Source organism: Solanum lycopersicum, chromosome 2, assembly GCF_036512215.1.
Source record: "Solanum lycopersicum chromosome 2, SLM_r2.1".
Classification (NCBI taxonomy): domain Eukaryota; kingdom Viridiplantae; phylum Streptophyta; class Magnoliopsida; order Solanales; family Solanaceae; genus Solanum; species Solanum lycopersicum.
The window spans coordinates 15,268,857-15,340,945 of NC_090801.1; the positions used below are offsets into that span (position 1 = coordinate 15,268,857).

The 72,089-nt window shown below is 35.4% G+C and overlaps 2 protein-coding genes, 1 long non-coding RNA gene and 1 pseudogene across 3 annotated transcripts; all 4 read left to right on the forward strand.

Annotated features, from left to right (window-relative positions):
- The first annotated feature begins 24,524 nt into the window (after nt 1–24,524).
- LOC104644327 (uncharacterized) lies at nt 24,525–29,152 on the forward strand (annotated as a pseudogene).
- A 1,680-nt stretch (nt 29,153–30,832) lies between these two features.
- Nucleotides 30,833–31,585, forward strand: LOC109119440 (FT-interacting protein 3-like). The gene has a single exon (XM_019211982.3). It carries the CDS (start codon nt 30,833–30,835, stop codon nt 31,583–31,585), a length of 753 nt encoding a protein of 250 aa, XP_019067527.2.
- Nucleotides 31,586–32,009: 424 nt separating this feature from the next.
- LOC109119503 (uncharacterized) lies at nt 32,010–32,815 on the forward strand. The gene is made up of 3 exons (XR_002026704.3): nt 32,010–32,172; nt 32,297–32,561; nt 32,659–32,815. It is a non-coding gene; the product is annotated as an uncharacterized lncRNA (long non-coding RNA).
- A 3,295-nt stretch (nt 32,816–36,110) lies between these two features.
- Nucleotides 36,111–37,533, forward strand: LOC101267462 (uncharacterized). The gene is made up of 3 exons (XM_069294658.1): nt 36,111–36,513; nt 36,642–36,955; nt 37,108–37,533. The coding sequence occupies exons 1-3, from the start codon at nt 36,111–36,113 to the stop codon at nt 37,531–37,533; spliced, it is 1,143 nt and encodes a 380-aa protein (XP_069150759.1).
- The last annotated feature ends 34,556 nt before the right edge of the window (nt 37,534–72,089 follow it).

A 72,089-nucleotide genomic window follows, 5' to 3' on the forward strand; every position in this document is an offset into this window, starting at 1 on the left:
CATCCTTACCATTTAGCAAATAGACATAGTCTTTTTAATGCAATTCTCAATAAAAGTAACAAATACTTTTTCCCACCATGAGATAGTGTTAAATTCATATCATAAATGTCAGTGTGAATCAATTCTAAGGGATTAGAATTCCTTTCAACATATTTATAAGAATGCTCAACATACTTAGATTCCACAAAAACTTGACATTTTTATTTATTGCACTCGAAGTTAGGCAAAAATTCTAAGTTGATCAGTTTTTCTTACAAGGTTTTGTAATTGACATGCCCCAAGTAATCATTTCACAAACATTGACTCAAGCAAGTAAGAACAAATAAAAACATTGAGTTTGAAAAACTCTTCGCGAGGTAGCTTTTTCCTCACTAATATTTTGTTCCTATTTCTTACAATTTTGTGTGATACAAACATTGTGTAGATTGTCAAATATCCTTTTCAGAAGGACATTTCCATAACTTTCAATGTGATTTTTATAGAACTACCTATGAACAAAGTTTCATCGGGTTCAATAAAGACAATATAGTCCAACTGTTATTTTTACAAAAACATAACAAATGACTATTCACCAATATTCATGTCTATGCAAATACTTTTATTATAATAGACATATCTTTTCATTAAAATATCACAACATTTAAAGTGATTTTTTTTCACAAAAGAACACAATTATTTTGAACAAGTATATATATAATTTGGATGTTTCATACTAGTCACACAATATACTAGTAATAGAGAAACTCAACAACCACAATACCAAATATTCTCCAAGAATTTTGTGGGTATAACATAATACAAAAGTATCATTGAATTTCATATCTTTTGTTCCGAAGTTAAATTAGACACCAAGGCTAATCATAAGAAAATAACCCTCACATTTCAAATGTGATTTCAAAACTATTTTTCAAGTATTTGAAAATAGTTTTTCCACATATTTTAATGTTGGAAACATTATTCTACGAAAGAATTATAGTGCTGCAATTTTCTTTGACAATGTTTACACAATGTCAAAGTTCATTCCATAGAGACACAAAATCACAAATTCTAAGTCACTCATATTTTTCCTCTATCATAAATAGACATGCCACTTAGTATTTTAAATATTAACAATAAGGACAAAAAAAATTGTACAATTTATTTCTATGTTACATTGAAGTTTATAGAAAATCAAAAGTACAACACTGACTTATTATGTGAAGTTTTTATATTCTTCAAACTAATTGCAGAGTCCAATTTATCCAGAGTATAAAACCACAAAAGTTTTTAGTCTACAAAAATCAGACACACTAACATTTCTCATGGAGTACAAAACTACAAAAGTCTTTTTTTTTCTACAAAGAGAATAACACATATTCTTTATCACATAAAAATGTTTTTCTTATCAAATAGTCTTCCAACTATAACAATTTGACATACTATTTTATCAAACAAAAATATGCATCTCTCATTTTTCAAAACTAAAGAATTTTAAAAGCAACAATATCTGCGAAGTAAAATTCATTCAACAACATATGGTTTACAAATCTTTTTCCAACGATACACATAATAAAAAAAATAAAAAATCAAAGATGATTACTCTTAGAAACTATTTTCCTCCTTAGATAATTTAATAAGAAGGTTACTTGGTAATCTTTAAACGGAATACCATAAAATTTTTTTTGTTACATTCTCACTTCGACTTTGCTAAAACAAAGCAACAAATTATGGAGAAGTAATGCATTTATCTTCTACTTCCATGATCAGATTCTCTCAATCAGTAGAATACAAAAAAATACTAACAGTATAATAATTTCCTTAAGATTGTTGTTCATCTTGTATTCCAAACGTACTTAGAATAAAACTTTGAACATCTTTGTAAGAAAACAAACTTCAAGAACATTTTCACAACTAGAAAATTAAAACTAGTAGCGAAACTAGAATCAGAAACATATTTTAAAAAACAATATACAAAATATTTTTCTTAAGAAGAATTGTTGTAAATATGTGTCTAAAGAATCTTACTGATTCCAACAAAAGTTTGCAGAAACACGAAGTTACCAAGTTTAATGATCCAGTGAAGAACAAAAGAATAGAAGAACTGAAATTAATTTACAAATCTAAAGTTTGTAAAACACGTACCAAAATCTGAAAAAATTATAATAGGAAAAAGATCAAGTCCACTAAATTCACAATGTCCCCTTAAGAAAATTATTCCCCTCTAGCATCCGAGGTTTGATTTGGAATATGACCTCTTAGGGTAAAATGATCTCAATCACGACAGTATTGATACCAAAAACTCCGATGTCAGCGAACCACTCAATGGCAGTAAAGTACACTTAGAATACTAGATTTAGTAGTTGAAGAAGAAGTCCATAAATTCTATATTAAAATGAGAGGAAATCCCTCAATTTATAGAAAACAAAGGGTAGTGCGAAAAGGTTCTTATTGTACCTTACCGCAAAGGTAACAAACCTTTGGAAAAGTCACAATCTTTCAGAAAGGTCGTCACCTATCATAAAAGTCACAACTTTTGATAAAAAAGATTATTGCCAATCTGTGTTATGAAAATCAGAAATTATTGGTTGTAATAAATCAGTCAGAAACACGAAGTAACTTAGATTTTTGAACCAGTAAATAAGATGAACAGAAATTTATTTGTAAAAAATAATTGAATCTGTAAAACTTACCAGAATCTGGAATACTCTTTTTGATAATTTAGGAAGAAAATCAAGTCCACTGAATTCACTGTGTCCCCTTAAGGAAATTATTCCCATCTAGTATCTGAGGTTTGATTTGGAATATAACCTCCCACGGTAAAATGATCTTAATCAGTAGAGTATAGATACCAAAAACTCTACGGTCAGCGAATCAATCCACAACAGGAAAGTACATGAATAAATATGTGTTTTTAAGAAGAAGGAAGATCAGAAAATTCGTAGGGAAATATTATGAAGATTTAATGGTATTTATAGGCAAGAAGAATATATTCTGAAAGGTTGCAACCCTTTCAGAATTTACACGACCATTAATGAAAGGTTGCAAACTTTCAAATGGTATTGACTGTTCCTTGAAGTTGCAACTTTCCAGAACAATCATGGCGGGAATTTTTAAATATAATGGAATTTAAAATGGGTCACGCGCGCGGATCCGAGTTGGGTCGGGTTAACTAAAAAGTTGAAAACATTTCAGTTAACTTCTGTTATCAACTAATTAATTGAAAATAATTTTTGGCCATTAAATTAATTAAATAAATAATTAAAATAAATTTGTCCAAAAAAATATCTCTCGATCGATCATTTGCCAAAGCCAAAGCCAAAGCCGAAGCCGAAGTCAAAGCCATAGCCGAAGCGAGTGAGCGACGACGACGACGACGCGAGGGGGGTCCCTCTTTCCAACCCTTTTAACAATTAATAGGAGTGTTTATTTATTTAAACTCTCCTATTTTCATTTTCATTACCGATGATGGACTATTTCCTTTTTAATTAAAGCATTAGTGGACTTTTCAAGTTCCCAACCTTTCAAGTTCTAAACTTTTCAAATTCCTCTCCTTCCCTTTATTTCCCATCAATTCTTGCGACATACCCAACAATCCCCCACATTGATGGGGAATAGTTATAATATAGGAATGCACGGACAATTGTGTACTTTACAAGCAAGGATTAATTGCATCTGGATAATTAGGTTTCCCCTTGGACTTTTCGTAGTGAACATATGTCGGATATACTCGGCCAATCGGTAGATGTGATATCTTTGAACCGTCAAACTTTAGTATATACCTAGATAATCATATGTCACACAATTAACCCTTTACTGTTTATGATTCTTACAGTTGTGTTCGTTTCAACCATGAACACCTCCTGGTTTCATGAGTGTATAGAGAATTGGCTTTTGACATAAAACGCTCTTTGAAGCGGCTTCCACTTCACACTCACATAAATGATTTCTAACCGTGTGTCTCATAGATCCACAATTTGGTCAAATCTACCAAATTTAGCAAATCATTAAAAACTTTAAGCTTTATTACCTCATTAACAAGCCTTAGAGTTTTAACCTTTTCCTGAACACTATCTTCATCATGAGAATGGATTGAGTTAATTGACAAAGTCGAACCGTTAGCCACAACTTTGTTTTTCTCCTTGAATCTAGCTCTTGGGATCTCCAGTCTTCTAGATAGAGTTACCGTCATGCTGACTTGTCCTAAGCCGTAAACCCATTCCCTTAGATGATCTTTCAACTGCCTCTCTCACTAGGCCTTTCGTTAGTGGATCTGACACATTATCGCTTGACTTTACATAGTCAATTGTGATGATTCCACTAGAGAGCAGTTGTCTTACGGTGTTATGTCTATGTCTTATATGAAGAGACTTCCCGTTGTACATAACGCTCCCTGCCCTACCTATTGCTGCTTGACTATCGCAATGTATGCAAATTGTCCAACAAGTTTGGGCCAGAATGGAATATCCTCTATGAAATTCCGGAGTCATTTCGCTTCTTCACCAGCCTTATCCGAAGCAATGAATTCAGATTCCATTGTGGAGATACATGTCTGTTTGGAAGATTTCCAAGAGATAGCTCCTCCACCAAGTATGAATACATAACCACTCGTGGATTTTACATCATTTGACCCGGTGATCCAATTTGCATCACTATATCCTTCAATCACAGAAGGATATTTATTATAATGCAAAGCATAATGTTGTGTCCATTTTAGATAACCCAACACACGTTTTATAACAATCCAGTGAATTTGATTTGGATTACTCGTGTACCGACTCAGTTTACTATTAGCACATGCTATATCTGGTCGCGTGCAATTCATAATATACATCAAACTTCCCAACACTATGACATATTCCAATTGAGAGTCACTTTGACCTTCATTCTTTTTAAATGTACAACTTAAATCAATTGGAGTTTTGACTACATTAAAATTCAAGTAATTGAACTTATCCAATACTTTTTCAATATAATGAGATTGAGATAATGCTAGTCCCTGGGGAGTTTTGATAATCCTGACCTCTAAGATAAAATCAACAACTCCTAAGTCTTTCATATCGAACTTTCTGGACAACATGCGCTTAGTAGCATTTATATCGTCAATTTCTTTACTCATTATTAACATGTCATCAACATACAAACAAACAATGACTTCATGATTCATAACGTTTTTAATGTAAACACATTTATCACATTCGTTAATCTTGAATCTATTTGCCAACATTATTTGATCAAATTTAGCATGCCATTGTTTGGGTGCTTGCTTGAGTCCATAAAGTGACTTCACAAGTCTGCGCACTTTCTTTTCTTTATCAGGAACTATAAACCCTTCAGGTTGTTCAATGTAAATTTCTTTCTCTAACTCTCCATTTAAGAAGGCTGTCTTTACATCCATTTGGTGGATTTTAAGATCATGCATTGCTGCTAGTGCTAATAACATCCTAATTGATGTTATCCTTGTTACTGGAGAGTATGTGTCAAAGTAGTCCAGACCTTCCTTTTGTCTGTACCCATTGACCACCAGTCTAGCCTTATATTTGTCAATAGTCCCATCAGGTTTCATTTTCCTTTTAAAGATCCATTTTGATCCTAAAGGTTTATTTCCTGGAGGAAGATCAGTCAATTCCCAAGTGTGATTGCTTAAAATTGATTCAATCTCACTATTGACTGCTTCTTTCCAATAAGTTGAATCTGACGAAGACATAGCTGCTTTAAATGTTTGTGGCTCATTTTCAAGCAATAGTGCTACAAAATCTGGTCTGAAAGAAAAAGATTTTCATTGTCAAGTACTTCGCCTAGGTTCCTCACTAGTTAGAATATTTTCCATTGATTCTTCTCGTGGTCGTTTAGGTCTTTCACTTTTTGACTCACTTTCAGTTTTATACGGATAAATGTTTTCAAAAAACTCTACATTATCTGATTCAATTATCGTATTAACATGAATCTCAGGATTATCAGATTTGTGAACCAAAAATCGACAGGCTTTACTATTCACAGCATACCCAATAAAGACACAATCTATTGTTTTGGGTCCAATTTTAACCCTCTTAGGTAAAGAAACCTCTACCTTGGCTAAACACCCCCACACTTTGAAATATTTCAAGTTGGATTTTCTTCCTTTCCACAAATCATATGGAATTGATTGTGTTTTTCGATGGGGTACTCTATTGAGTATTTTATTAGCTGTGAAGATGGATTCCCCCCAAAGATTTTGCGGTGAACCAGAATTGATCATTAAGGCATTCATCATACCTTTTAATGTTCTGTTCTTCCGTTCTGCCAAACCATTTGACTGTGGTGTATAAGGTACAGTAGTTTGATGAATAATACGATATTCCAAACATATCTCTGCAAAAGGAGATTCATATTCTCCACCCCTATCACTCTGAAGCATTTTTATCTTTAGATTCAATTGGTTTTCCACCTCATTTTTGTATTGCTTAAGTGCATCAATTGCTTCATCCTTACTATTATGCAAATGTACATAACAAAATCGAGTGCAGTCATTAATAAAAGTTATAAAATACTTTTTTCAACAAAGAGATGGTGTTTACTTCATATCGCATATATCTTTGTGAATTATGTCTAAAGTTTTAGAATTTCTTTCAACAGACTTATAAGGATGTTTAATAAACTTACTTTCCACACAAATTTCACATTTCGACTTATCGCATTTAAAATCAGGCAATACTTCTAGATTAACCAATTTTCTCAAGGCTTTGTAATTTACATGTCCCAAACGGGCATGCCATAAATCACTTAACTCCAATAAGTACAGAGAAGCATAATTTATATTAATACTTTCAATAACCATTACATTTAGTTTGAAAAGACTCTCATTGAGGTAGCCCTTTCCTATAACATTTCATTCTTACTTATTACAGCTTTATCACTAACTAGGACACACTTAAACCCGTTCTTAACGAGTAGTGCAGCAGAAAATAAATTCTTCCTAATAGTAGTGACATGCAGAACATTGTTTAAAGTCAATACTTTGTCAGATGTCATTTTCAATATTACTTTCCCAGTTCCTGCAATCCTTGTTGTTGCTGTGTTTCCCATGAACTGTGAATTCAGTGGACTTGATTTTCTTCCTAAATTATCAAAAAGAATATTCTAGATTCTGGTAAGTTTTACAGATTCAATTATTTTTTACAAATAAATTTCTGTTCATCTTATTTACTGGTTCTAAAAATCTCAGTTACTTTGTGTTTCTGACTGATTTATTACAACCATTAATTTCTAATTTTCATAACACAGATTGGCAACAATCTTAAGGAAATTATTCCCCTCTAGTATCCGAGGTTTGATTTGGAATATAACCTCCCAAGGTAAAATGATCTTAATCAGTAGAGTATAGATACCAAAAACTCTACTATCAGCGAATCAATCCATAACAGGAAAGTACACGAATAAATATGTGTTTTTAAGAAGAAGGAAGATCAGAAAAATTCGTAGGGAAATATTCTGAAGACTGAATGGTATTTATAGGCAAGAAAAATATATTCTGAAAGGTTGCAACCCTTTCAGAATTGGCATGACCATTAATGAAAGGTTGCAAATTTTCAAATGGTATTGATTGTTCCTGAAAGTTGCAACCTTTCAGAACAATCATGGCGGGAATTTTTTTAAATATAACGAAATTTAAAATGGGTCATGCGCGCGGATCCGAGTTGGGTCGGGTTAACTAAAAAGTAGAAACATTTCAGTTAACTTCTGTTATCAACTAATTAATTGAAAATAATTTTTGCCCATTAAATTAATTAAATAAATAAATAAAATAAATTTGTCCAAAAAATTATCTCTTGATCGATCATTTGCCAAAGCCAAAGCCGAAGCTGAAGCTGAAGCCATAGCCGTAGCCGAAGCAAGCGAGCGACGACGACGACGGCGCGAGGGGGGTCCCTCTTTCCAACCCTTTTAATAATTAATAGGAGTGTTTATTTATTTACACTCTCCTATTTTCATTTCCATTACCGATGAGGGGCTATTGCCTTTTTCATTAAAGCATTAGAGGACTTTTCAAGTTCCCAACCTTTCAAGTTCTAAACTTTTCAAATTCCTCTTCTTCCCTCTATTTCCCATCAATTCTTGCTACATACCCAACAGAGTCTTCCCTAACGCGAGTTCAAATCTCGAGCGACTGACCACCAAATGCAAACCAAACTCGAGGAGATTTTCACGACTTAGGATTAAGGAAAACGTGTGAAATTTCTTTGGTGTGAGTGTGATTGTTCCAAAAAAATTCCACACTCTCTTGACTCTAAATTTTCCAGATTTCTTTCTAACCTCTGCTTCACTGGAAAAAAAAACTTTGTAATAAGAAGAGGGGATTATTTATAGGAGAAGAACCAGGTTTCAAGATCAGGGGAGGGCGGGAGAATTTCTCAAAAAAGATGGGGAAAATCGGGATTCCAAGTACCCTTTTGAATTCGAAATCCCTTCTCCCATTTTGGACCAACAACTATTTCAGAGGAAAAGGCTTCAAACCAAAAGAGGAAGGGATATAGACGCTTGGGATCGACCTCAATTGTCCTCGCTGCCAGATAAAGCAATCTGGTTACATCAAGAACGAATTGGCATGACTTGCTCTGTTACTACAAAAGGTACGAGCCAGGGCGAGGTGAAGAAAGAGACAAAAGAGCGCATTGTACCGTCCTGTCCTTCTCCATATTCCTATTACACTTGCTCTCGCAACTATCCTCTCTCACGCGCCCTGATCTTTTGTCGGTTTGCCAGCATTTTGATCCATATGCGTTCCGATTTTCGACCTTGCTCACGCGAGGAAGAAAGGGAAAACAAAACGGGTCTTGACTGCGTAAGAAAAAATAAGGTGGGGAATTCGGGCCTGCAAAATGGTCTGAATTGCAAAAGGGCTCAGATTGGTTGAGGGAATGGATTTGAAAGGGAAATGACAATAGTTGGACTTGGAAAAAAGGAGTTGGCCCTGAGAAAATTGGGTCAAATTTTGAAGTGGGCTGGTGGGTTGCTAAAATAGAAAGCCCAACATGGCTTTAACTTGGTTTAACATATTGGTGTCAAGCCATAATTAAGTAATAAACCATTCCGACGAATATATAAATGAATTAGTTAACGAGAATTTTAATTTTGACAAAATTAAAATAGCAAACTCGATTAAAAGAGTAATTAATTAAAAGTAGAATATAGTTGTCATTAAAATTGAACTAAATCGAAGAATATTCAACTCAAAGTGACCTTTCGAAATGACTTCGTTTTAGAATATTCACAAAACATACTAGTTATATATAAGACATTCGTAAAAAAAACATATGTTATTCAGAAATCACGGAAAAACACGTATTCAACGATATTCAAAAATAATAATAACAATAACAATAATAATTTTGAACTATGTAAAACTAACCATTTCAAGTTGTTTAGAAATAAAATTCTCGTTATTAGTTCATCGTCGAGGGTTAAAATTGGTTGTCAACAACTGTCCCTCATTTTACTAGGATTGATGCAAGAAATTCGAGGAGAATGAATTTGACCACACCAATTTTGACCGACCACAAATTCATCTAGGAAAAGGATTTTGGTACGGACTTAGGAATTATGGACGAATCCCAAAAAATGGTTTCATACATATATCAGGCTGCATGAATGTTCAGGCCACTTGCAGTTCAACAAGCTTTATTTGACGCATGATTTTGAATGAATTCACAAGCCACCCCGATACCGAGTTATGAAGGTACCGAAATGCTGGAGAATAAGATTCGAGAGCGAAAGTTGGAATACAGCCAAGTTTTTGCCGTTGAGTTCGCCTACATACCCTTTAATCATAGGAATCAGGTTGCCTGTATTTCAACTCGATCGTTTGAAAAGGAAATCCATTATGCTAGATAACCTTTGGTTATGGAAAAGTGACAAATAAAATGAGTATGAGAAAGAGGCTCGTAATCTCTTAGCCATGAATGTGGTGCTCTCACATCCATGGGTAAGAACTTACAAGGACATAATTTCCAAACTCTTCGCGCACTGTCACTTAGATTGGAATCTTGCTTCCGATAGATCAAAATTTCCAAATGCGAGATCGAAACAAACAAAACTCAAAGGAAACCCCACATTCCTTCTGATAGGGGTGTGGTTTAATTGTGGTGGAAGTCGCTCCGCTGCTCGCATCCTAAGAGTTTGACATTCCTCTTTGGACTGTGTCCCAGTTCGCTGCTAAGAAAAAGTTCCACATTGTCATCCGCACCTGTGGTATGTTTGGAGAATTTATACTTTCAAATGCTCTTGACAAAGAGTGAGATAAAACTTCTCAGCAAAAAAATGCAATTTAAGTGGGAGACGGTGTCTTTTACCGTGTCGACACTTAATCGTTCTCCCCGACATTTGACGTCAACTCAATTAGTTTGATGTAAAGCAAATAAAGCTTATGTCTTGTGTTTGCAATATAATTTTCAATGTATTCATCATTTGATTTCAACATAAAGGAAAGTTGATGAAGTGTTCTAGCATTTCTCTTGATGTGTCTTCGATGCTCTTCTTGATATTTGCTTTTATCAAAAATAAAAGAGTGCAGTTGATGTGGATGGATAAATATTTCTCTTGGGATGCACGATTTCCCTTTCAGCTATGCATGCCTTCTTGCGGGCATGAATATCTTCCCGTGATACGTAAATTTCTGCGAGGTATGAAATCTTCCCGCGATGCATAACTTTCCGCGAGGCATGAAATCCTCTCGCGATGCATAAATTTTCAACGAGGCATGGAATCTTCTCCGGATGCATAACTTTCAGCGAGGTACACAATCTTCTCGCGATGTATAAATTTTGACGAGGCATGAAATCTTCTCGTTATGCATAAATTTTTGCGAGGTATAATATTTTCTCGCGATGCATAAGTTTCGACGAGGCATGGAATCTTCTCGTGATGCATAGTTTCTTGCGATGTATAAATATCTTCCCCCGAAGCATGATCTTCCGTGATGCATGAATATTGGCTCGCGATGCATTATTTTCTGCGATGCATGTGTATTGACTGGTGATGCATGATTTTCCGCTATGCATGAGTATTGACTCGCGATGCATGAATTTCCGCTATGCATAAGTATTGACTCGCGATGCATGAATAATCATATCGCCTCCAATGATGATAACGGTAAAACGTCTTCCAGGAAATGCATTGTCTAGATCGATAATAAACTAGCTGACCCCCTCCGGGTAATGCATAGTATCTTATACGACATTATGATGCAAATGATGTCCTTTATAAATTTCATGTCGTTGGAAATTGATTGAAATAAACAATTCATATTCCCAAGTCTCCGACATAAGAGATATAAAATGTCTCTTGCTTCTAGGAAATCTATTGATTTTGTGATAGTTTTTGTCCTCTTTAGAGCTTTCTATATTCATCCATCTGATGAACTTGCTAATTTCAGAGCAAAACTATAAACCCGCGTCCACAGAAAAATTGTTAGTTTTAAAAAGGAACTGATTTGTGTCCATTTCTTCAATTAGTTGCTCCTTGTCTTGCTATCTCCGATTTATTTTCTGATCTCCTGACTCTTGATAGATGAGACAAAGTATTTTATGCCAAAGCAAATGAAACATAAAAGGGAAAATTTAAGAGAAATAAATTTTGGAGAAATAGTATCTAAAAAAAAGTCTCTGCCAAGTCATGTCATATCAGGCTTAACAAAACTTCTTTGAGTCTGATGCTTGAAGGCCTATCTGATCATTTGCTAGGGAGTTTTCAGAGTCACTCCGAACTTGCGGATAAATTTGTGCTGAAATTTTGAGGTCATTCTTAAAATTTTTGTCCCAGTTAATGTTTTGCTTATCTTTCCACTGTAACTGAGCAGATCGCGGAATTTTTGAGATCTTCTCAACAATTCTGTCTCAGTTGCAAATCTCAAAATATTTTCTGTCTTGACTTGCTAAGGAAGAATCTTCTTCTCGAGAATTTTTTAGTCCTTCTCAAAAATTCTGTCCCAGATTCTATTGTAGAGAGGAATAAAAATCTTATGGGAGATATGACCGAGCCATTGTGGCACCTACGTATCCCCTTGAGAAGGAATCAGGTCAAACGCTGTTCCCCTCAAAGGTTGACAAAACAAAAAGCATTTACAAAGAAAACCGAAAGAGGCCGACATAGGCCGCCTACTTATATCATTTTTGAGAATTCAGATTGAACGTAGTTCAAATACAAAGAAATAAAAAAAGGGGATAAATGGGGTGATCGAAGACGACATAGGACGCCTACGTATCTCATTCTTGAGAATTCAGGTCAGTCGTAGTTCATTACAAGAGAGGGTAAAATTTTAAGCAAAACAAATACAAGCAAACGGAAGCTTCACACGTAGTATATGTTGACAGCATCTGAGTTGATAGGTTTAGGCCATACAGTGCCATCCATCTCCGACAGGACCAAATTACCTCCAGGTAATACTTTGCGAACCATGTAAGGCCCTTGCCAGTTCGGTGTGAACTTTCCTTTGTACTCATCTTGATGAGGAAAAATACGCTTAATAACCAACTGACCAACCTCAATATTTCTGGCTCTTACTCTCTTGTGAAAAGCACGAATCATTCTCTGTCGATACAACTGACCATGAAAATCAAAAACCATTCTCTTCATATCAATCAAAGTTAGTTGATAAATCCGCTTGCTGACCCATTCAGTGTTACTCAACTCAGCATCTTCGATGATCCTCAAAGACGGTATCTTGACTTCAACAGGTATGACTGCTTCTGTTTCATATACTAGCAAATATGGAGTGGCTCCAATTGATGTTCTGACAGTCGTGTGGTATCCCAATAATGCATATGGTACCATATCATACCAACCTCGATGCTTGTCAACCATTTTCCTCAAAATCTTTTTGATATTCTTATTGGCAGCCTCCACAACTCCATTCATTTGGGGATGATAAGCAGTCGAATTTCGATGAGTGACCTTAAATTGCTCACATATCTCTCTCATCAAGTGACTGTTGAGATTTGCACCATTATCAGTAATGATGGATTCTGGCCCTCCAAATATACATATCAGATTGTTCTGAATAAAATCAGCCACCACTTTCTTGGTTACCGACTTGTAAGAAGCTGCTTCCACCCACTTAGTGAAGTAATCAATGCCGAGCAAAATGAATTTGTGTCCATTGGAAGCGGCTGGCTCTATCGGACCGATGACATCCATTCCCCAAGATACGAATGGACAAGGTGAACTCATAGCATTAAGTTCGTGAGGTGGCACTCTGATCAAATCACCGTACACTTGACATTTGTGGCACTTTTGCACAAATTTGCAACAATCATTCTCCATAGTCATCCAGAAATACCCGGCTCGTAAGATCTTTCTTGCCAAAGTTGACCCGTTCATATGCGTACCACAGACTCCAGCATGTATCTGTTCAATAAGCTTCACAGCTTCAACAACATCAACACATCTTAGAAGAGCCAAAACTAGAGTCCTCCTATAAAGGATTCTCCACTTAGAAATAAATTGAGAGCCACACGGCGTATCGACTTCTTTTGGTTGGCTGTAGCATCTTAGGATATGTTCTAGACTCCAAATACTTCTTTATATCAAAATACCAAGGAAAACCATCTGGTTCTGCTTCAACATCAGAGCAATGGACTGGATGTTCTTTCAACTCTATATCCAAAGAATCAATGTAATTTGTGTCCGAATGTTTAATAGCGATGGTGGCCAGAGCATCGGCTAATTCATTGTGTATTTTGGTAGTATGTCTGAGCTAGATCTTACGAAATCTTTTGCACAACCTCTGCACATGATGTAGATAAGGTATAATCTTTGGGTTCTTCACAACCCATTCTCATTGAACTTGATGAATCAGAAGGTCTGAATCTCCATTAACCAACAACTCGTAATCATTCAGGTCGATGGCCATTTTCAAACCTAGAATACAAGCTTCGTATTCGGCCATGTTGTTTGTGCAATTAAATCGGAGCTTAGCTTCCATGGGATAGTGCTGACCAGATTCTGAAGCTAAGACTACTCCGATACCTTTACCTTGATGATTTGCCGCACCGTCAAAAAATAATCTCCAACCTGGATATGCTTCAGAAACATCCTCACCCACAAACGACATTTCTCTATCGTGAAAATAAGTCTTAAGTGGTTCATATTCTTAATCAACGGGATTTTCTGCAAATGATCAGCCAAATCCTGTGCCTTTATTGCTTTTTGAGTCACATACACGATATCAAATTCACTCAACAACATTTTCCATTTAGCTAACTTTTCAGTCGGCATCGCTTTCTGGAAAATATACTTCAATGGATCCATTTTGGAAATGAGGTATGTAGTATAGGAAGACAAATAATGTCTCAATTTTTGGGTGAGCGAAGACAAAGCACAACACGTTCTCTCCAACAAAGTGTAACGAGACTCGTATGAAGTAAACTTCTTGCTTATATAATAGATAGCCCTTTCCTTCTTTCCTGTCTCGTCGTGTTGACCAAGTACGCATCTGAATGCACTATCTGAGACAGACAAGTACAGCAACAAAGGACTCCCTTCTCCTAAAGGAACCAATACCGATGGATTGGACAAATAGTTCTTGATAGCATGAAAAGCAGTCTGACACTCTTCAGTCCACTTTGTTGGTGTGTCTTTCTTCAACAACTTGAAAATAGGTTCACACACCACTGTTGATTGAGCTATGAATCGACTGATGTAGTTTAACCTCCCTAAGAAACTCATCACCTCTTTTCTCGTTTTTGGCAGAGGTAACTCTTGAATTGATTTAATCTTAGAGGGGTCGAGCTCAATACCCCCCTTCTGCTGACTATAAATCCCAAAAACTTCTCGGCTGGAACTCCAAAAGCGCATTTGGAGGGATTTAACTTCAAGTTGTAACGACGCAAACGTTCAATGAATTTCCTTAGATGTGTCAAGTGGTCTGAACTTTGAAGAGATTTGAATATGACGTCATCCACATACACTTCAATCTCCTTATACATTATGTCGTGAAAAATGGTCGTCATAACTCTCATGTAGGTCGCACCAGCATTCTTGAGGCCGAACGACATCACCCTTTAGTGATATACACCCCAAGGTGTAATGAAAGTCGTCTTTTCTGCATCCTCCTCATCCATCAGAATCTAGTGATACCCTATGTAACAGTCTACAAATGATTTGCGCAGTTATCAATAAAAATATGAATATTCGGCAACGGAAAATTATCCTTTGGAATAGCTTTGTTGAGGTCTATGTAGTCGACACAAATCCTGATTTTCCCGTCTTTCCTGGCGACCGGAACAACATTGGCCAGCCAAGTTTGAGATTGTATCACTTCCACGAATCGGGACTCTATTTGCTTGGTGATCTCTTTATTTATCTTCAAACTAAGTTCAGGCTTGAATTTCCGAGTTTTTGCTTTATCGGATCGAACCCCGGGTTAATCGGCATCTTATGAGATATGACATCGATACTCAACCCTTGTATGTCACCGACTTCCCAGATGAACACATCAGTATATTGAGTAAGCAAATGAATTAGGCCCTCTTTTTGAGCTTCATTTAGGTGGATGTTGATCTTAATTTCATTGGCACATTCTGGATCTCCCAAATTCACTATTTCTGTTTCCTTTAGATTTGGTTTATGCTGATTCTCGAACTGCCAAAATTCCTCGGTGACAAATATGGTTCCTCACTTTCTTCTTCATAATCGTTAACCCCATCGTCACTTGCCTCATTTTGTTCATTTAGCTCGTGAAATGACATAACATTGGCAGGTCTGTAACTTATGTTACTGAAATCATAAACAGAGAAAATTAGGAAAGTAGGGTATAACAAACAACTAAATAAATAAGATTAAAAACAAAGAGGCTTTCATTCAAAAAAAATGCAAACTTTGGCCATGGCATGGGTCCATGTTGCCCTTTTTTGAACATCACAATGAAAATTCGAAAATTTGAACAGTTAAGAAAATGCAAAAATGGTGGGTCTCGGGCCTCTTCTAGACTACCACCGATTTTAATGTGCATGAAATGACGCCTTTCTACCGAAGAGTTCGGGGTATCAGGATCGGCGTGGAGGTCCAGTTCCGAAGCACCTCATTTGAATCAACATCGCGGATACCATCTAGCTCAACCTCTTCCTTGACAACAGCATCGTTCTCCTCGATGAGTTCACAGTTTCCTTCCCTAAGGTCTCATGCTCGGCATACTCTCGGATTTGAAAGGATTGATACAGATGTGGGATTGGCCTAGTCAAGGTTTGATCATTTTTCTTTTTCATCTTCAGGTCATCATATGTGGGGATGTACCCCAAACCATATCTGGATCCCTTAACGAGGACTGGAACAGGCTCAATAATTCCTTGGGAATCTCTTCCCAATCCGAACCGTGGCTCAAAACCATTCTGCAGCATCACAATGCATATCATCTTGTACACAGCAGGCATTGGAGTTTGTGGGGCCAAGTCTTCACCTGTGGCATTCACCAGCTCCACCGTGTAAAAGTGTGTACCTCGTGATATCTCATCAATGATCGGCACCTGTCTGCCAAGGTGACTCCCCTTGCAATGAATAACGGCCTTCCCAGAAGAAGGTTGTAACTGGTACCGATATCCAATACCTAAAATTGCGTGCTGAATTCTACGGGGCCCATTTGAATGGTCAAATTCATTGCTCCCAACATGTCTCTTTGAATCCCATCAAAGGCTCTCACATTGACCTGGTTTTGCTCCAGTTTCCCAAGGTCAAACCTTAGCTTCCTCAATGTCGACAACGGGAAGATATTCAGACAAGATCTGTCATCTACTAAGATGTGGTTAACAACCTTTTCACGGCATATCAAAGTGATGTGCAGCGCCTTATTATGCGATCTCCCTTCAACATGCAGCTCATCGTCACAAAAGTTGATTCGGTGCCCTCGAATAACCTGATGAATCATGGCGGCCACGTTATCGCTGCTTGTGCCTGTGGGTACGTATGTATCATCAAGAGCTTTCAATAAGGCCTGCCTGTGGGATTGAGAGCTCATCAGCAGGGCCTATACCGATATCTGAGATGGAGTCTTCTCCAAATGCTTGACGATTGAATAATCCTTTGGTTGCATCCTTCTCCAGAATTCTTCCGCTTCTCCTTCGTTTATCGGCCTTTTGGCCTGATCCTTCTTCTGTCCTCCGAGAGCAAGCTCGCCAGGAGTGTAACACCTTCCAAACCTGTTCATTCCTTGAGCAGCGGCAGTTTCAATAACAAACTTAGGCTTGACGAGAGTTTCTGACGGCACCAAGGCAACAACCTTTGCAGGTGTCAAAATAACAAACTCTCTCTTTTCTTTTACGCTGAAAGAAGCGACAGCTCCTTCCAATTCATCGTGAACGATGGGATTAATCATCTTCGTTCCACATCAGTCTTCGTCTGTCTCAATCATATTGACATTGCCGCCCACATAATTTGACAATGGGTTTGTGTTGACATTTGGTGCCGCCAATTGGAGAGACACTACCTCCTGATCAATCAGATCCTGAATTTTGTGCTTGAGGTTGATACAATCTTTAGTATCATGTCCAACACTATTGGAATAGTAAGCACATCTCTGATCGGGTTTGTAGAACTTTGAATTTACATCCACGGGTTTGGGCCCCACAGGGTGGATGTGTCCAGCCGCAGCCTGTCTCTCATACAGTTTGGTCTGACTTTCTGTGAGTGCAGTAAAGTTCCTTGAAGGACTCTTCTTAAATCTGGGTCGGAGAGGGTCATAACTGCCTTGTTGAGGAGGAGACACTTATTGATAACTTTTTCTAGTATTTGGACGGGGAGCTTGGCCTCTTGAATATGGATTTATTTGGTAGTTTGGTGATGGCGCTTGGTAATTCGGGGGGGGGGGATTTCGGTATAGTGGAGCTTGGACTTGATAAACAGGAAGGGGTGCTCGGTAGCTCGACTGTACGTTAGCGCAGTTAGGAGCAACACCCTGGTAGGGAGATGGGATTTGATAGGGTGAAGGATGATTTGGGTAAATAGGAGATGGACTTTGGTAATTGAGGGGTGGACATTGGTATGCGGGAGCTTGGACGTTTGGATAAATGGAGGTAGCATTCTGATTATTGGGATGACTAGATTGCGTGTACCAAGATTTGTAGGACTTTGGGGAAGGCCGGGAACGACCCTGTGAATATGATGAATTTCTGGGGAGTTTCCTTCCCCCATATGAAATAGCAGCAACTTCTTCTCTTTTCTTTCTCAACAAACCTGAAGACCCAGGTGATGCAGCTACACGGGCGGGCTATCTTTCCTGATTTTAATCCGTCTTCGATAGTCTCACCAATCTTGACTATCTCGACAAACTTTGCTCAAACGATCAACATGATTCTATCATAACATTTCGGCTCTTGTACACGCACAAACACTTCAACGATTTCTTTCTCAATCATGGGTGGCCTCACCCTTGCCGCTTCTTTTCTGCACCTATAGGCAAACTCCCTATAGCTTTCGGTTGCTTTTGGTTGATCTTCTCCAAAGAGTATCGATAGAGAACAATTTCTACGTTGTAAGCAAATCGATCGATGAAATCCTTGGCCGATGCATTTCAGTTGGGTCATTGTTTAGTTTCATGTGGGGTAAACCATTCGAGAGCTTCTCCACACAGGCTTCGGCTGAAAAGCCGCATCAACAAAGCTTCATCCCTTCCAACTCCCACGAGCTGGTCACAATAGGCTCTCAAATGATCCATAGGGTTTCCCACTCCTCCGGAGGTGTCAAACTTCGGAATCTTGAACCCTTCCGGAAGGTCCAAATTTGGGTGGATACACAAGTCCTCGTAACTATGTCCAGCGTTGTCGGGGATGCATTGTAGCTCCTTCATGGCCTTCTTTATTTCCTCTTTTATATCGACCCTTACATCTTCATTTTCCTTCCATTCTTTTCTTGTTCCTCGTAATGGTCCAACTCAGAACCGTGCACATCGTGCTCGGCAGGGATGGGAACTTGGAAAGTGGCTCTCATTGAAAGGGGTGGATCTATAGATGGACTTTGAGCATTTTGGGCGGTTTGGTAATTATGTGGGTAGGACTGAGGATTGGTGTTCTAATTTAAATGGTGATGAGGTGTTTGGGGATTGAAAGCATTTTGGTTCTGGTTTTGGTTTGGATTTTGTGGCGGTGGAGTGGCATGATGGTGAGTATTTTGAGGATGGGGTGGCATTTGAGGATGGTTGTTTTGAAGAGGAGATGGAGTTTGGTAGGATGCAGAAGCATATAGGAGATTTTGGGTAGTCAGATCTATAATCGATAGACTCTGAATAGGTGTAGATGGCTGGTTCTGAGTTGGATCCATATTTGAGCGAGGGAAGTAGATTAGAGGCCTCCTTCAGCAGCGTTAGCAGCAAATCCTGGTGGAGGCAGATCCTGTCTCCGTTGCATTTCCACCCAAATCTCTGCAATCTGCTGCATAATCAACTCATTCTGTTCTACTACGGTGGGTTGAGCCACCACAACATCAGTAAGACTCACTTCTTCATTATTATCCCCCATAACTGCCTTTCCTCTGTCTGAGCTTTGTCTAGGGAAGGAATCTGTGAGACCTTTTGATCTGGTGAAATAAGGATGATCTGCCAGCTTTTGATCGACACAGATCAGTTTCAAAGTACCTGAGAAGGAAAACAACTCAAAGGCAGATTTGTTAATGCAGATTCAGAGTACAAAATGCATAATATCACGTAGAGAACAAATAAACACACAAGTTTCTTTGTTTGAGATAGGGGTCAGGCCTTGGAAGGCTGCCTACGTATCTCACAAGGAGAATTCAGGCCCAATGTAGTTCGAGTACAAGACAAAATATTTCATTCGTTCGTTCATTACGATTACAAGGAAATTGAAAGGCAACAACAGATCTTTTAAAAGATGAAGTGATGACGACACGTTAGTCATTTCCCTTCTTGTTGCAGCATTAGTGTCCTCCTTTCAGAAGACCTAGGAATGGATGCTTGTAGACTATTTCCTCACCGTCTTCCTCCACAGTCACTTCAGGGTGAGCATTGTCCGGACCACTATTGGATGCTCGTTGATCATAGGCGGGGTATTCCTTGCCCATCAGGTTGAAATGGAAGGCTTTGTTCTTCTTCTTCTTCAGTGCAACCATCCCTTCTCTCATGGTTGCGAATTCTTTCGTTTCCTCTGTCAGTTCCTTGTCAAGTGACACACCTTTAGCTAACAGAGCAGCGGTCTCCGAATTTATCCTCGCCTCTCTCGCTTTTCTTTCTTGCACTTTCGATCGAAGCATGTCCAACTTCTCTCTCAAGCCATCTGTCTCCCTCTCAACATCTCTGTTTCTTTTCATCTGTGATGCCAGATCCTCATCCAACATCACAGCTGCAGTTTTTTAAATTGTGGTGGCCATGTCGACTTTGAGCCCTTCTTCCTTGGCTTCTTGAATTTCATGAGTGATCCTTTCGATCTTTCTCTGTAGTTCTTCTTTAGTGAGTTCCATCTGGATGTTCTTACCCTTGCCCATAGAAATAATTTGCCTTTCCTGAGATTGTAGAACAGTGTTTTCGGATTTGTGGTATAGGAGGTGTCTTTTGGGTGAGAAACTTGAGACTCGAAAATTTTGGTCGGACATTTTGTAACGGTGGCTTATGTATATTCTTTTGGAAGTTTTGGAAAGGAGTGGATTTACGGTATCCTCATTCAAAGCAACGCAACACATAAGCATTTAAATACACATATTGAGTCCTAAACATGCTTGTGACCCTTTTACGCAAAGGGTGGGACTAACGAATTGAAGGATGTATATGCTTTTTAAACCCGATTTATTATACCCAAAATACTTCATTAATAGCATCCAAAATGTCTGATAAACATAAAACAGAGAAATAGTTCTGAAAAATAAATTACAAAACAAAGTAGAAATAAAGCAATCCGACGCAGGGGATGGTAAGTAAAACTCAAGCCTCCTCTGATCCTTCACCAAGTCTGGTCCTCTTGGAGATGTGGAATTCTTCGCACATATCATATTTGTTCGCCCAGAGATGATCTCTCGCCAATTTAGCTCCTTCTTGATGATTGAACCCCTCTATCGACTGAATTTGTTTCTCCATGTTATCGTCTAACTCTGCCATGCGTGGATCTTCGTAGTTCTTGTTTCAATCGAGCTATGACTTTGGTGTCTTCTGAGTGACGACGTTGATGCTCTAATTCATTACTATCAAACTTCTCTTGAAGGCGGTGAAGTCGGACTTGATGTTTGGCTCCAACATCGGCAATAATGTGAGGAATGTTTGGACCAGGCTCAATAGTTCCAGTGAGACTCTCTTTCAACCATTCTTTGTACTCCCTCGAACATTCTGGACGAAACCTATTTGGTACAGGTTCACCCAACACTCTTCAAGATCTCCACATCTTATATATGTCTTCAGCAAACGCAACTCATCCATTCTCGTGGTCAGTTCCAAATTTCCTCATATCTGCAATCTGGAACAACTATTGTTTCCCTCCTAGTTGTCTCAAACTCGACCGGGAGCATACGGTCTAGTCCCTCGTAACCCAGAAAATACCAAATAAGGGACCTTTTCTGTTCGAATCACCATATTCTTAGTTACCACCAAGCTATCTATTGACCATTGTAGGTTTTCTTCTCTCAACCCTTGAAGCCTCAGATACCAAAAACTCTCTCCTCCAGTCTTGTTGCAACGATTGTGATACAACCACCAATCATGACCATGTAGCTCGTCTGATCGTCTTAGGGGTTCTGGTTCTTTTGGATTATGAGTCCTGATTAAATGTCGCATCATCCACCACTGTAATATCATATTACACCCTTGAAAAAACATTCTCCGTTATGACACTTGTCTAAAGCCCTGTAGATATCGTCCAGAATCATAGGCGCTAAAGTGTAGTACTTTGTTGATGTTTTGTAATCCACTCCATAGAAGATGGCGTTAGTGTCCATAAATACACTAGGATGAATAGTGTACTTTGGCCCTTGAGGGAAAACCATCCTTCCGAGTATTGCAAATGCGAGGGGACGCGCCTCTTTCAATTTTTCTTTTGAAATGAACTCGTCTTTATATTTCTCATAAGCCCTTGCACGCCCAGACCGATAATATAGTGTTCTGAAGGGTATATTTGGGCCAGGGAGCTTGTCCATCCACTCGGCTTTAACCAATGACAACTTTTTTCTTATTTTGGCGAAATCCCATATTATGGGGTTTAGGAGATCTGTATCTGGATGTCGTTTCCTTTTGTTAGACATGGCGACACTTTCATAGCTGATAAGAACTTCTTCTATAGTTGGCGTTAACTCCACTTCCCCAAACCGAAAGACCAGTTCTCACTATCCCAAAATTTCACCATCGTCCCAATCAGGCCAGGCCACGCATTCATCTCTAGCAGCGACGGAAGGTAACCTATGTGTTTCTGAACGATCATTTTATCGTCGTTGTTCATGAACCTCCACCATACTTTGAGGAAAGGATCGGGGATAGTAACCATTCTTGTTTTCAAAGGCTTGTATGTCGAATTCATCCTACAGAAATAGCAAAAAAAAATTAGTCAACCCCCACCCCGTAGGCAATAAATTGTTTTAAAACCCATATACAACCTTCAATCAACACGTAAATATGATTGTCTATTTTTTGGAAATTTGGGCCAAGTAGACACAAGGTGGGCTTCTAATGGGCCCAACACGCCTTAGTTGTTGGGTCATCTTAGTTCAAATGTTCCTAAATTCGGGATTTTGTTCAGCTCTACGCTAGTTGACTAAGAGTGGCTTTTGAAAAGTCCGGAACCCAAACAGACAATTTGGGATGAAACTCGCGACAACCATTAGACGTATAACTAACCAATAAATTGTCGCTAATTTCAAAAGAGGGTGAGTATAAAAAAGTCCGGCTGTGGTTTCGTAAACCGTCCTTTAATATTATATACATATATACCGGAATATGAAATGCAATGACAATTTATGAAAAACTTAAACATATTCCGCACAAACATCATTTTAACAACTAAAAACAATTAGTCAAATAGTAAAATCTCATGGTTTAGAACTTAATTAATCCCCAACAGAGTCGCCATTTCTGTTTTACTTTAAAATATATGATGGTGAATAAATGGCTAAGTTTCGGAAAATCAATTAATTTTATGATTTAAGAGAAATTAATTTTCCCAAATTATAGAGTCGCCACTTGATTTTTGGTAAAATCAAGAAAAAAACTTAAAACTATTTTTCAAAAGATTTAAAACAAATAAAAATCAATTGAAAAGGGTTCAAAGTTCAAACGTACATTTCGAGAAGGTGTTAGGCCCTCGGAATGCCTGCTAACTCGCGGTTGACCGACGATTTGACTAAATGACCTTTTAAAATAACTTTTCTGAATTTAACTAGATAAAGGAGAAAATTCGTCTATTTACTTACTCATAAATGATATGTATGTGTGTGTGTGTGTGTGTGTGTGTGTGTCTATATATACATATATATATATATATATATATATATATATATATATATATATATATATATATATATATATATATATATATATATATATATATATATTATTTTTATTTTATTTTATTATTTCTAAGGGGAAGTATCTAGAGGGGATTATCTTAAGAGGGTAAACCTAAGTGTTGACAAAAATCAATAAAACAAACTAAATAAAAATAATAACGGAAAAAACAAAGTAAATATTTCTTACTATATAAATATAGCAAGAAATGGCGGTCCTTAGGAGTTTAATAAAATTCAACCAAAACGTTATATAATGATAATAACAAATAATTAATAATAGGGAGAAGAAATATTTGAACTTCGGCCAAGCCCAAGTACTGGATCTGGAAGCCTGCCACATTTCAAAATGACCTAAAGAAAATTGGGCTTCCTGTAGATTTTTTTTTACCGGGCTTTGGCCCCATTTCCCTTCGGTACAAAAATGTGTATACCTGCTGCGTGTACCACCGTATATGGGGGTGCATTCGGTTTTTTTAATTGTATATCATACTGTATTCTCGACAAAAATTCTCCGATTCAGCTCCTCAAGAACCTGTATATTTTCTTTCGACCTGTGTATCATGTATACGTTTTATACCAGTGTATACTGCTGTATATGATTTGTGTTCAGCCCGTTTCGGACTTTCCAAAAGCTGTATTTTTGTTTGAATTTGATAATTCCGTCTTCATCGATCTCCCTTTTTGCATTTGACCTGTTAATCGATATTTCATGAGGTATACCAGTGTATACAGTATGTATACAACTGGCATATCCCCTTTTCCTTGGGTCTTTGAGAGTTAGAATTATTTTATCTTTTTAATCAATTAAATAAAAATCTTTGTTTGTATTATTTTATCTTTTTCATCAAATAAAAATCTGTGTTGTTATCAAAAATAAAAGTAACCCCTCATTTAAAAGATCACACTAAATAGCCATAATTAATTAATCAGCCCACAACCACTCAAATTCAGCCCATTTGAAACGGTTCAAATCCAGCCCACTAACATATTCTTAATTATCCAATTTAATACTACCAGAAGGCAAACGACAGCAATATCATCCACTAGCAAATCTCTTCCACAGTTCCACCCATCAGAAAACATATTTGATAAAAATGAAGGGTGAAAGATTTTCCGGAACGCTTTCAAGCTTTGATGATGTACATATGTTGGCTCATCGCTTGAAAACTGTGGATAACGGTTGTGTGAGTGATGATGGTGAAATCGATGAGAGCATAAATGAGAAGGATGAGGTAACACCACAGAGCAATCATTCAGTTGTCAAACCCATGGAAAATGCCTCCGATTTTGTTGAAGATGCAATTGAAGTTACTGATAAGAATGTTTTAGTATGCTTTCAGTTCTGATTAATCTTTTCCTGGACTGTTTTTCCTTGAGCTGAGGATCTAAGGAAATAGCCTCTCTACCTCTAAGCTAGGGGAAAGGTATGTGTATACTCTACTCTCTCCAAACCCCACTTTGTAGGACTTCATTGAATTTGTTGTTGTTGTAGTGAAGCTCTTATGTAGTAGATAGTTCAATTTCAGTACATCTTGAATATAATGTAAAATACATATTTTTCAAAATCTATCTTTATATAGAGATTGGGCTAGCTTTTGAACCTTAAATCTTTTTCAAGAATATGTATCGTTTAAGTGGAAGGCAGTAGGCGTGACAAGCCATTTGAAAATCATATACTTGCTTTCTTGCAATTTATCGCTACTGTGGAGTATGTCGCAGGTCATATCAGCGTTTACGTTTGGAGCTGCAATCTTTTTCAAAAACCTTTAGATGGTGCTACTGTATTCATAGCAACAATAGTTTTCAGAATTTTACAGGATCCTATCAGATACTTTCCTCAGTCCCTTATGACAATTTCACAAGCCATGGTATCTCTTGGTAGGTTAGATGGATATATGACAAGCCGTGAATTGGATTCTGATGTTGTCCAAAGACAACAAGGCTGTAATGGCAGTATTGCAGTGGAGGTTAAAGATGGGAATTTTTCATGGGAAGATGATGGTGATCAAATTGTTCTGAAAGACATAAATCTTTAAGTTTGAAAGGGGGAACTTGCTGCAATTGTTGGAATGGTTGGATCAGGAAAGTCTTCTTTGTTGGCATCAATGCTTGGTGAACTTCACAAAGTATCGGGAGAGGTAAAATCACCTTTTTTTATACTTATCATGTTAATGTTGGTGATTTTGCTTTTATAATTTTTTAAAGCATTTCCAATTTTGTTTTATCAATCTCTTTTGCACTGGTAACTTCATAATGATTCTGCAGCAAGCAAACAAATTGAGTTTGGGCGCGTTAAGACTGGCTAGGTAGTTTCCTTATATGTTGTCATCCATTGAAATATATCGGATTGTTGAATTGTTACTATCACTCTGTTGTAGCTTGTAACACTTGTCTTACAATACAGGTAAGAGTCTGTGGAAGCACTGGTTATGTTGCCCAAACCTCATGGATACAAAACTCTAATATCCAAGAGAACATCTTGTTTGGTTCACCAATGAACAATAAAAGATACAAAGATGTATTAAGGGTTTGTTTATTGGAGAAGGACTTGGAAATTCTGGAACATGGAGACCAAGGTGAGATAGGAGAACGAGGAATCAACCTCAGCGGAGGTCAGAAGCAGAGGATACAACTCGCAAAAGCAGTGTATCAGGATCGTGATATCTATCTTCTAGATAATATATTTAGCGTTGTTGATGCTCAAACTGGATCAGAAATATTTAAGGTCACTCCAATTGAATATATTGCTTCTTTTTTTAAAAAATTCCGCAATAAGTTGCTACATGTAGTCTGCTCATGCTACAGTGTTTGAGGGTCAAGTCATGTATCTAAGAAAAAGGAAATAGGAAAATGATTGTATCAGCAAACTGTTGTTTTGCTTGCATAGTAAAGTCTTTGAATGAGGAAAAATATGTGATGTAACTGATATGATTCTGTGCAGGAATGTGTAAGGGGAGCTTCGAAGGATAAGACTGTTGTTCTTGTCACTTACCAAGTTGACTTCCTTCCCAATGCAGATCTTATATTGGTAAGCACCACATTGATGTTTATAGAGTATGAATATGATGAACAAATTATCACTACAATAGAAAGATTTCTATTATACATATGCATCTTTTACAAAAGATGATGATTGTCATTTTTATTTTTCTAATGTGAAGCTGCATTCAAATTTTGAAATATCAAAGCTCATTATTTTCTATATCAACAGGTGATGAGATATGGTCAGATTGTATAGTATGGGAAATATGATGAGCTTTTAAAATCCGGTATGGATTTTGGTGATCTTGTTGCCAGTTCGTTGTAAATGTTTTGGTTCGACAAGATAAGGAGAAGTTCCTACTTATAATAAATGTTGATATTTATGCAGCTATTCAGGAAGCTAACAAGGGATGTGAGATCCTATGTTCAAAAGGTTACTATCTTAGCTCATTTTTTATGCTCTATCTATTTGCATATATGGAGCTTCTGTTAAATAAAGCAATCTACGTTTGTGCACGATCCAGTGTGTTGACGGTGGAAAGGATGTGAATTTGCAATTTTCCATTAAAGCAAAAACAATTACAAGTGGACTCAAGTATTCTCTTGCTACTGGGAACTAGGGACAAGCAAATGCTGCTGGTACCAGGGCAGGAGTTTCACAGGTGAGATAATACTACTTGTATATACTTTAATTTCTTTTTCATCATTTTCTCATGTTTCATTATTGTTTCCATATGCTTACACAGGTTTTGAATCGTTTGACATTTGCATCTACTCTTTCTCACTTGCGTAGATTGAACTCACAGATAGGGCGGGAGGGTAATTTTCTCTTGCTCTTAGAATTGAATTCATTTGTTCCTTTTGGTAGTTTCTTAGTCATCAGTGTCTTATACCTTGGTAACTAGGTAAATTGCCAAAACCTAGACAGCTTCATAATTCTCACTGGAAATGATGTGTCAAGCAGAAACGCTCGAAGGACAAGTAACATAATACACGACTCATTTATTGATTAAGTTTGTATTATCTTATGAATATTATAACATTTCATTTGCTGCTGATATGTTAGGCATGTGGATTGGTAAAGAACCTTGCTTTAATGGTGTTTATAACAATAGGATCAGCAGCAAGTCCAATTTTGGAGTTTCTAGAAGAGTGGAGTACAGAAAATTTTGAGGTGTGCAATTTATGGAAGATGTTCATGGCTCTCAATGTTTTAAATTTTGTGACAAGTTCTGATACTCCTTAACTTTAGGAAATATCTCCTGCGGTTATTCCCCAATCTACCAAGATTTTTGTAAATGGTTGTTGGGTTGGCATTCATCGTAATCCAGATTTGTTGATTAGGACACTGAGACAACTGAGGAGACAGGTTATATTACCACATTAATTTCTTATCTTTCTAATTTCAACACACTCTCGATTGTTTGTTCCTGCAAGTTTTAGATATTAGAGTTATGAGAAATTTGACATATGAGACCTCAAAGAACCATGCATGGAATCCTACTCTCTTTATAGATGTTTACTCAATCATAGCTGGCATTTGTTGCATTTTTGTGATTGGCAGATCATATGTTGTCGCATATTTGGGTCTCAGAACAGCTCAAAGCTTGTTCGATCAAATTATCAATAGCATATTGCATGCTCCGATGTCATTCTTTGACACTACTCCATCAGGAAGAATATTAAGTCGAGTACAGTATCTTCCTTCACCCAATTCTGATTTAATGCTCTTCATTCTCTGTTATCCGAGAGCAATATTCAGCTACCCGAAAAGGTAAGTCAATCGAGTAAAGAACCTTCTGTTGTTGAATCAACTAAGGTTGGTGAAAGATTTTCCGGAACACTTTCAAGCTTTAATGATAACTTCACTTCTTTTTATAATGTGACCCCTAGATATGCTAAAATAAGAGCAGATGCAAATGGTTCTGCCAAAGGACAAATTATTGTGTGGCAGAATATTGAGCTCATTAGTGATCGACCTCTGGAAACAATGTTGAAAGAGTTTAAGCAATTGAAAGAAGAGTATCCAGACAAGATACTAATTGCTTCTATCATGGAAGAATACAACAAAGCTGCTTGGGAGGAACTTATTCACAGATGTGAGGAAACTGGAATTGTAAGCATATGCGACTTAATGGATAAGATTTTTTCTGCATTATAGTAGTGTTGTCTCAATGATTCTCTTTTTAGTTTTTATGACTCTCTATATTGATACTGTTTTTTCAGGATGCCTTTGAAATCAACTTCTCGTGTCCCCATGGTATGCCAGAACGTAGAATGGGTGCTGCTGTTGGTCAAGATTGTGATCTCTTGGCGGAGGTTTGTGGATGGATCAATGTTGTAGCCACAATTCCAGTTTGGGCAAAGATGACCCCTAATATCACCGACATTACCAAGGTATTTCGTTATAGCATTTATAAAACAAAGATGATAGATCGCTAAAATGTTTAAACCAGGTTTGGATTTGTTTCTCTGTATTGAAAGTATCATGTGTTATTTGGTAGGTCTTGCAAGAAGTATTGAGGTGCTATTCCATCCCAGAAAATATGTTTGGTACATCATTAAAGACAAGGTCAGTTTGATAATGTAATTCAGTCCTTATTTGATATATAGTATTCCTAACAGGCAAAAGTAGAACACACTGGTTACGTGATTGCATCTGTTCATTTTCAGCTGGATAACTATTTCTTTGGCACTAAGTGTGAGATGGTTATGGATTACACAGGCTGACAGGCACTAATAAATCTCATGGCTACATAAATATTTGTATATAATTTTAAATAATATTATTTGAGGTCAAGGTGGGGAAGCAGGGGTGTGGTGATGAGGGCTATGGGGAACGGTAAGGGCACAATCAATGTAAAATGTGACTAGCAAAATTTGTTTTCCTTACTTTCACCGCGATCGGAGTCATTTTAGTTATTTGTAACGAAAATGCATATCAAATTATTTCACCAAATCGAACATGAGAAAATTCAAAACATTCCTCAGAAGATAAAAGTTCATGATATTTTGTGGCAACCTATTGACTTACTAACTTTTGATAATGCTACAGGTAAGGGACTTTCACATTGCAAAGAGAGGAAGATATTGGTTCCTATGCAGGTTATATAGGTAAGCTTATGTTATTTGTACTATCTTGATGTGTATATATATTTACATAGGTGTTCTGTTAAAAAATACTTACAAATCTCCTTAAATAACGAAGGTTCTGCATTTATGTTTGGAAGAACTTTAACATCTGTCTTTTGGGGTGTTGTGGCTGACCGTTATGGGCGAAAACCAGTTATAATTTTCGGCACTTCTATAGTGTACGTATGTCTAATCTTAATAGAACTGTTTACGTTTCGATTTCCTCATTTCAATATCAATACGTTTATATATATTTTCTGGTTTGATTTGAATTCAGCTATTGACTTAGAATGATGGGTATGTAGGCTCATTGGCACTTCTATGGATCCTAATGCTAAACTCTTACAAGAATAGAGTAATCCACTCAGTGTCTTTACAAGATAAAAGTGATTGGTTGGTAAACTGAATTATCTCATATTGACTAGAGTATAATTTTTTTTTGGATAATGATAAAGTTAGCCAGAGCATACATTTATTTTCAAGTGAGTGTTGTAAATTATGTCACTGAGATGTAATTGTCCGCATTTTACAATACATAAAGTCAGCTTTAGGCAAAGGATTACTCTTTGAGAATAGAAGCCATGTGCAGATACTTAGATATGCAAATATGGATTGGATATAATTACCTGTACATAGACATTTGCCTCAGAATAATATTTTTAATTAGGAGGCAATTTGATGCTGAAAAAATATGAAACAGAGTGTAATGTTCGTTTGAGTGTAGTAGCACAATATGGAACAATGTTTGTAGCAACTTGTGAATTGGTTTAGACAAAATAGTTGACAAGAGATATTCATTTCTCTTTCTGAATATTTTTTATTTCATGTTGAAAAGTTTATTTAATGTCTTCTTGAAAAATCCAATTTTTTTTTACATTCTTGGTAGGTGTAGCTGTAATATTGTTATAATCTTGATATTAGAAGTTTAAATAATTTTTTCCCTTTTATATTATGGGTAAGGGGGAAGGGTGTTATCTTTATTAAGTTTGTTGAATGTTTTTTATTATTTTATATGGTTTTTAAGCTTAGTTTTTCATATATAAAAATGGGTTTTGCAGGGTTAAGCATTCAGGTGAACCAGATCTTAGGTTGTGAATGATTTTGGGAGTTTTTGGGGTTGTCCTTCATGAGGTTCTTTTTAAACCTTAAGTTAGAATCAGGGTAAAACAAACTTATATTGTGTTGTATATGAAGTTTCTTGAGTAGTAGTGTAGTTTTGAGATGTTTCTGAGAGATATTACTTAGGACATTTTGCCTAATTGTGGTGGAGAAGTAGAAAGGTTTGAAAATGCAGAGACCACCTCAAGAAGATTTTTCAGTAAAGGAGACCAAACCCCACCTTGTTGGAGGGAAGGTTACAGGTGATAAGCTTACTGGCACCTATGACTTGGTTGAGCAAATGCAGTATCTTTATGTTCGGGTGGTTAAAGCAAAGGATTTACCAGGGAAGGATGTTACGGGTAGTCTTGATCCTTATGTTGAGGTTAGGCTGGGAGACTATCGGGGTACAACTCGTCATTTCGAGAAGAAATCGAATCCTGAATGGAATCAGGTGTTTGCTTTTTCCAAGGAGCGGATTCAGGATTCTGTACTTGAGGTGAATGTGAAAGATAAGGATATTATTAAGGATGATTTTGTTGGTTGTGTTATGTTTGATTTGAACGAGATCCCTAAAAGAGTTCCCCCGGATAGTCCTCTTGCTCCGCAGTGGTATAGGTTGGAGGATAGAAGTGGTAACAAAGTGAAAGGAGAGTTGATGTTGGCTGTTTGGATGGGTACTCAAGCTGATGAAGCATTTCCTGAATCTTGGCATTCGGATGCGGCTACTGTTAGTGGTGCTGATGCTCTTGCAAATATAAGGTCTAAGGTGTACCTCTCACCAAAGCTGTGGTACCTTAGAGTTAATGTGATTGAGGCTCAGGACTTGATTCCCAGTGACCGAAGTAGGTTTCCAGAGGTTTACGTGAAGGCCATCCTGGGAAATCAGGCGTTGAGAACCAGAGTTTCCATGAGCAAGACTATTAATCCCATATGCTGCTGAGATTTTTCGTGAAGAATATCAAGCACTAAGAATGACAACGGTAATATATGTCCTTGCTTCTCTGTGATGTAAATGATTTCTAAGTAATTTTATCGCCCCCAAATAATCAATATAAATTATGATCAGAAAATATATTCTCTAACCATCAATCTAATAAATAATGATATGTCGTATTTGATGTAAATCTATAGATATTTTAGCAATCAAAACAAATAAATTTTTTAACAGAGTATATATTCTAAAATTTATTCATTAACAATGTACTATTCTCATTAAATAGATACTAAAGTTCATAAGTTTCATCATGTATCATCATTTCAAATGAAAACAAAATGATATGATTCATTACGTTCGTGTCTCCTATGTTTCTTGTGGTAACAGATTCATCATCATCGGTGACAAATGATACTAGATGCTTATTTTGTAGGGGCGTAATGTGGTGATTGAACAAAGTTGGGGTGCACCCAAAGTGACAAAAGATGGCGTGACTGTTGCAAAAAGTATTGAATTCAAGGACAAGATACAAATTGTTGGTGCTAGCCTTGTAAAACAAGTCGCCAATGCAACGAATGATGTTGCTGGTGATGGTAAGTCTTTAGGCGTCCAGTATTGCCTCCAATGGGAGTTTTATGTCTCTTTATTTGTTGGACTGAATTTATGAATTTCCAGCCTAATATAATTGGTGATTCTGTCTCTTCTCTATTTTTTCAGGTACCACTTGTGCAACAATCCTCACCCGAGCAATATTTGCTGTAGGATGCAAGTCAGTGGCAGCTGGTATGAATGCAATGGACCTTAGACGGGGTATTACCATGGCTGTAGATTCTGTTGTGACAAACCTGAAAAGCAGAGCACGGATGATCAGTACATGATAAGTTGTAATACAACATGCATGTTTGTTCTCAAAATGTTCGTATTTTTGTTAACATGCAGAGAAATATCAAGACTTGTTCTCAAAGGGTTCATTATTTGGGAGGTACTTTGCTCTCTTGCTTTTCAGGATTATAACGTCTTCTTCGGTTTGTTGAAGACTGAAGTGTTTGTTGGCTCCAACTTATGATGTTTTTTTGCAGATTTCCCTATTTCTTGCCTTGCCTTTGCATATCAGTGTTCGCCTTGGTTGTGGTTGTTGGTTCATTTAGGATTCCGATAAATCTAGCTATATGATTATGTTAATTCCTTACGCGTCTTGTCAAGATACATACGGTTTCTGTTAAATCTTATTTCTGTTCAGGTTAACAATCAAAGTTACACCGAATGAGAAAAATTGAATTTTGCGTAATGTTTAATGGATAAATGATCATGTATATATATTGTTTCAGATATCCATATTGCTTTAGTGTTGCAATTCTGCATAGTAGATTCATGTACTTAAGCAAAGGGAACCAATTCAAGAACTGTAAATTGGAAAAAATAAACAAAAGGTTAAAAGGCTGCTAGAGCTTTACCTGCCGGTATAGCAAAACCGGCAATTCATGGCACAACCTACTTGACTAGATATACAGACAGTGTTCCTGCCCCGCTCACAAGGTATCAGAACAGTTTCTATTACCAGACCATCTTCCAACTTGAATAACATATGTAAGATCCTGTAAGTGCTATTTATTAAGTGATGAATCAAAAACAAAACAGATGGCACTCAACATTCTAAATATTGCACAAGCTATGTACCTTTTTAGTTCCATCAGACGCTGTCAGAATATCTTTCAAGTTTAACGTCTTAAATTCAGCATGTTCACCTAACATTTTCCTGAAATCCTTATTCAAACCTTGGAGGATAATGTATCGTTGATGATTCAGTCAGTTGTAACTACCATCACATTACAAAGTGCAAGTAAAGGAAGATCCAAACAAAAATTCAGAACCCTTCTCTTTCCATAAGCAATAAAATCTATCAACACTTTCGACACAGAAACTTTGACAGCAAGAGTATACGTATGGAAAAGAAAAATAAACCTTCTAATTCCTCACTGCATTGAGCCCAAATATTATCCCCATAGAGACGTTTCCATAACATCAGAGCCTTAGCAGGCCTATAACCATATGACTGAACCCATTTCTGTTAAACAAGAAAGCGGAGCGACTTTTAATAACTATGGTAAGCCATTAAACATTAAAATCAAACACAAATATCAAAACTGATCTCAAATTCCAATAAAAGAATATAGTTTAAGCCAAGAACAATATAAACCATTCTCAATCTTGGAACTTTCCTTAAAAGTCTACAAGGTTAACTTAAAGTACAGGGAAGGAACAATCTAAGTATGAATACCATGGCACAAAGCTTAATCTCATGAATTCGAAACAACTTTGAACCTTTATACAATAAAAACAAACATGGACTAAATCCTATCAAGATTTCAACTTTCCTCAAATTTCAACAAAGTGAATAATATCAATCTGTTTAATCCAGAACATGACATTCCATATCAAATTTGTAGGTGTGCATTAACTGAAACATTATAGCTAATATCAGTTACCATCCAAATGATTTAGTAGATCTATGCTATTAAATGACCTGCCAAGTCCCAAATCATCCTCCCAATCTTATCCAGTTACATTTTCTCCACAAAATCAATACAAATCACTCCTATTAAATGCGTAGGCAATTCTCATATCTTCCCTCTATTCATATTCGAATTCATCACACTAAAAATTTGCAGCCATTCAAACATTCATTCATCAAATTAAAATTCTACAACCATTCGATCATCCATTTATTTTTATCTTCAAATTAAACAGGGTGCACATTCAAGGAAGGGGCGATATTTATTTAATTTTTTAATATTTGAGAAAACTTTATGCAGCAGCATAGTCACACATTGCAATCCCATTCAATTTCTTAAAGATCATCTCGGTAAGTGTTTTGATTTACAGTGGTTTGTATACTCATTCCTACTCTACTTGAATAACATTATTTAGAACACATATTGCGTGTCAGATAAGCTACGATTCCAGCAAGTACTCTCACATACATATCACTCGGGTATATTGTATTTCGATATAGCCAAAAATATCTACCGCTAACATATTATATTCTATCAAAACAATATAACAGGTTCAATGGAATTGTTATCTGCTATAATTAAAGAATACAATGGATCATTGAATATTTCGATGGAAGTTAACCTCCTACAACAGCTACTACAAGAATTAGTTTCCCTCGAACAGATGCTAAAACAAAAAGAAAATACAAATGCATCAACAGGCGAGTGTAGTCGAGTGAATAAGGAACTGGGCTCTCTCAAAAACAGCAGATGGAAGTATTACAGTTTGAAGCGAAAAGTTGCTTTAATTGAAAAACAATACAAGAATCATCCAAAAAGACTAATAGTACAGCTAATACGTTTTGTTAACAGATTTACAAAGTTGGCGAAGTTAACAAACTTTTCAAGTACACATGTTCCCATTCATTAAAATGGTATGGTAATATGCATCCCCATATAAATCTTATCTAAATGTCAAAATTTGACTGATTGTTCATATGAGAAACTGAATGACTAAATCATTATCTAACTATATGATTATGTTTATATTTAATTGTTCAAATTGACAGGACATTACACAACAACTTGGAATTTTGGCCCCCCAAAGTACACATGGAAATATTGTGGAGCTCTTTTATGGTATGAAGAACGAACAACAAAAACATAACAAACAACAAGACCGATATTCTCATGTTGTTGTATGGGAGGAGGTCGCATACAACTTCCTTTATTGAGGGAACCACCACCTTATTTGAAGTATCTTTTGGGTAAAGAATCAGGGCAACTAGGTATTAATTTTTGAAAAAATATTAGAGCTTATAACTCAATGTTTGTATTTACATCCATGGGTGGCCGAGTTGATAGATCTATCAATCACTCAAAGGGGCCATACATTTTCAGGATTTGTGGTCAGAAATTATCATCGTATAGGATCTTTATTGCCTGAAATTGGTAAAAGACCCCAGTTTGCTTAGCTATATATATATTATACTGAAAATGAGATAAACAACAGAATGAATTGTCTGCTAGAAGGAGACATTGATCCTGAAATTGTTCAGGACTTATCAGTAATGTTGGAGGAGCATAATATATTGGTTAAAACATTTCGAATGGCTAGAGATAGATATAAAGAGCATCCTGAACATGAATTTCGCCTACGTCTCCTATCTAATAGGACAACGGATGGTCGACAATATAATTTACCCACAACTTCTGAAGTAGCTGGATTAATAGTGGGTGATCTTACGGAAGAATACTTCTAGCGAGATATTATTGTAGAGCATAGGAAAAATGGACTTCAAAGAATTTCTGATCTACACCCAAGTTTTATGTCTATGACATATCCACCAATACACCCTTATGGTGAAGATGGATATAGAGTTGAAATAAATTTGGTAGATGTCATCAACAAGACTTACAAGCGACAAAAGTTAACAATGAGAGACTTCTATTGCTTTAGAATACAACAAAGACTTAACGAGGGTAAGACTCTCTTGCTAGCCGGTAGACTATTACAACAATACATTGTTGACGGTTACATGGCAATCGAGGAAGAAAGATTTCGTTATATTCGGAATAATCAAACAAAACTCAGAGCTGGTCTTTACTCTGGCTTTATGGATGCCATTCTTCGTGGTGATTCAGATTGTTCTTTGGTAGGAAAAACAGTTATCTTACCTTCATCTCACACCGGAGGACCTTGCTATCGGGAACAAAATTATCAAGATGCAATGGCAATTTGCAGGTGGGCTAGATATCCAGATTTGTTCCTCACTTTCACATGCAACCCAAAGTGGCCCGAAATAAATGAAATGCTTCGCTTAATAGAACAATCTGGTGAAGATATCAGGGTGGACATTATATGCAGAGTGTTCCAAATCAAGTTATTCCAATTAATGCAAGATCTAAAAAAGCAACAACCTTTTGGAAAAATAATTGCATGTAAGTTCAAACTTCAACATACTAACAGAATACACCAGTTATTAATTCAAGCGTTTACATTTTGCTAACAAAACAAATGATTACTTTACCGTCAACCTAACAAATACATTATACCTTTAACTCTGCAGGTTTATATACAATTGAGTTTCAGAAAAGAGGACTACCTCATGCACATATACTACTCTTCCTGCATCCTACATTAAAAAGTCCATCTATAGATCATATCAACACAATGATAACAGCTGAAATACCCAATATGGAAGTAGACCCGGATGGTTATAAAGCTGTAAAGAACTACATGATGCATGGACCTTGTGGAGACCTCAATCCAGGATGCCCATCTATGAAGCAAGGAATATGCACCAAGCATTTTCCAAAGAAGTTCAATAATCAACAACTTTTGATGCAGATGGGTTCCCAATTTATAAGAGAAGAAACACAGGTACTAAAGTCAATAAAAATAATGTCTTTTTAGATAACAGATATGTCGTCCCTTAGAACAGGAACTTGATTGTCAAATTTGATTCACATATAAATATCGAGTTATGCAATTACTCGAGATCAGTGAAGTACCTATTTAAATATGTGAATAAGGGATCTGATAGAGCAACAATTGGTATAGAATGCTCAGATACTCCCACAGAACGTGATGAGATCAAAAGATATATAGATTGTATATACATATCAGCTACAGAAGCTTGCTGGAGGATCTTTTCGTTTGACATACATCATAGACAGCCAACAGTTGAGCGTTTGCCATTCCATTTACAAGGAGAAAACACCATAGTATTCCAAGAAGAAAGGTGTTCTGAAAGCATACTAAACAGACCCGATATAGTAAAAACAAAATTCACGGAATGGTTTGAGGCAAACAAAGAATATGAGGATGCACGAGAGCTAACATATTCAAATTTTCATACACGTTGGGTCTGGGATGCAACATGCAAAAGATGGACTAGAAGAAAAAAGGGGAAGTCAGTTGGTAGAATTTACTTCGCACATCCTGCAAGAGGGGAATGATTTTACATGAGAATGCTACTTAATTTTGTCAAAGGAAGCACTTCTTTTGAGAGCATCAGAACAATTAATGGAGTCCGATATGATACTTATAAGGAGGAATGCCACGCATTGGGATTATTGGAGGATGATAAAGAATGGAATGACTGCTTGGCTGAAGCTCCATGTTGGGCATCAGGAAATGAGTTGAGAAATCTGTTTGTGACGATACTAATTCACTGTCAAGTGTCTGATTCGTCTAAACTTTGGAGGAGAAACTATGAAATTTTATCAGAAAATATAACATCATTACAACGAAAGAGATTTCAATTGGAAGATTTAAAGTTAAATGAAAAACAACTTGAATCATATACGTTGTTTGAGATTGAAACCATACTTCTGAAGATAGGAAAAAGTTTGAAAGACATACATGGAATGCCACTTCCATATTCTACTTTGATGAATGACACAGGGAATCGCCTTATCAATGAGGAACTAGAATATGACAAAGGTTTCTTAAAGGAAGTACATGATAAATCATTCGCTCTTTTAAATGATTGTCAAAACATAGCTTATGAAGCGGTAATAAAATCAGTTGTTAATGAAGAAGGACGCTTATTTTTTATAAATGGGCATGGTGGTACCGGGAAGACATTTTTATGGAATACAATAATTTCCAGGCTGAGATCAGAATCAAAAATAGTTCTTCCAGTTGCTACTTCTGGAATAGCCGCTTTGTTATTACCAAATGGCAGTACAGCACATTCACGATTCCATATTTCTTTGGACATTAGTGCAGAATCAACTTGTGAAATAAGACAAGGAAGCCAGTTAGCCGAACTACTTTTGAAAACATCTTTAATCATTTGGGATGAAGCGCCAACGGCAAATAAATTTTGTTTTGAAGCCTTAGATAGGACCTTGCGAGATATCCTTCGATTAAAATATGAAAACAGCACAGACAAACCATTTGGAGGCCTTACAATGGTATTTGGTGGTGATTTTCGACAAATACTACCGGTGATTCCAAAAGGAACACGAGCTGATATTTTAGATGCATCACTCAACTCTTCATATTTGTGGCCATTCTTTAAAATTTATAAACAAAATATGCGACTTTGTTGTGGAAGAGTATCTGATTCTGAAGCCGCTGAAGTTACTACTTTCGACAAATGGTTGTTACAAATTGGGGATGGATCCTTTTATAGTGATGTTGACAATGACCTTATTAAAGTGTCTACTGATATATGTATAATGACATCCAATGATCCAATCAGATCAATCGTCGACACAGTTTACCCGTCCCTCTTGCAGAAGTACAATGACCCAACATATCTGCAAGAAAGAGCAATACTTACTCCTAAAAATGAAATGGTCCATGAATTGAATGATACAATTATGAAAATTATTCAAGGTGAAGGAAGAACATATTTTAGCTCTGACAATGTGTGTAAAGCAAGTGTGAACACTAATGATGAAGATCTATTGTACCCAACGGAATTTTTAAATAGCTTAAGATTTCTTGGAATTCCTAATCATGAAGTACAGTAAAAAGTAGGAACTCCAGTTATGCTTCTGAGGAATCTAAATCAAAGTGAAGGACTATACAACGGAACAAGATTGATTGTCACACATCTTGGTAACTGGTCTATTAGTGCAAATATCATCTCCGGAAAAAACATTGGCTCGAAAGTAACAATACCAAGAATTATTATGTCTCCTAATGATTCAAAGTGGCCATTCAAGTTAAACAAACGTCAACTTCCTGTAACACCATGTTTCGCTATGACAATTAATAAAAGTCAAGGACAGTCTCTCAACCATGTTAGATTATATCTTCCTAAACAAGTATTCACTCATGGCCAATTATATGTAGCACTATCCCGAGTAACAAAAAGACAAGGATTAACTATTCGAAATGTTGACGACGACATGGAAGATCCTATGTTCATTAAAAATATCGTTTACACAGAAGTATTTCAAAATATATGCCCTTAAAGCTGAAATAGAAATGAGGTATTTCCTTATTTCATCCCATATTTTTATTTTATTATGCAAATTCATAACTGTTCAACTAACAGTGTTCTGTTTTGGAACAAATAGGTATACTTGAAGATTAATGATGTAACTAAGCATGATTTTATCAGCGATTCTTAAAAATTTGGTCCGTCTCAGAAGTTAGAGTACTCACCTTTGCAAAAACAAGTGTTTTATTTGATTTATTTATTTTAGTTGCTAAGGTAAAAAAATATCATCATTCAACATTAACCATTTTAACATTCCTCGGGACCTTAATGATCAATGACTTTCACAAAATGAATCAACTCACTAATGGCTTCTGATGTCTGGATGTCGCCCATAGCCAGGATGACACAGAAACTCTTGGGGGAACTGAGACAATAAATTAAAGTGGTAATGACTGGTAGCACAAATTAAAAATATGTGTCTGCATCTTACTAAGATTTGTAGATCAATAGATGTGTTGAAAATGAATAGTGCAAAAATTGAATGGTCAATAGGAAAAGAATGGGAATAATATGAGTATTTGAGGATGTACATGAGTTTATTCTTCCCGGCTGGTAGATTATCTTTAATTTATAATGGTAACAGGAGAATATATAGAATGCATATTGATAATCAGTACCGGAATGACGACATTGACGTGTTGACATGAACTGTTTGGTAAGTTCCTCCATACTTTATTCAAATATCCCTTTTGTGTATAACTTCTAATTGTGCTAACAATCGCTTATTAGTGCCTTTCGAAGTTGGCTTATGGTACCACAAACAGAAAATTTTTAACTAACCCTGTGAAGAAATGACAATTTGTGAACTCTGCAGTTAAGGCAAGGAATTTCATTAGGATCTTCAAAAAGTAAGCGTCCTCTATGTCAATTTCTGGTGCTTTTATATTCTCTTTCTCAGGTCTCTCGTCTTGCTGGCACTTCAATAATAGGAGCTGAATTGATCAATTTCTGATTCTCCACTGGTTGTTGATTACCCAAAGGTAATGGCAGAGGCACGTGAGTGAAATTTTCCCTTGGATTATTGTAAGTGGCTTTCTGTTCTGTTGCACTAACAATGCTTTTCTCTTTCGGCGCCTTTGCTACTTTATCTTATATAATTTGAGGAAAATTGAAAAATAATGTGTTGGTACTTGGTACCTAATTATAAAGTTACTGTTTCTTTGGCACTAAGTGTGAGATGGTTATGGATTACACAGGCTGACATGCACTACTAAATCTCATGGATACATAAATATTTGTATATAATTTTAAATAATATTATTTGAGGTCGAGGTGGGGAAGCAGGGGTGTGGTGATGAGGGCTATGGGGAACGGTAAGGACACAATCACTGTAAAATGTCACTAGCAAAATTTGTTTTCCTTACTTTCACCGCGATCGAAGTCATTTTACTTATTTGTAACGAAAATGCATATCAAATTATTTGACCAAATCGAACATGAGAAAATAAAAAACATTCCTCAGAAGATAAAAGTTCATGATAAATTGTGGCAAGCTATTGACTTACTAACTTTTGATAATGCTACAGGTAAGGGACTTTCACATTGCAAAGAGAGATGAAGATATTGGTTCCTTTGCAGGTTATATAGGTAAGCTTATGTTATTTGTACTATCTTGATGTATATATATATTTACATATCTTTACGTAATTAGGAATTCAAATGGCTTAGTAAGTTCATATACTTGCTTTCTTGCAACTTATCGCTACTGTGGAGTATGTCGCAGGTCATATCAACGTTTACGTTTGGAGTTGCAATCTTTTTCAAAAATCCTTTAGATGCTGCTACTGTATTCACAACAACAACAGTTTTCAGAATTTTATAGGATCCTATCAGAACCTTCCCTCAGTCCCTTATGACAATTTCACAAGCCATGGTATCTCTAGGTAGGTTAGATGGATATATGACAAGCCGTGAATTAGATTTTGATGTTGTCGAAAGACAACAAGGCTGTAATGGCAGTATTGCAGTGGAGGTTAAACATGGGATTTTTTCATGGGAAGATGATGGTGATCAAATTGTTCTGAAAGACATAAATCTTCAAGTTCGAAAGGGGGAACTTGCTGCAATTGTTGGAATGGTTGGATCAGGAAAGTCTTCTTTGTTGGCATAAATGCATGGTGAACTTCACAAAGTACCGGGAGAGGTAAAATCACCTTTTTTATATACTTACCATGTTAATGTTGGTGATTTTGCTTTTGTAATTTTCTAAAGCATTTCCAATTTTGTTTTATCAATCTCTTTTGCACTAATAACTTCATAATGATTCTGCAACAAACAAACAAATTGAATTCGGGCCAGTGCAGTGAACACGTTAGCAAAGTTTGGTGCCTTGGTTGATTTATTAAAGGTAGAATTGTTCTAGTTTCAGTTTGTGTCATGACTGAATGTTGCATTTTCACTTTAAAATTGTTTCTTTAATATGTTGCAGCCTCGCATATTTGTGCCGTTGAAACGTTGTCTGTTTGACAGTGATGATGATGTTAGTCATTAGATTTTATGCCTTCGGGTATTTATTCTTTATATCTCTCTTTAGATTCTCTTTTTGGATACCAAGGAATCTTTACGTCCTTAATCTCTAAACTATCATTGTGTCACTAACAATGGGTGTTGGATAATGTTAGGTGCCACATAATACTTCCTTAGTAGATAGACTTTAAGGACGAAATTTTCTTGAGTATAGAGTTGCCAATACAATTAAATTCAGAATATGTACACATCTAAAACATAAGCTGGAGAATTGTAAGGTCAATTAACTTGGTCCAAAAGTGTGAGAACTTTGGTGTTTTCAAATAAAAGAAAATTCGGAGAGTCACTCTTTTACTGTTTCTGATTTTTAGACTTGGTCGTCTGTTGTGTTATACTCTGTTGGAGAGAGGCACTTTGACTAAAGATAACGAAGTAAATGTTTGTTCAAGTGAATGAACATGCAGATATAGATGAGTGTGTTGTTTTAGATACAGATCCTATCCAATTCTTGCTGAGCTTCTCCCTCTCAAGAACGTTCTTCTCATATCTACTCTCAACCTTCTATCTCCCAAGAATCTAAGAGACAAGTTTCCATAAAACTCATTGTTTCATCTTCCTTATTTGTAACTCTAATGTATTAAATTGTGTATTAATCTGTGATAATTGCTCTGCTAATTAGTTGTGTATTAATCTGTGATAATTGCTTTGCTAATTAATTGTGTATTAATTTGTCATAATTGCTCTGCTAATTACTCTACTGATTTACTCTCCCCTTTCATAACCATAATTATTGTAGTATATATACATGGGTAGTGAATCATTCCCATATTCAAATCTACATTGTCTCTATTTCTTTTAATTGAGTTTTAACAATGACGATTTCTTTTTTTTCAGAATTGGTTATTCGTACAGATGATTTTACAATAAGAGTAAGAATTTGTAGAATGTGGAACGCCATTAATCTCAAAAAAAATGGTGAGCTTATCAGTATGGATATGATATTTATCGATGAAAAGGTACATTTCTGATTGATTCATTTACCAAATATCATATTTTTTGGGTAGTTTCAATTTATCAAATTACTTACTAATTACTTCTTCTATCAGGGTAATTTGATGCATGGTATAATTAGAAAAAATCAGGTTAACAGGTTCAAAGACAAGTTGAATGAAAGTTCTGTATTTATCATCAAGAACTTCAAAGTTGTTGAAAGCATTGGGGGATATAGACCTGTTCAAAACTCATTAAAAATCATTTTCCTTGCCTCAACTGCAATCAAGAATTTGTCTGAAGATATTGTTGAAATTCCATTAAACGGTTTTGAATTTATTAATCCAGATGTCATTGACTCAAGGGTGAACAACAACATTGTCTTATCAGGTCTATATTTATATTTAAAGTCTTACCGATTACATTTAATGTAAATGCTAAATAATTTCCTAAACTATTCAAATAGAACACTTGCATATGAATCTTCCCCCTTCAATTTCGTAGATGTTGTTGGTTGTTTATATGGAATTGGTGATATCGAGAGTATTGGTTCAAAATGGAAGAAGAGGGATATCCACATTCTTAATGATTAGTAAGTCACTCATCTCATTTTAAGTTGTTTTACTTTGTTATCTCCTTACCATAAAATTATTTGATCATTGATTTATGGTTTCTATGCATAGTTTGGCTAAAGCAAAAATTACCTTATGGGAAGAATTTGGGGAGAAGTTTTGTCCTTATTTGTATAGCAATGATGCTGGCCCATATACAGTGATAGTGACTTCTACAACAGTGAAGGAATTTCGTGGTAATTGTTACAGATTTAGTTGTACTTACTAGCAATTTAACTCCAAGCATTTTAAAGAAATGACATGCTTTCATCTTTAACCCAATAGGTGAGGTTAGCTTCTCCACCACCTATGCAAGCAAAATATATGTGAATCTTGATATAGATTACATAAGATCTTTGGCTCCAAAATTTTCCACCATGTCCAATGAAGTTCAAATTATAAAAAGCTCTAATGTTAACAGTCTTCCTCGTGAGGAAGAGATGTTTTTGAACCGTATGGACATTAAGGAGTTGCTGGAGGCTGAGTGGAGCTCTGAACTACAGTTTCTTTTCTTATTACGCTTCTCATATAATTGGTTTACCATTTAAACATGATCATTACACTATTTCATGATATTTAATTAAAATTGCAGGAATACATTGTTACAGTGAAGAGCAAGATAATAGAAATACATAACTATTTTGGTTGGTACTACATTTCATGCAATGTGTGCTCGAAGAAGATTGCACCAACAAATAGTATTTATCGATGCCACAATTGCAACAAAGATTGCAAATTTCCTTTGGTCAGGTAACCATTTACGAAGGACTGTGAATTAGGTTTGTATATGTTGTGAATGAATCTATTTTATTATGTAAACATAGGTACAAGATACACCTAAAAGTGACAGATAGGACCAGAGACACTAGTTTTATCTTATTTAATGTGGTGGCTGAGAAACTCCTTGATACATCAGCTCACAAGTTGTTCAACAAACTTACTACAACTAACAATGATGTGCCTGTCCAAGTCCAAAGCCTTTGCGGGAAAGAATTTGTTTTTAAACTGAGATTAAATCACTATAATTTGAAAGAAGGTCTTGAGAATTTTACAATATCAAAGCTTTGGATTCCAGATGATAATTTGGAAGTAAAATACAAACTAAGGAAAGAAGAAAAGGTATTGCAATATAGACTATGAGTTTGTAACTTACAATTACGTTTACTTTGTAATTTATTTTTCATACTGTTCATCTTCCAGGGGGAAGAACTTATTCAAAAATGAAACTGACCCAAAAGATCAGGGAACCAATGGATTGACCAAATAGATGGTAATTACATTTAATGTTTTAATATAAAAATTCAAATCATTTTAAGGATTAACATGGTTAATAAATATGTTGATAAATTTTACTTTTTGAAGAACAATCAGGTATCTGTTGATGTGTTGTTGACTGACTTGGAAGATTATGAGGATGAAGTACATGTAACTAATGCTGCTACGAGTAGAAAACGAAGAAACCTAATCATAGATGATGAGGAATTAAGCGTTCAAGACACAAATAAGGTCAAGAAGTAAAGGGATTATTTTTGGTCATAAATGACGAGGAATAAGTGTGCATCACACAAATTAGTTGAAGAAGTAGAGTTATAATTGTTGCTTCTGATCGTTTTCTGTTTTTTTTAGCTAAGTCTAGTTGTTTCGTCCTATTATAATTTACACTTTAGTTAAGTTATTTCGTCCTTTTACCATTTTAAGTTTAGTTTAATAAGTAGCTCCATGTTGTCTGTAGTGATGATTTTCATACTTGTAAGGTTTTATCCAACCTTAGAGAACTTATATTATTAATCTATTTCGTTGTTTGCATATGATATCGCTGTCAACAAAATCGGATATTTCTCTTCTTCAATTATATATCCCTATATCAGTTCCCATGTAGCTCAATTCATTCCTTTGGTGCTTGCTATCTAGTCGTACGTACAGAGTTGTACTCTTTCCTCCTATTCATTTTACAGCCACTTATTATTGCAAAATTAAACCCACTAATTTCTCTCCAGTATAACGATTGTAGAATTAATTTTTCCCCATTAGTTTTCTTATGTTATGCAGTTATATGTTTGAGGCAGCTTGGTTTTATGTTCAAAACTGTGCATTTGAATTATCCTAATGTTGTTGATCTTGTGATTTGATAATTACAATCAAGGGGATGCTCTGATGTTGCATACCGACTTAAAAGTGGGCAAATATTAGGGAGAAATGGGCGTTGATTATTGGGATGCTTCTACATGGAAACAACAAGTGGATGATCATGAGGTGTGTATGAACTATATTTTATCTTCAGTGACAAATTATTAACTGTAGATTGAGTTCTTAAAATAATTCCAGTCCTAAAGTTACTAAACAACTATATGGGAATAAAATGGAAATGACTTGTTTATCAATCCTCTCTATTGCCTGAAGTAATGGTAGATGGAGTATATGCTTCAATGCTAAAGTAAAGCCTGTATCTATATATTAATGCCCACACCTGAAGGGTCAAGCCTGCCACAACCTAACTTTGACCTTTAGGGTTTGTATAGTTGGTGGGATAATAGGTAACAATCCGGGATAAAATTTGAGATTACATCACTCGCATTTGATTATGAGTATTAATTACTCCCAGAATACATTTTGTACTTAAATGGTGGAATATCCAAACCCATGTGATATACTTTTCTATCCCATTCCGGTAACCATCCGATCAAAATTGCAGTGAACCGTAGCAACATTTTGTACAGATCAGTTAAGGAAACGAAATGATTGTAAAGTCTATTGAAATTAGCTGCTCATATTTGCTGGCATTGGGGTCTTGTGGAATAGTAATATGCTAATTGCTATTCTCCAAGGGAAGTTGCTAATGAGCTGCTGTTGTTTGCATTAAGATTTTTTTCCCCTTGGAAGGGCTCTCTTCGAATATATTAGATCTGATGTTCAGCATTTATATACTAGAAATTAAGTTAGGCATTATATACAGCCTCCAGAGCCTTGAAAGTATCTTGACGCGGCCTTGCTGAATCATGGTTATGTAATGTTTCCTGTAGTTCATGAGCTGTAAGGATGAAATCTACCAATCTTCCAGCTCAACGACTAAACATGGGAAACCTGAGAAGCCAGAGGACAAAGCAGAGAAAGACAAATGGATTAATGTCGTTCGAGAAACAAGGAAAGAGCTGTCTAGACAGATCCCACTCTCGTCTCTCAGAAACATTGCAACACTAAAGCAATATGGATATCTGAAACGATATATATACATGATCATTTATCCATTAAACATTACGCAAAATTCAATTTTTCTCATTCGGTGAAACTTTGATTGTTAACCTGAACGGAAATAAGATTTAACCGAAACCTTAATTGCAGTTTCTGCTGTTTGGTCTTTTCACTCTCATGGAGAATCAAAATTGATGCTGCTTTGATATTTTTGCCTACCTTTATAACTACTATTATTGCTACTTTCTATTCATGTTTTCGATTTTTTAATATATATATATATATATATATATATATATATATATATATATATATATATATATATATATATATATATATATATATATGTATCCATCATAATCTTATAAGTAATGTCTGGAAAAATAATAATATACACATACTTTGCCTCTTTTTTTGAGTTAAAAAAAGTTGTTTTTGATAGATTCATTCCTTTAAAATATATAAATCAATATATATGCTTCCTCATCAATCGGTTCATCCAAAGGTAAAGGCTACGTTTTAATCGGATTCATCTGCACTCTCTTCGGTTCAGCAGGGTACGCGTTGCTGTTATCAGCAACAGAGCGAATTTTCAGAAACATAATGAAAAAACACACATTGAAAGAGGTGATGAACGTAGTGATTTGGCAGTCGTTTTTCGCCACGTGTGCTCTTCTGATTGGACTATTCACGAGTGGCGAATGGAGATGGATGAAAAGAGAGATGAATGAGTATAAGCTTGGGAGAGTGTCATATGTAATGACATTAGTGTGGAATGCATTAGCTTGGCAGATATACACAATTGGTTTACTAAGTTTGATATGAAAGTATCTGCTTTATTTGCTATTGTGATTACTGCATTAAGTGTGATGATATGCCGTATTTGATGTAAATCTATAGATATTTTAGCAATCAAAACAAATAAATTTTTTAACAGAGTATATATTCTAAAATTTATTCATTAACAATGTATTTTTCTCATTAAATAGATACTAAAGTTCATAAGTTTCATCATGTATCATCATTTCAAATGAAAAAAAAATGATATGCTCAAATAATATAATCATATAATGCATCTACAAGAAAAAATATCCTATTACATAAATTAATCTGCGCGAAGCGCGGACATGTTCCCTAGTTATTATTAATTCCAGCAAACTACTGATCCGAACAACAAAATGAAGCCTTTATGGCTTGACTCGGAATGCGGGGAAATAAAGAATTCAATGAAGACTCACAATGGATGCATGAGTCGAGGAAGAACAGACAGCAAAATACATTCGAACTAATGTCAAACTATCTTGAACGCGAAACTAATCAACCAAAATAAATTATTGAGCGAACTCCACTTCTAGTTGAAACCAACAATGAGTTGAAGCAAACATTAAAGATTTTAGCACTTCCAAATCTCCAAGCAAGCCAAGATCAAATATTCATCACATCGTAATAAAGATAGCTAAATCAAAATGAGTTTTACCTTTTTGAGGTCAGCCGAACTGAGACAAGAGACGAGTCCTCCATAACGCGAGTTCGAATCTCAAGCGACTGACCACCAAATGCAAACCAAACTCGATGAGATTTTCTCACGACTTAGGATTAAGGAAAACGTGTGAAATTTCTTTGGTGTGAATGTGATTGTTTCAAAGAAATTCCACACTTTCTTGACTCTAAATTTTCCAAATTTCTTTCTAACCTCTGCCTCACTGGAAAAAAAACTTTATAATAAGAAGAGGGGATTATTTATAGGAGAAGAACAAGGTTTCTGGATCAGGGGAGGGCAGGAGAATTTCTCAAAAAAATGGGGCAAAATCGGAATTCTAAGTCCCCGTTTGAATTCGAAATCCCTTCTCCCAATTTGTACCAACAAATTTTTCGGAGGAAATGGCTTTAAACAAAAAGAGGAAGGGAGACGGACGCTTGGGATCGACTTCAATCGTCCTCGCTGCCAGATAGAGCAATCTGGTTACATCAAGAATGAATTGGCGTGACTTGCTCTGTTATTGGGTCAAATTTTGAATTGGGCTGGTGGGTTGCCAAAATAGAAAGCCCAAAATGGCTTTAATTGGGTTTAACATATTGGTGTCAAGCCATAAGTAAGTAATAAACCATTCCGACGAATATATAAATGAATTAGTTAATGAGAATTTTAATTTTGACGAAATAAAAATAGCGAACTTGATTGAAAGAGTAATTAATTAAAAGTAGAATATAGCTGTCATTATAATTGAACTAAATTGAAGAGTACAACTCAAAGTGACCTTTCGAAATGACTTCGTTTTAGAATATTCACAAAACATACTAGTTATATATAAGACATTCGTAAAAAAACAAAACAAAAACATATGTTATTCAGAAATCACGAAAAAACACGTATTCGACGATATTCTAAAATTATAATAACAATAACAATAATAATTTTGAACTATGTAAAACTACCATTTCAAGTCGTTTAGAATTAAGATTCTCGTTATTAATTCATCGTCGAGGGTTAAAATTGATTGTCAACACTTCACACTTGAAGAACTCACAACGAAAAATAAAATCAAAAGCTAAGCAAAATATGTTAGGCAAAGGGAGGGTTTTCCGTCAAAAGTTTGGTGTTGAAAATTGGTTTTCGACGTGAGTGCTGGAGAAGGTTTGGGCAGCAACTTCAAGGTTTGAACGTCAGAAAAGGTTTGGGTTCTCTTCTCTCTTGGTCCCTTTCCCAAGAGAGCCCTTAAGGTTCAGAATATTCAGTCTGAAAACTATGGTTGTTCGCATTGCATGTCCCTGTCAATAGCTCCCAATTATTCTTAAGCTGGGTATGTTTGCTGGTAGATATTAGGCGTGTGTTATATTTTTGTGATGAATATTTTCATGTTTGTGTGTTTGAAATCTTATGAATGACAACCTATGTATTTTTAAAACTATGTGTATGTCTGTGCAAGGATGTGACCGTAACTAATGTTCTCGAATTGATGCTCCAAAATTGTAATGTTATGGTTGTTATTTTTCGTGCATAAACCTATGTAAATCATGATGTTCATGTAAGATGAAATGTGGTTGATTTGACTGATAATCTCTTGGCTTAACAAGTCTATGAAAAATGCACCCCAAAACGTGTGAAATGGTCTACGAATTACTTTATGAGTTCAATTGAAAATTTTGAAGAAATTGAGCTAAAATGTGACCAAATTTCCAGCAACTTTCAGGTTTGGTTTTTGCTAAATGTATATGAACAAAACTAGAAAATTAATAGAGTGTAAATTAGGTGAGGTCATTAGAATTCGAACCCGCGACCTCACCTGTGAGATACACTAAAAACGTGAAAAGAAATGGGAGTTAAGGGGATTCAATCTCGGGTGTATATGGCTGAAAAATAAAATACAAAATTAAGAGTGAGAGGAGTGGGATTCGAACCCACAACCTCTCGGTCAGAACGTAAGAAAAACTAAAATAAAATAAATGTGTGTGAATCAAACCCACGACCACTAGGCAGTAAAAGAGAATTAAGAGAAAAATAAAGTGAGGCTATGGGGGTTCGATCCCACAACCTGATGATTAACTAGAGATAGTCAAGGAAAACTAAATAGAAAAATAAAATGGCATGTGGGGGTTCGAACCCACAACCCCTCAGCCACGGAAGAGAATTTTCAAAGGATAGAAATAAAAAGGAAACGTTGATGTTGGGGATCGATTTAGGGTCCTAATGTCATATGGATAGAAATTAAATAAAAAGAAAAATGTAAGGTGTTGTCCAAGGGATTTGAAAACCGGATTCCCTTGTCCTAATTTCGTATTGATACATAAATCATACGTGAATTAAATGTTCAAGAATAATGTTACCTACTTAGATTGAAATCAAGATCTTGGCAATACATACAAGATACATAAGTCTTGTACCACATAATCTTAGGAAGATATGAATCCCTTAAATGAATTATGAGCGAAACCTCATGGCTTGGGTATATAGACCCATAAGTCTAGATACGTTTAAAAATAAGTGAACCTAAGATATAACCCTAGAACGGTCAAGTAATAGTGTAAAACACACTAAATGACCAAGTGCATTGGCACATGATGAAATGAACAATGAAATGATGAAATGAACAAAGAAATGATGATATGAACTATGAAATGATGAAACCCTAGAAGGGTTAAGTTAGAGTGTGAAACACACTAAATGGCCAAGTGCATTAGAATATGATGAAATGAACATTCACGTAAAATGGGGTGAGTAATTATGAAGAGAAAATGTGCTAATGTTAATGAATGTGGTGACAACATGATATGAGGCTAATGTAAAAGATGAGAGCAATCTCAAATGATCCTAGTAAATGTTACCCAAAACGTACTCACCTGTGAGAGTGTAAAGTTAATGAAGAGACCAGTCTCTATGAACACTCTAATGAAAGTATTGAGATTAACCCACTTAATACTAATGATGAGATTAGAAATCATCTATTGAGATATGGTGTCCTCATACTAGAAGCCAGATTCCATGACGTATGAGTTGAATGTAATGGAACTTTATACTGCGTACCGATAGACTAGCTATGAGCGGTGATGCCTTATTTTAGGAAGGTAACTCTCATAAGATGAGACTGTCCGACATGTCGGGTATGGGTCTCCTTATATCTCCTAGTCTTCGAGCCTATACTACCAATATAAGGATCTGGCGGGGTTCAATTCCCATTTACGCTAGCATATTTTGGGTCACTTTGGGTGATGATTCCACCTTTTTTCGTTGTGGGGTTTCATGACAATGTATATCATGATGCTCACATGATCTATGTCGGTTAAAGTTAAAGTTTCCAATGAATGAATGAGTCCAGCCTCGAATGATGCACATAATAAAATGAATGATACCAAAGGTGTTAGGATAGGATAATCAAGAGGTGAGCTAGACTCAAGAAATCACACTAAGGTCATTCTTGATCATTGCACAGCGAACCCGATGAAAGTCTTAAACTACATCCTAGGTATAGCTTGTGTTCACACTAGCTTATGTATGAAATGAAATGAAGTACGTAAGAATAAATGAAGCAGACTTTGTGTTTGCTAAAGAAGGCTCCATAGTTGAGGTCCTATATGTTGATTCCTTATTTTGGGATGCCTTGATGTCAAGTCCATGATTCTAAGGTCTGATGGCATATGAACGAAGGATATGAAAATTTTTATGTGTTATGTGCAATATGTTATGTGCTATATGCAATATGTCATGTTCTATGTGCAAGATGTTATGTGATGTGTGCAATATGATAAGTAGAATGATGCATGTTACTCTCATGGCATGACTTTCCTAATCAAAATTTGGAAAGTTCATTCACTTTTTCAATCCAAATTTTGAAAGCTCACTAACTTTCCTAATCTTAATTTGGAAAGTCCGCTGACTTAACATTTTATAATCATGTTGTTAGGATAGAGTTGTTCTTAATCATGCATGTCCTTGGTGTGTGCTTGCATCTACCCATACTTAGTACGAGTGTGTACTAATCCCATACAATTCTACAATTTTAAGTGCAGGCACAGGTGGACGCTAGAGCTTACAAGTTGACGTTGCAACTATCCGGTTGTGGAGCTTTCATCCGGACTTGGTAGGCACTCATGCTTTTGAGGATGTATACCGTTATTATCTAGCTTAGATGTAGGCTATAGCTAGTGGAGCATGTTCAACTAGTGTTTCTTTCCACTTTTGTTCAGACATTGTATTAGTGCCATTTTGGCAAGTATACATTTAATGTTATATTAAACTATTTCTTTCATTTGATGATCTTAATGTTAGATGATTGATGGTGAACAATTATGAATCTAATAGAATGATTAGTATGTATGTTAAGAAATAAAAAGTTTCAAATTTTACGCTAAACTTAACCTAGATGAAATAAGAATGACGTAAGTAGGCTTGTCTGTGACCTTTGAGAGGTAAACGACGCCAGTCTCGTCTGGGGTCTAGATTGCGGTCGGTACATTCTTCATACCACTCCACCAATAAACTTCTCGGTACATCTTTGTGGAACCCGGATGGATGGAATATCAGGAGCTATGAGATTCTTCCGTGATCCTCTCTTAGAGTTCATCCACCCCTGGTACACACAATCTACCTTGATATCTTAATACACTATCTCCCCCGTTGTTCAAAAGCCATTACCTTTTGCTTATGAACATCTTCCTTTAATTCAATCAAAATAGGGTCTTGATACTCCTTCTCTTTACAGCTGACACTAATGATGATTCGACCCCATTCATAACCACTACTTCTCCTTCTATGTAATCCATTAGTCAGACTCCCAAGCGTGCAAGTCTATGCACATCCTTTGATAGTTCTTTCTTATCTTCCTCAAATTCGGCAGTTCTACCCATAAACAACCTGCTCAAGTATCAGTAACAACATTAGCCTTACTTGGGTGATAAAGATACTCATATCGTAATCCTTGAATAATTCTAACTACCACTATTGTCTGAGATTAATCTCTTTCTTAGTAAACACATACTGAAGCCTCTTGTGATTCGTAAGCACATCCACATGAACACCGTAAATATAATGGCACTATATCTTCAATAAAAATACCACGGAAGCCAACTTTAGATCATGGGTTGGGTAATTCCTCTCATGAACTTTCAACTGTCTAAAGGCATGAGCTATAACTTTTCCATGTTGCATTAATACAGAACCCAAACCAACTCTATACGCATTACAATATACAACAAACCCTTGTGTTCCTTCTAGTAAGGTTAACACTAGGGAAGTAGTGAACCTCCCATTCAATTCCTGAAAGCTTTTATCACAAGCTTCAGACATTGAAACTTGATTGTTTTTAGAGTTAACTTGGTTAAAAGGGATGATATAGATGAGAACCCCTTTACGAAGCTTCTATAATAGCTATCCAAACTCGAGAAACTCCTAATATCAGTTTGAAATATGGTTCTAGGTCAATTCTTCATTGCATCGGTCAATTTTGAAGTTCCTGTATTTTATGAGTATTAACTTTAATCCCCTTTCTAGAAAAAATGTGAACGTAAGAATGCCACAAACTCGAACCAAAACTCACACTTAGTGAAATTGGCATACAACTCTATATCTTTTAGAGTTTAGAGAATTAATCTGAGATGACAAATCTTCATTCCTCCAATGGATAAGTATGTCATGAATGAATACGATAACAAACAAAACTAAGTAAGCTTTGAATAATCTATATATAAGATCCATTCATGTTGTATATGCAATTATTAAACCAAATGACATGACCAGAAACTCATAATGATCATAACGAGTCCTAGAGGTGTCTTTGGAATATCACACTCTGTTACTCTTAACTGGTGGTAGCAATATCTGAGATCTATCTTAGAGAAGCAAGTAATACATGAAGTTTGTAAAAAAAATATCATTAATTCTAGGAAGAGGATATTTGTTCTTGATGGTAACCTTGTTCAACTGGCAACAATCTATACACATTATAATGTAACCATCTTTATTTCTCACAAATAGGACCATAGCGCCACAAGGTGAGACACTTGGTCGAATAAATCCCTTATCAATGAGATCTTTCAACTGCTCTTCAAGCTCTTTCAACTCTAATGGTACCATTCTATCTTGAGGAATAGAAATATGATAAGTATCTAGAAGAATATTTATATTGAAGTCTATCACTCTCAGGCGGAAGTCCAGGTAGATCATCTGGAAACTCTTTTACTTTTTAGACTAACTTAATCAAAGGTATCTCAACATTAGATTCATTAACTAGGATCATGTAATTGACACAACCATTAGAAACTTACCTCCCAACATTAAGGTAGGAAATGAAATGACACTTAAGCACTGTTGAACTACTTTTTCACTCTAAGGCTGGCTCATTTGGAAACTGAAACTTAACAACCCGATATCTACAATCAAATGAGGCATAACATGCATGAATCCAGTCCATACTAAGAATGACATCAAAATCTACCATAAGACGATGCATGCCATTTTGCATCAGTACATTGAATGTATGAGTATGCAACTTGGGATGCTAACATAACTTAAGATTAAAAGGAGTGACGAGAAAAACTTACCTTGGCTCTGCTCAACTCACGGAGACTCAACTCAATATATATATAAGGTATTAAAACACATGCGCTATAAATATAAATAAAACTTTAAAGCAACTGAAACAATCTTAGTTCATAAAAATAAAACAATAACAAACTTAACTTTACTAATTAAAGTAGTATAACTTCTGTGGGATTCTCTAACCGATAACCATCACTGTGAGCCTAAGTGATGATATAACGTTTTACCTGACACTGCCAAGGACCATCCTATACCTTGCCATCAGTATGGGACCTTACTTAACTTAGTGGATCAACTAGCTTAACTTACGTGATTATCTGAAAAGTATGACCCGTTTACACCCATGATGGCAACATGGTTTACATAAGGACTTGAGTTAATATGAACGTTTATCCTCACATTGGTGCTCTATAATACTCACAAAATATAATTTATCTCATGCTTTGAAATTAAGTTCCTTTATTTTGGTTGAGATAATTGCTCAATACTTAGCTTTAAAAGCTCTCTTGGAATCAACGCTTCCTTTTCTTGTTCAAAACTCTTTTGGGAATTATTAATTTTCTCTTAAATTAAATGAAAAAAACACATTTATAAACTTTCTAGGGAATACTTAGTTCCCTTGTATCTTTTGAGAAATGGACTCAACTCTTTACTCTTTGCTTAACTTGAAACTTTTGATCATAATCAACTCTCTAGAGAATATTTAGTTCCCTTATACTTCTTTGAATGAAAGATTTCAACTTTTACTCTTTCTTTAACTCGAAGCTTGAGCCTTAAACGAAGTTAAATCGTTTAAATAAGGCATTTTTAAACATTAAGAAACTTTACTCTAACTTACTTCATAGTCTTAGACTTGACTTCTTAACTTCTTTGACTTTGATCCTAACTTTCCTTGAATTGAATTGTAGATTAAAGGTTCACGAATCATGTTTATGGATGATTTCATGATATTTAGATATACCTTAGGTACATCACTTAGGAACTGGTACGAAGAGATGGGGCAAAAATGAGGTCTCCAGGAAACCCTGGCGCTTTGAGTGGCGCGGGGCGCCAGAGGCTTCCCTGAGAGGATCTGGATGGCACGGCGAGCCAGAATCTGTCGGACAGAGCCTGCCTTGAGAGACTCTGACAGGTGCGGCTCCCCAAGGACTGTCAAACAGGATCTTCATCTTTTCTTCTCCATTTTCCAAATGTAAACCTTCTAAAATCCCATGGATCTTTCCCAATAAATTAGAATTACTAATAACCTCAATAACCAATATATTAGACCTAAAATATCAACCCCGAAACATGAATCGAATTAACTGAAACATACTACAACTCATTCAACAAGAATTTAACCATTGTTCATCAAGAATTTCAATATTTATCATTCATTCTATTCAAACTTCACTGAATTAAGTAAATTGGAGTGTGGGTAAACTAACCCAACACAGAAAGATCTCACATACCTCAAAAGGGATCACCCCCGATTAATTCCACTTGCGAAACTTTAGTGTTCTTGATGGATTCTTGATTTTTCTCTCCTTTTCTCCTTCTCTTCTCTTTTCTCCCAAGCCCTAAGCGTGAATTGGTTTTCTAAAACTGACTTAAGGATTATTTTTACTCCTAATAAATTCTTAAAATAAATTTGGAAATAATTGGGTGAAATGAATAGTTTACCCTTTCCTAAAATTCGGATTGGGACCTTCCTTAACCCAATAACTGAACTTTCGATAGTCATATCTCCCTCATATGGTATAGAAATTGTAAAAACTTGGTGGTGTTACAAAGATCTATCCATGTTCTTTCCAACAATATAAAGAACTATCACTAACTCATCATGATCTAGAAGTTATGACCATTCGAAAATGACCAAAACTTACTTTCTTAACTCTGACATTTTCTAGATTTTTCCTATTCTCTCCGAAAGTGATTATTTTTTAGTTTCTTATCTTACTCTTGGCTATTACCAGTTAGGAGAGGTTACAATATCTCCCCCTTGGGAACATTCGTCCTCTAATGAGATTTTTACCGCTATGCTCAGGATAGTAACATTAAGTTCAACATTTAATAGTCCAAAAGTATATAACAATCATGTTTACTCATAGTTCATCTTCCCAAGCTGCGTCTTCAACAAAGTGATTCCTCCAAAGGACTTTCATTGATGCAACTTCCTTTGCTCTCAAATTGCAAACTTGGCGATCAAAACTTTGAACCAGAATCTCTTTATATGATAAGATATCCTTAATTCCAACATTCTCAGTTGGTATTATCAATTATGGATCACTCATGCACTTTTTCAACATGGATACATGAAATACTGGATGAACCACTATTTATTCTGGTGGTAGCTCCAACTCATAAGCTACATTTCCAACTCTCTTGGATATTCTATAAGGTCCAATATACCAGGGAATAAGTTTCCCCTTATTACAAAACCTCATAACCCCCTTCATGGGAGAAGCGTTAAGATATACCCATTTGTCCACCTCAAACTCTAACGACCTTCTCCTAATATATGTGTAGGACTTTTAGTGACTCGGTGTTGTCTTCAACCTCTTTTGAATAACATTCACTTTCTCCATAGCTTGGTGAACTAGATATGGTCCTATCAACCATGCTTCACCAACTTTGAACCACCTAATAGGAGATTTGCATATTCACACATAAAGAGCTTCATATAGAGCCATTTGGATGTTTGAATGGTAGCTATTGTTGTAAGAGAACTCAATGAGAGGTATGTGATCATCCCAATTCCCTTTGAAATTAATCACAAAAGCTCTAAACATATCTTCTAAGGTTGGGATAGTACACTCTCATTGTCCATCCATCTGAGGATGAAAAGAAATACTTAAGTTCACCTTTGAAGCCAAACCTTTATTGAATAACTTCAAGAACCGAGAAGTAAATTGTGCACTTCTATCTGAAATATTGGATTCTGGGACTCCATGAAGTATTACTATTTCTTGAATGTACAGTTTAGCATAATCGTCGGTCGAATGGTTAGTCTTAACCGGCAAAGAGTGGGCTGATTTTGTCATTCAATCGACAATCACCAAAATTGAATCATGTTGTTTGTGGGACCTCGGAAAGCCTGTGATGAAGTCCATATTAATCATCTCCCACTTTCATATCGGAAGTTCTATATTCTAGGCTAAGCCTCCAGGTTTTTGGTGCTCTACTTTCACTTGCTGTCAATTCAGGCACTTGGCAACAAACTCAACAATGTGCATCTTCATATCTTCCCACCGATATACTTCTCACAAATTGCGGTTCATCTTAGTTGAACCCGGATGAATGGAATATCTGGATCAATGAGCCTCCTCCATGATCCTCTCTTGGAGTCCATCCACCCTAGGTACACACAACCAACCTTGGTATATTAGCACACTATTTCACCTTTGTTCAAAAGTCAATACTTGCTTATAAAGATTCACCTTCAAATCAAGAAAAATGGGGTCTTAGTCTTGATTTTTTTTTCACCTCAAACTCTAGTGATGATTCAGCCCCATTAGTCACCACTATCTCTCCTTTTGTTGAATCCATAAGTTTGAATCCAAGTGTTGCAAGTCTATGCACATCTTTAGCTAACTCCCTTTTTTCTTCCTTAACATGGGCTTTACTTCCCCTGGATAACCTACTTAAGGCATCAACAACCACAATAGACATACCTGGGAGGTAAAGTACTCATGTCATAATCCTTGAGTAGTTCTAACTACCTCATTTGTCTGAGATTGAGCCCTTCTAGGGGAACACATATTGTAGCCTCTTGTGGTAAGTGATTATATCCACATGAATACCGTACAAATAGTAATTCTATATCTTGAAGGCGAAAACCACAATAGCCAACTCTAAGTCATGGGTTGGGTGGTTCTTCTCATGAACTTTGAATTATCTGGAGAATAAGCTATGACCTTGCCTTTTTGCATTTACACAACCCAAGTCAACTCTTGATGCATCACAATACACTACAAAACCTTCAGTACCCTTCGTAAGGTTAAAATTGGAGCAGTAGTCAACCTCTTTTTCAATTCCTAAACGCTTTTCTCACAATCTTCAGAGCATTGAAACTTTACGGTCTTTTGAGACAACTTGGTCAAGGGAGACGAGATAGATGAAAATCGTTCAACAAACCTTCTATAGTATCTATACAAACCCAAGAAACTCTTGATATTGATTGGAGACATGGGTCTAGGCTAACTCTGAACCACTTCTATCTTTTGGGTATCGACTCTTATTCCCTTACCGGAAGTTATATGGCCCACGCATGCCACAAACATAAGCCAAAACTCACATTTAGAGAACTTGTCATATAGTTCCTTTTATTTGAAAGTTTTAAGTTATATCTTGAGGTGACTATCATGATATTCTACACTCCTTGTATAGATTAGTATGTCATGAATGAAGACGATAACAAACATATCAAGAAACACTTGAAGAATCTGTTCATAAGATCCATAAATGTTGTTGGTGAATTTTTTAACCCAAAAGACATAACCAAAAACTCATAATGCCCATATATGGTTCTAATGGTTGTCTTTGACATGTCACATTCTCTAACTCTTATGTGATGGTAGCAGATATGAGATTTATTTTCGAGAAGCAAGAAGCACCCTGAAGCTGGTCAAAAAGATCAACTATCATTGGAAGAGGATACTTATTATTGATTGTCACCTTATTCAATTGGTGGTAGTCTATATACATCCTACAGAAACCATTCTTCTTTCTCACAAATAAGACCAGAGCGCCCCAAGGCGAGACACTTGGTCGAATAAACCTTGATCGAACAGATCTTTCAGCTGCTCTTTCAACTCTTTTAAGTATGTTGGTTCCATTATATACGGTGGAATAGATATAGGATGAGTATCTGGAATGATATCTATGTCGAAGTCTATCTCCTTCAGGAGGTAATCCAAGTAGATCATCAAGAAAAACTATTGGAAACTCTTCTACAATAGGAACTGATTGAATGGAAGGTACCTCAGCACTTGAGTCATTTACTCGGACTAAGTGATAGATACACCCCTTTGAAAATAACTTCCTCGCCTTAAGGTACAAAATAAAATGACCCTTAGGCACTGCTGAACTACTACTCCACTCTATGAATCTCATTAGGAAATTGAAACATGACAACTCGAGTTCTACAATCTATTGACGCATAACAAGCATGGAGACAGTCCTTTCCTAGATGACATCAAAATCTACCATGTCCAACTCCACTAGGTTAGTCATGGTGTTCTTGTGATTGGTAGAGATAGGACAATCATTATATACTCTTTTTCATCTAGAATATACTCTCCAATAGGAGCAGAAACACAAAAGAGTTCACAAAGTTTCTCTGGAAGAATCTCAAACTAATTTGCAACACAGGGAGTTACAAAAGATAAACTTGGTCCTGGGTCTAACAAAGCATAAAAATCAAAAGTAAAGACTTTGCTCATACCCGTGACAACATCTCACGAATTTTCTTGCTCTTGGCGGCTAGTGATTGCATAGAAACTGTTTGACCCTCTGCCAGTACCAGAAGTGGCTCCTCTAGGTGCCGCCCTGTCTGGTGTAGCAACTTATGAAGACAGAGCTTCGTTACCAGGATTTCAACTACCTTGCATGTTCTTTGGGAACTTCTTCATGAAGTGTCCCTTTTGACCACACCAATAGAAATATGATTGGCCATCGCGACATTTACCCGGGTTTTTCCTACCACATCTACCACATGCAGTAGCCCAACTATCTCCTTGTGCAACACTACCTTGATAATGTATTGGCCTAGACTTAAAGTTCTGCAAATTCTGGACATTATACTTAACTTTTTTTCTGGGCATAGGTGCACTAGTTTAGATGATGGTGCATGCCCTTTCTGTTTCTGAAATTGTGGTCGACTTGAACCACCCTTTTATTTACTAGACTCATTCCAAGTCTTAATTTTTTTTGTTATATACTCATATATGTCCTAAGCTTCTCTTCCTCTACCTGCTGCAAATAGAAAATTAACCTTGAAATGTCCATGTCTCCAACCAGCATTACATGTCTACCTTCTTTGCTAGATGTACAACCCAAACAAGCGATAAACAAACTCATTCTGCTCCTCATATCTTTGACCATCTGTAGGAGCATAGCGAGACAATTGGGAGAACTTCAACCTATATTCCTGAACACTTAAGGGGAGCATCATGTTGGCTTTGAAACATCTGCATAGTACTGGCATTTTGTAGACGTGATTCAGTTATTCCTATTTATCTCTATCTATTGGCGGGGAGTCCTGTTTCAGAGTAAAGAAACTCCCGTACCTTTTCTTCCTTCTGTTTTGAGGGAAAAAACTGCCCCAAGAAAGTCTCTTCGAAATAAGCCCATCTTGGATGTGGTGCATTCTCATCTCCGCCCTCGTTCTACTTGTCAAACCAAGTCCTACCCACATTCTTCAGTTGATAAGAAGCTACCTCAACCCTTTCCGTATCAACCACAGGCATCACATTAAACACCTCCTTCAACTCTTCCACAAAGTTTTCAGGATCCTTACTGGTGCTCGAATCGGCGAAACTGGGAGGATTCATTCTCAGGAACACATGAATTAGTGATCTCTCATTGAGGTTACACGTTTGGTGCATTAGGTAGCTCCGACTCCTCTATATTTCTTCTGGCTGGATGACCTCTGACTGTTCTTCATGGAGGAATGATGATCTGAAACACGTGCAAGCATGAATTAAAGAGAGACTTTTTAGAGATAAATTGTAACGCACGAAAAAGGAAGATGAAGAAAGTGAGAAATTCCTAAATGTCGCAGCCTCCTAATCATTGGCGCGCTTCACACGGATGACTAAAACTCTATGGACGCGGATTCATAGACTCCCTAGGACTCTTGAACCTTGTGCTCTGATATCATGTTTGTCACGCCCTGAGCCTATACCTTGTACATGGCCGACACCAATGACCATTGCTAACCTTGAGCAAACCCTTGGTCTAGCTTACTGAACACACCAGAAGACTTAACCCAATATTAAAACAAGAAAATCTTCATAATTAACTTAATTTATCATCTTGGAGAAAATGTCACCTCAGTCTCAAATATAATATCTGAAATAAAAGTGACTCAAATGGAATACTAACTATCCATCTATGAAGCCTCAAAAAATACTATGATGAATGTTGGGACATACCCCAAAATATTATGAAATCTAAAGACTAGAAAGCATAAAAAGGATCCTCAGTAATGCAAGGAGACTCAGCACTAACTCGCAACGCTCAAACTAGATCAACGGTATGCTGAATGTTGATCCCGGTTATGTGCGTCTGCATCATAATACGATGTAGTCCAACTCACATCAGTATATTTAATATACGAGTATGCGAGTTGGAATGCCAACCTAACTTAAGCTTGAAAGGAATGAAGAGAAACACTTACCTTGGATCTACTAAACTCGTGGAGACTCAACTCAATATAAATAAGGAACTAAAAACATGCGCTATAAATATAAATAAAACTAAAGCAACTAAAACAATCTTAGATAATTAAAATAAAACAATAACGAACTTAACTTTACTCATTTAAATTAGTATAAATTCTCTGAGAGATTCTCGAACCGACAACCATCACTGTGAACATAAGTGATGATACAAGGTTTTACCTCACGCTTCCAAGGACCATCTTATACTTAACTTAACTTTATTGGTTCTTACTTAACTTAGTATATCCATTATCATAATTTTCGTGATCATCTAAAAAGTATGACCCGTTAACAAACATGATGACTACAGGGTTTACAAGAGGACTTGAGTTAATATGAACTCTTATCCCCACATCGGTGCTCTATACTACTCACAAAATATACTCCAGCTCATGCTTTTAAAATACCTTCATTTCTTTAGGTTGAAATAATTGCTCAACACTGAGCTTTAAAAGCTCTCTTGGAATCATGTTCCCTTTTCTTGTTCAAAAATCTTTTGGTATATCTTAGTTTCCTCTTAACATAACTGGAATTTTTTTTATAAAGTTTCTAAGGAATACTTAGTTCCCTTATATCTTTTGACAAATGGACTCAACTCTTTACTCTTTGCTTAACTTGAAACTTTTGATCTTAATCAACTCTTTAGGAAATACATAATTCCCTTATACTTCTTTAAGTGAAAGATTTCAACTTTTACTCTTTATTTAACTTGAAGAATGATCCTTAAAATGAAGTTAAAAATGTTTAAATAAGGCTCTTAGAAACATTACTTTAACTTACTTCATAGCTTTAGATTTGAATTCTTAACTTCGTTGAATTTAATCCTAAATTTCTGTAAATTGAATTATGGATTAAAGGTTCATGATTCATGTTTATACATGATTTCATGATGTTTAGATGTAACTTAGAGCATTGGAACTGATTAGGAATTATAGGTACATCACTTAAGAACTGGTGCGAAGAGATGGGGAAAAAATAGTGTCTCCGGAAAACCCTGGTGCTCTGAGGGTGGCAGAGTGCCAGAGCCTGACCGACAGAGGCTGTCTTGAGAAGCTCTGACTGGCGTGGCGTACCAGTCCATGTCAGACACAACCTTCCTTAAGGGGCATTGGCAAGCGTGGCACCCCAGGGCCTGTCAGTCTTTTCTTCTCCGTTTGTTAACTCTAAACCTTCTAAACTCTCATGGATCATTCCCCAATCACTTAGGATAACTAATAAACTCAATGCCAATAGATTAGACTCATAAATCAACCCGGAAACAATAATCCAATCAACTAAAACATACTACAACTCATCCAACAAAAATTTAACCACTGTCCATAAAAAATTTCAATGTTCATCATTCAATCTATTCAAACTTCGCTGAATTGAAAAAATTAGTGTGTGGGTGAACTATCCAAACACGGAAAGATATCACATACATCAATAGGCATCACCCCTGATGAATTCCACTCGTGAAACCTTAGCGTTCTTGATGGTAGATTTTTCTCTCTCCTTTTCTCCTTCTCTTCTCTTTTCTCCCAAGCCCTAAGCATGAATTGGTTTTATAAAACTAAATTAAGTCTTATTTTACTCCTAATGAACCATTAAAACAAATTTGGAAATAGTTGGGTGAAATGACAAGCTTACCCTTACTAAAATCTTGATTGGGACATTCCTCAACCCAACGTCCCAACTTCTGATAGGCATATCTCTCTAATACGATATCAAAAATGTGCAAACTTTGTAGTGTTGGGAATATCTCTCCAAGGGATTTCCAACCATATAAAAAACTGGCTCTAAATCATCCTGAGCTAGAAGTTATGGCTGTTTGAAATGACCAAAACTCACTTTCATAACTTGGAAAATTTTCCAAAATTTCCCTATTCTTTCTAAAATTGATTATTTTTAGTTTCTTAGCTTATTCTTGGCTACTAGTAGTTCCGAGATGTTACGGTTCATTGGAAAAAGTTGAATTTTTTGAAGGTGTTTTATGTATGGTTTATGTGTATTTCTTGATGTTTTCGGCATTTAAGGGCATTTATACAGTAATAGCCATTTTTTAAAATTTATGACAAAAGAAATAAATTTTTAATCTGTTATATGTCACGATATTCTAAGGTCATTGGTGCAAGGCAAAAAAAATTTGAGGATTTTTTAGTATTTATGTGTGGTTCTTGATTTTTCGGTCATTTTGGGTAGTTACGAAAAGAAGTAAACTTTTGTCCTCTTATTTCTTACGATATTCTAAAGTCATCGGTTCAAGTCAAAAGTTAGTTGAGGTTTATTTTATATTTTTTTGTGTTTTTTATTTTTTCATCTATTTTGGGGCATTTACGTAATATTTGGTAATTTTCAGATAGTTACGAATCAAACTAAACTTTTGTTCTTTTATTCATAACGATATTATAAGGTCATTGGTTCAAGTGGAAATGTTTTTAGGATTTTTTGTACTGCTTATGTGTGTTCCTTAATTTTTGGCCATTTTAGAGAATTTACGTAATATTCATCCATTTACGAGCAATTACAAAAAGAGAAAAATTTTGTTCTATTATTCCTCACGATATTCTAATGTTATTGGTGTAAGTCAAATAAAAATTTGAGGCGTTTTTGTATTATTTATGTGTGTTTCATGACTTTTCGACGATTTTAGGACATTTACGTGATATTCGACTATTTTCAGGTGATTACGAAAAGAAGTGAAGTATGTTTTGTTATTCATCACGATATTCTAAGGTAACTGGTGGAAGTCTAAAAAATTTTGAGAGATTTTTTATATTGTGTACATCTGTTTCTTGATTTTTCAACCGTTTTGGAGCATTTCCGTAATATTCGAGCATTTTTGGGTAATTACAAAATGAAGTAAGGAATTGTTGTTGTTATTTGTAATGTTATTCTGAGATCATTAGTGCAAATCAAATTTTTTGTGGTGTTTTTTGTAGTGTTTATGTGTTTCGTTATTTTTTGGTTAATTTGGGGACATTTACGTAATATTCAGCCATTTTTGGGCCGTTACAATAAGAAATAAAATTTTGTTACGTTATTCTTCACAATATTCTAATTTTGTACCATGTAAATACTTCAAAATGGCCGAATGATCTAGAAACACATACAAACAATACAAAAAATGCCTCAATTTTTTTTACTAGCACCACCGATGATCTTAGAATATCGTAACGAGTAATAGAACAAAATTCTACTTCTTGTCGTAACTGCTCGAAAATGGCCAAAAATTACGTAAATATCCTAAAATAACCGAAAACATAAGAAACAAACATTAACAATAAAAAGATGCATCAAAAAATTTTATCCTGTTACAAAAAGAAGTAAAGTTTTGTTCTATTATTTATCACGATATTCTAAAATTATCGATGCAAGTCAATGTTTTTTTTGAGATGTTTTATTGTATTGTATATGTGTGTTTCTTGATTTTTCGGCCATTTTGAGAAATTTACGTAATATTCAGCAATTTTCAGGCAGTTACAAATGAAGTAAAGTTTCGTTTTATTATTCTTCATGATATTCTAAGATCATTGGTGAAAGTTCAATTTTTTCTTTTTCATTTTTTGGGGGGGGGGGGGGGGGGGTTGTACTGCTTATGTGTGTTCCTTTATTTTTCTGTCACTTTAGGGGATTTACATAATATTTCACCATTTTTTGAGAAGTTACAAAAGAAGTAAAGTTTTTTTTATGGTATTTGTCACAATAATCTAAGTTTATGGTGCAAATAAAAAAAATTGAGATGTTTTATGTATTGTTTGTGTATTACTTTGTTTTTTGGCCATTTAGGAGCATTTACGTAATATTCGTTCATTCTCAGGTAGTTACTAAATGAAGTAAAGTTTTTTTCTTTTATTTGTCACAAAATTATAAGGTCATTCGTGTAAGTCCAAATTCATTTTGAGGTGTTTTTTGTACTGTTTATGTGTGTTTCTTGATTTTTCGGCCATATGAGACCGTCACAAAATATTATGTCATTAACAGGTAGTTATGAAAAGATGTAAATATTTTTCTGTTATTCATCAGAATATTCTAAGGTCATTGGTGCGAGTTTAAATTTTTTTGTGACATCTTTTTTATGTGTGTTTCTTGATATTTCATCCATTCTTAGCATTTGCGTAATATTATGCCATTTTAAAGATGTTACGAAAAGAAGTAAAGTTTTGTTCCATTATTCGTTATGATATTCTAAGGTCATCGGGGAAAATTGATATTTTTTTGAGGTATTTTTTTCTAGTTATGTGTGTTTATTAATTTTTAGTCATTTTTGGAAATTTACGTTATATTCGGCTATTTTGGGCAGTTACAATAAGAAGTAAATTATTATTTGTTATTCGTTAATATATTCTAAGATCATTGGTGCAAATCAAAAAATATTTATGGAATTCTTGAATCTTGTATGTCTATTTCTATATATTGAAGTCATGTAGGAGAATTTACGTAATATTCTGTTATTTCGGGCACTTACGAACAAGAATCATAGTTTAGATCTATTATTTGTCACAATATTCTAAGTTCATTGGTGCAAGAAGAAATTTTTTTTGAGGAGCTTTTTGTAATGATTATATTTGTTTATTTATTTTTGGGCATTTTAGGCATTTACATGATATTCGATCATTAGGCAATTACAAAAAGAAGTGAAGTTATTTTGTTCTGTTATTCGTCACGATATTCTAAGGTCATATGAGCAAGTCAAAAAAAATTGAGGCATTTTTTGTATTGTTTATGCTTGTTTCTATTTTTCGGTCATTTTGCGCATTTAGGAAATATTTGGCAGTTATGAAAGAAGTAAAATTTTGTTCTATTATTTGGCACGATATTTTAAGGTCATTGGTGCAAGTCAAAAATTTTTTGAGGTGTTTTGTACCTTTTTATGTATGTTTATTTATTATTCAGCCATATTGGGCATTTATATAACATTTGTTCATTTTTAGGTTGTGACAAAAAGATGTAAGTTCTTTTGTGTTATTCGTCATGATATTCTAAAGTCCTAGGGTGCGCATCAAAAAATTTTGAGACGGTTTTTTATTGTTAATGTGTGTTCCTTGATTTTTCGACCATTTTGGGGAATTTATGAAATATTTGGCCATTCTTGGGATGTTACAAAAAAAAGTAAAGTTTTGTTCTTTTATTCGTCACAGTATGCTAAAGTCATCAGTGAAAGTTAAAAAAAGTTGAGGCATTTTTTGTACAATTTATGTGTGTTTCTGGATTTTTAGCTATTTTAGGGCATTTATGTAATGTTCAGCCATTTTTGGGCAGTTATGAATAGAAGTGAAGTTTTGTTCTATTATTCCTAACTATATTTTAAGGTCACTAGTGCAAGTGAAATTTGTTGAGGATTTTTTTATTGTTTATGTTTTTTTTCTCGACGTTTTAGCCATTTTGGGTTATTTATGTCATATTCGGCTATTTTCAGGTAGTTTTGAAAGGTAAGTACGGTTTGTTTTATTATTTGTACCGATATTCTAAGGTCATTGGTGCTAGTCAAAAAATTTTGAGATGTTTTTGGTACTGGTTATGTGTGTTTCTTGATTTTTCGGCTATTTAGGGACATCTACGTAATATTCAACAATTTTTGGGCAGTTACAAAAAGAAGTAAATTTTTGTTCTATTATTCGTGATGATATTCTCATCATTACTGGTAGTCGAATTTTCTTTGATGTGTCTTTTGTATTGTTTTATGTGTGTTTCTTGATTCTTTGGTCATTTTGGGGCATTTACGTAATATTCGGTCATTTTGGGCAATAACGAAGCGGAGTGAAATTTTCTTCTGATATTTTTCACAATATTCTAAGGTATCGGTGCAAGTAAAAGAAGTTTGAGGTTTTTTTTTATATATTTAGATGTGTTCTTGATTATTTTTTTTGGCATTTTTGCACATTTACATAATATTTGGTCATTTTCAGGTAGTTATGAACAGAAGTAAAGTTTTGGTATGTTATTTGTAATGATATTCTAAGAATATTGGTGTAAAGCAAAAAAATTTAAGGGGTCCTTTTATGTTTCGGCCATTTTGGGGCATTTACATAATATTTGGCAATTTTCGGATAGTTACAAAAAGCAATAAAATTTTGTTATGTTATTCGTCATGATATTCTTATGTTATTGGCTCAAGTTTACAAAAATTGAGGCGTTTTTTTGTTTTTTTTAATATGTTCCTAGATTTTTTGGTCATTTGGGGCATTAACTTAATATTTGGTCATTCTCGAGGAGTTACGAGAAGAAGTTCATTTTTATTTTGTTACTCGCACAACATTATAAGTTCATTGATATAAGTCAAAAAATATTTGAGGCGTTTTTTATATGGTTTATGTGTGTTTCTTAATTTTTTGGGCGTTTTGAGGAATTTACGTAATATTAGTCAATTTTCAGGCAGTGACAAAAAGGAGTAAAGTTCATTTCTTGTATTTGTCATATATTCTAAGGTCATCGGTGCAATTCAAAATAAATTGAGGCATTTTTTGTACTGCTTACATTGGTTTCCTGATTTTTCATTTATTTTTGGGCATTTACGTAATATTTATACATTTTCTAGTAATTACTAAAATAAGTGAAGTTCTATTATGTTATCCATGATATTCTAAAATTATTGGTGAAAGACAAAAAAAATTTGAGGCTTTGGTTAAACTGTTTATGTGTATTCCTTTATTTTTCTGCCATTTTGTTCTATACATAATATTCAACCATTTTTTGGACAGTTTCAAAAAGAAGTAAAGTTTTGCTATGATGTTTGTCACGATATTTTTAGGTTATTGGTGCAAGTCAAAAGTTTTAAGGCATTTATGTACTGTTTATGTGTTTTACTTGATTTTTTTTGCCATTTAGGGGCATTTACGTAATATTCGACCATTTTCGGGCAGTTACGAAAAAGAAATAAACTTCTCTTCTGTAATTCATTACGATATTCTAAATTCATACGTGCAAGACATAATTTATTTGAGGCGTTTTTTAAGATTTATGTTTGTATTTTGATTTTTCGGTCATTTTAGGGTATTTACGTAATATTCGGTCATTTTACGCACAATTACAAAAAGAAGTATAGTTTTTTCTATTATTTATCACAATATTCTAAGGTAATTTGTGCAAGTCAAATTTTTTTGAGGTGCTTTTTTGTACTTTATATGTGTGTTTCTTTATTTTCATTCATATTGGGAATTTACATAATATGTCATTTTAATGCAGTTACGAAATAATGTAAGTTTTTTATAGTTATTGGTAGCAATATTCTAGGGTCCTAGGTGCACGTCAAAATTCTTTGAGACATTATTTTAATTGTTTATGTGTGTTTCTTGATTTCGACCATTTTAGGGTATTAATGAAATATTCGGTCATTTTTAGAATGTTACTGAAAGAAGTAAAGTTTTATTCTGTTATTTGTCACGATATTGTTAGGTCATTGGTCAAAGTAAAAAAAGTTGAGGCTTTTTGTTATATTTTATGCGTGCTTCTTGATTTTTGGCTATTTTGAGGCATTTACGTAATGTTTAGCCATTTTTCGGGCAGTTACGACACAAAAGTGAAGTTTTGTTTTGTTATTCCTCACGATATTTTAAGGTCATTGGTGCAAGTCAAAATTTTTGAGGAGATTTGCGTATCATTTATGTGTGTTTCTTTACTCTTACCCTCTTTAGAACGTTTATGCAATATTCAGCCATTTTCGGGTTGTTTTGAAAAGAAGTTACATTTCATTCTGTTATTTGTCACAATATTCTAAGGTAATTGGTTCTCGTAAAAAATTTGATGTGTTTTTTACTGGTTATGTATGTTTCTTGATATTTTGACTACTTAGGGTAATTTACGTAATATTCGGCCATTTTTCTGGGCAGTTACAAAAAGAAGTAAAGTTTTGTTTTGTCATTCGTGATGATATTCTAAGGGCATTATTGCTAGTTGAAAATTTTTTGAGGTGTTTTTTTGTATTATTTATGTGTGTGTTTCTCTATTTTTCGGTCATTTCGGGGCACTTACATAATATTCGGCCATTTCGGGTCGTAATGATACGAAGTAAAGTTTTGTTCTATTACTCGTCGCATTATTTGAAGGTCATCTGTGCAAGTCAGAATATTTAGAGGGTTTTTATGCTATTTAGATGTGTTCCTTGATTTGTTTTTCTTGCATTTTTTAGCATTTACGTAATATTTGGTTATTTTCGAACACTTATGAAAAGAAGTAAAGTTTTGTTATGTTATTCGTCACGATATTCTAGGGTCATGGGCCAAGTCATAATTTTATTATGGTATCTTTTTTTATTGTTTATGTGTGTTTCTTTATTTTTCGACCATTTTTGCGCAGTTACAAAAAGTAGTAATGTTTTGTGATGTTATTCCTCACGGTATTCTTAGGTTTGGTTCAAATAAAAAAAATCAGGCATTTTTTGTATTTTTATGTATGTTTATAGATTTTTCGGGCATTTGAGAGCATTTACATAATATTCGGCTATTTTGAAGGAGTTATAAAAGAGGTTAAGTTTTCTTATGTTATTAGTCACAATTAAGGCTGGCAAACGGAACGATTTTTGGTCGGTCCGGTCCAATTCCAGTCTGGTTCCCATACCGGTCCGTCCGGTACCGGTTGAACCGGTAAGGAACCGGCCTTTTGGTAAACAGGACCGGTTCCCAGACTGGTTCCTGGTTTTTTATCCGATTGAACCGGCTCGGTAAGAACCGGTTCTGGACTGGTCCGATCCGGTAAGAACCGGTTTAGTCGGTTTTTCAATTTTATTTTTTTATTAAGGTTACCGTTTTATGACCGTTGGGCCCTTCTAGGCGTTGGGCTGGGGCCCAAAACGGTCAACTATTACCCCCTACCCCTTTCTAACCCATTTACACTATAAATACACCATTTTTTCCATTTTAAATCACAAATTCACTATATATACAATCTTATACAATCGCTCAAAGTCTCAATTATAAATCTCTCATAAATTATTAATTATTATATTGTGATATTGAGTTGGAGTTTAAATTTTGGAAGCTGCAATAGGCATCTATCAAATCCGGCTTTGGTTATACGTCTACTTTTACGTAGACGTTTAGTACATTCATTCCAACTATCAACTTTAATTGTTATTTGTTTATTAATTTAGTTGTTTTATCTCTTTTATTATATTATTTTGCTTGTTTTTCTCATAATATTTAATTGTTTTAAATTTTAACATGAATTCGGAAATAAATAGTGGTAAAAGACCAATGTCGGAATTATAAAATAAAAAGGGAGGAGTAAGTAGTTCTTGTTCTAAAAATTTTCCACCTAGATATTTAGTTAATACTAATGATTATACTTGTGTTAATGAAACTTCATTTACGTCACCAAGACCTATTGAATTTAATTCTGAAAATGAAGTAGATCATGAGTCTTTAAATAGACATTATACTAATTTAGCAGAAGAAGTAGAAATAAATGAGGAAGATGAAGAGACCCCTACCCCGACTAGTCCGATTACCGAAGTCCCCTTTTTACCTACTTTTTCAAATGTCGCCGTCGTACGTGTTAAAAGATGGTTAGTATGGAAATTTTTGATACAAAATGAGGAGAAAACTACTGTTAGGTGCACTAAATTTAAATTGGTAATGAAACATGTAACTACAGGTACACAAGGGGGAACGGGACGACTAAGAACACATTTACGAAAGTGTAATAAAGAATTTGCTCGCCTAGATGATATAGAAAGAGCTAATAGAAATGGAACACCCATACCTGAAAGTTCTATGGGTGTTGGAGGTTCTAATATGGTTCAGGTGTATTAAATATGTCTAACCCGGCTAGTCGAAGCACACACCACACGTATAGTAAAGAATCGTAGAGAATTAGCTAAAATGGTTGTTGTTTGTGGTTTACCTTTTTCATTTTCTTCTCATCC

Bases quoted from the DNA above. Each gene is read 5' to 3' on its own strand.
- LOC109119440 (XM_019211982.3), top strand. From the start codon at position 30,833: ATGCAGAGACCACCTCAAGAAGATTTTTCAGTAAAGGAGACCAAACCC.
- LOC101267462 (XM_069294658.1), top strand. From the start codon at position 36,111: ATGGCAATCGAGGAAGAAAGATTTCGTTATATTCGGAATAATCAAACA. The intron at 36,514-36,641 runs GTAAGTTCAAAC...TTAACTCTGCAG, and splicing joins TTTTGGAAAAATAATTGCAT to GTTTATATACAATTGAGTTT. The intron at 36,956-37,107 runs GTACTAAAGTCA...TATGTGAATAAG, and splicing joins TTATAAGAGAAGAAACACAG to GGATCTGATAGAGCAACAAT.